The 72,089-nt window shown below is 45.1% G+C and overlaps 4 protein-coding genes across 4 annotated transcripts in view; all 4 read left to right on the forward strand.

Annotated features, from left to right (window-relative positions):
- Positions 1 to 753, forward strand: part of LOC124651310 (BTB/POZ domain-containing protein At2g46260-like) — a 9,631-nt gene extending 8,878 nt beyond the window's left edge. The window contains exons 4-5 of the mRNA XM_047190410.1: positions 1 to 31; positions 147 to 753. The exon at positions 1 to 31 is cut by the window's left edge and continues 249 nt beyond it. Coding sequence (XP_047046366.1) covers positions 1 to 31; positions 147 to 753 — 638 coding nt within the window. The remainder of the gene's footprint in view (positions 32 to 146) is intronic.
- Positions 754 to 17,992: 17,239 nt separating this feature from the next.
- On the forward strand, positions 17,993 to 21,778 carry LOC124651507 (transmembrane 9 superfamily member 8-like). Its single transcript, XM_047190589.1, has 7 exons — positions 17,993 to 18,112; positions 19,243 to 19,407; positions 19,498 to 19,607; positions 19,684 to 19,789; positions 19,881 to 19,993; positions 20,085 to 20,238; positions 20,347 to 21,778. Exons 1-7 carry the CDS (start codon positions 17,993 to 17,995, stop codon positions 21,502 to 21,504), a joined length of 1,926 nt encoding a protein of 641 aa, XP_047046545.1. The 3' UTR covers positions 21,505 to 21,778.
- A 1,813-nt stretch (positions 21,779 to 23,591) lies between these two features.
- Positions 23,592 to 25,102, forward strand: LOC124657582. Its single transcript, XM_047196110.1, has 3 exons — positions 23,592 to 23,620; positions 23,706 to 23,936; positions 24,795 to 25,102. Exons 1-3 carry the CDS (start codon positions 23,592 to 23,594, stop codon positions 24,895 to 24,897), a joined length of 363 nt encoding a protein of 120 aa, XP_047052066.1. The 3' UTR covers positions 24,898 to 25,102.
- Positions 25,103 to 26,194: 1,092 nt separating this feature from the next.
- Positions 26,195 to 26,835, forward strand: LOC124657583 (mavicyanin-like). Its single transcript, XM_047196111.1, has 2 exons — positions 26,195 to 26,360; positions 26,492 to 26,835. The coding sequence occupies exons 1-2, from the start codon at positions 26,195 to 26,197 to the stop codon at positions 26,833 to 26,835; spliced, it is 510 nt and encodes a 169-aa protein (XP_047052067.1).
- Positions 26,836 to 72,089: the final 45,254 nt, after the last annotated feature.

Below are 72,089 nucleotides of genomic sequence, written 5' to 3' on the forward strand. Positions count from 1 at the left end.
CTGAAAGGTACAAGGAATTCCTTTCAACAAAGTAAGTGAACTCCATTGGATTAATATTTCTCTTGACATTTTCAGGAAACATATGGACGTTTTTTTTTTCACAACATCATTATCTCAAGTCATCACATGGTATTTTCTCATTTCAGGTTCCAAGATGAACTGATGAGGATCCCTCTAGCTGGGATTGTAGCTGTCTTATCGAGAAATCGCCTCAAGATTGCATCTGAAGAAGCCGTCTACGATTTTGTGCTCAGGTGGGCCGATTCGCAGTACCCAAATCCAGAAGAAAGACGCAGGATCTTGAGTTCATGTTTACTTCCACTAGCGCCACTAGTGCGTAGTAAGATTAATGACGTTCCAATAAATCAGCCGTCTTGCATAGTTGACTTCACTCTAAAGCGTGAACAGTGCTCCGGCCTCTCCCCATCAGGATTGATACGCTCGCCTCCATTCTATTGTGCGGGCCATGGTTTCTTCCTGTCGGCGCACCGTAGTATGGAGCCGGTCAACGTTTTTGGTCTTGTAATACGGAAGCTAGAAGACAAGGGTCTAGTGAGGGGGACAATGGATTATAAGTTTGAGATCAAAAGAAGATCAACGCTGGAGTTTGTCACCATATACATGCACACCGCCAACACCGATAGTATGGAAAATGTTGGATTTACGGTTGATTGGTCGCAGTTCAACAGATCATGCTTCATCAACGACAGCCTCCATCTGCGAGTTCACATGAAGATAAAGCCGCAACCATAGTGGTGTGTGCTATAACCGCTAGCTTGATGGTCCTTGCTCAAGTTCCTTTTTTGTTTTTTGAGCGAGGAGAAACCGATGTTCCTCTAAATTATGAAGAAACTTGAACAAGGATACTCGAGATATTTTCTAGCGTTTGCTCTGCTCTCTTTTGGAGATTGGGGATGTATCATGCACACGTCTCGAACTAGATGCTGGAGGTTTCACCGCTTTCATGTAAGATAGCTGATATATATTGATAACATCTTGGTCCAATGATCAATTTTCACATATTTCGTGCATATTGGTGTGCGTGTGTCTATCACGTACGGTGCACCCGGTCCAGCGAAATTGTGAAAGTAGATCTTCTAGATCGGGTGGATGGAGTTGTCTTTCTTCCTATGCAATTCTTAGCGGAAACCGCACAGAGAAGAAAACTAAAGAGAAAGATTTCTCTAATTAATTATATATTTAATTTGGCCCGATAGGTCCACTATATATAGGGGCAAAGGGGGGCAAGTCTTCAGAAGCCGCCTCCTCCTTCCCCCATGGGCCCCTTTAACACATGGGCCCATTTAGGGCATGTGCCTTTTTAATTAAATAATAAATATTTTTACTAAATTAAATATATTTTAATATATTAATTTAATTAATTAAAATATTAAATATATCCTTTAATTGTCATTTGTCCAAGACACTTCATGAACTATTCCGAACACCTTTCGGACAACGCTGAAACCCTATTCCGGATCTCTCTCTCAACTCCGATGAATCCAAAACTATGTTTAGTTTCAGTGAACCCTTAAGTGTGTTACCCTACGGTTCAGCAATAATGCAAACATGACCGAGACAATTTGTCTGGTCAATGGTCACTAGGGGTCTGGAGAACCATAGTGATCCGTATGCATTCTACGAAGATATAATCGTTGTTTCAACCATTATGTTGAGTCTTATTTCTTTTTTCACCGGCACTTGTCTGGGACATGATCATCGGTATCGTCATACCTAGTTCTGTCTCGTTTCCGACATGGTTTTTCAACTCATTATGTTTGATTTCATTCCCATGACCTAGTCATACGATGCGCAACTTCATGGATGTAATATCACTGAGTGGGCCTTTCGTATCTCTCCGTCACACGGACGAACAAATCCCGCTCTTGATAAATAAGCCTCAACCCATCTCATTGGAATACCCAACTACACCTTCATGATAACCCTATTATGGTGTGACGGTTGATGCAACCAAAGAAGCCTCCAATAACAGTGATTAGATATGATCCTACGGTCTAAGGATTAGATTAGTACGCTTTTATAAACATCGTAACATTGAATTTGATGTGACTTGATCGTGTTATAATACTTATATTTTGGATATGTCCATCATATCATTTATCAAAACGACACGATCTTATTGTCAATGACGTATGTGTCAATGATAGGAAACCTCAACCAACGATTGACCACAATAAACCAGTTATGCACATGTGTGCTTACCAGGAACCTTATTTGTTTACAATACCACATGTATATGTGTTTCAGCTTAATACAGTTATAGCATTGCACGAAACTATTATGAACATTTAATATATAATACCCATTATTATTTGGGTCTAGAGCACTATTTCCAACATTAACTTCAGATTTTTTTCCATTTTATAGAAAGAATTGTATCGTCGGCATATTAAAGGATAGATAAACCTCCATCAACTAGCGAGGAACAACATCTTCAATCTGGCCATCAAATTTGGCGCATTCAATCATGACGACGAGCATATCAGCCACTATATTAGAGTATGTCCAATAGCATTGGTACAATAGCAAGCCAAAATTTTGGTATAACAAGAGGAGAGAGACGAAGGTATAGCAATCTATATCTATCTATAACTAATAATAAAAATAATAAAGTTTGTTGCGAGACTTTCTTCCAACTTCAAAGTGCCCTTATATTGCATTAAAAATTGCAGGGTTTGCCACCCATAAGTAATTCCAGACGCTCTCATTCGGTCGATATCAATGACCGCTGATTCCGCTCCTCCTGCGAGCGGTCAATAGAGGCGCTGCAAGGCTTGTTCGGACGCATCGACCTTCTCCCCGGTGTCCCAGCGACGGGTGGTGGCGCAGCTTGGCTTTGCCGGGCGCTTCGCTAGCTCGTCGACCAAGCGGCGAAGCCTGAATCCTAGGAAGGGCGCGTGTTGACCCCTGTAGTGCCGCGAGTGCGTTGGATTCCCAGTGACGAGGTTGGCACAAGATTCTCCCTGGCGGTGGGGGCGCGACGCGCAGGGAGCGAAGATGGGGCGTGTAAGGTAGCCGGAGGACCATAGGGACGGGCGCGCAGGGGGAGCATGGACGATGTACGCCCGGGCTTGAGTGCACTGGGTAAGTGAGTGGCTGTGGTTCATCACCAAGCAATCAATGCTGCCCATTTTCTAGTGATATACAATGTGTTGAAATTGAAATACACGTCTTCTTTGTCTAGGCCAACAGTACAAATTTTAATGAGGACAGTTGGCACATTGTAGAAAAATAAATTTCCGCCTGTCACAACATGTACGGCACAGGTGAACTGTTGAAGTTGTGGCACATCATGGACTATTTTTCGTTCTTTCATTAGGCAACCGAGACTCATCATGTGCCTGCTGTGCAGTGTATTAATTAGTTGGAACCGGTACAGTACGAGGTTGGTAAAGTGAAAAGTGCTATTAGAGCCTTGGATTTTTGAGAAAATTGAAAACTTTCAAATTTTCAACTATGTACACTACCAGTGTGCAAATTTTAATGTGAAATACCATATATTGTAGATTCAGCAGAAAATATAAATTGGACAATTTTTAGAAGATTTCAAAAGGGACATTATTCATGCTTCTAGATCTGGGATTTTTTTACCTCTGTCCATGAAACATGTCTTAATTTTGTCTAAATTTTGAGACAAAGTTAAGACACCAAATTTAGAGAAAGCTAACGAGGATAGAATACAAGATATTTCGTAGCAAGAATTCTTAAAAAATTTCCAATGTAAACACCAAGGAAACTATGATTATGCGAATGGTTATCCATCTTTCTAGTTTTTTTCAGATCGATGTAAGTTTTCTTACTAATATAAACAAACGTGGTTTTAGTGTTAGCAGAAAAAATGTAAAACTGTTGAACAAGGATGTCTTTGATTTAAATGAGATTGTCTCGCAGTGAACATATAGAATGCAGGCCCTGGGGATCTTGGAGTTTTGATATACTACTAATGGATTTAGACATAATTTACATTGTTTGGGCATTCGCAACAGTGGCAGCATTGCTGTAATCCGACATGGTGAGTTCAATGTTAGCCACGTGGAGGCGACCTTCGGCAAAACCGGATGAGCTCCCTTGCAACATCATTACTTGGTGTAATATCATTCATCCGTGGTTATCAATATTATCCTGTGATATATTGTAAGTAAAATAAATTGTCAGCTATGTTGTGGAACCCCATTGCAACAACAAAGATTGATAGCTACATAATTTTTTCAGGCTGGGTAAATATATAAAAGAAACTGATAACCATAGAAATCATATGAAAGTAAAACCTTACAAACTGCTAATTTCAAGTCTTAGACACCAAAGTTTTTCACAAAGAAAGATGCGCAGATAATGTATTCATCACTTCAAAACAGAGTTGAATACAGTTGTGCCATCACGAATATTCTTGTTACTATAATATTTGCATAAGAGTTGAATACTGGATTCATCACTTCAAAAAAGAGTTGAATACAATTGTGCCATCACGAAAAAAGATAAATTGGACAATTTTTAGAAGATTCAAAAGTTCAATGATAACCTCATGTAATGGGTGTATTAGTATAGGAAATCGCTTTGACCAGTTGAATTCATCGACTCGCCAGTCAGCGATATATTTCTAGATGCATTCAAATAATTCCCTTTGGATAAAATCTGCAGTAAGTTCTAGCTTCTTTGTTGCGGTTAGCAGCGAGATCCAGCAGTAGGGTCCAAGACATGAATTATTTTGTTCGGCATTTCAAAAGCAAGATTAGTTTCGATTTGTGGAAAGGTATGTGTGCATTAATAACATAAATAAAATGCATTTGTGTACTGATTAATTGGTAATATATAATTATTTTGAGATCCAGCAGTAGGGTCCATGACATGAATTATTTTGTTCGGCATTTCAAAAGCAAGATTAGTTTTGATTTGTGGAAAGGTATGTGTGCATTAATAACATAAATAAAATGCATTTGTGTACTGATTAATTGGTAATATATAACATTATAGTGTAGTGGAACTCACCAGCTAGCAAGAGTATACGGTAAACCCCAGTTTAACAAATTGGTTTCGGATAGACGCCATGTTTCAATAATCCATTACCGCCATGGGAGCTAACTGTGATTAAATGATGGATTATAGTTAGTGATGTTAATAAGTAACTGTGATTAAATGATGGATTATAGTTAGTGATGTTAATAAGTAACTGTGATTAAATGATGGATTATAGTTAGTGATGTTAATAAGCTAAAAATGATGCGAAGGGGATAGATTTACCGCAAATTATGGTTCAAGATGACAGCTCCAATGAGAAATCCATGCCCTGATGCATTTACTGATAACAATTCAAAGAATGTCTACTAATCTAGGATACTCATGTATGTCCATGACCTGATGAAATGAAAATCTTGGATCGATTAAAAGTTTTGTTTACCTGGGAGATAATTAACAACAAATATACAATATGCAACACCCACATTTCTGTAGGAACCGCCGGTAATTTTGAGAAGTATGAAAATAACCTCGCACAGCCAGTAAATAGAGGTGTGTGAACTGCATGCAGAATTGATTTATAAGCTAAATTAGGGTAGTTGTGGTGATTGTAGGTGGGCTAGTGACAGCAAATGAACTAGATTTTTGAGAATGGCGAGAAGTTATCTATACGGATGCTTAATTACAAAAATAAAAGGGTTGCTAGTATATGTCAATAATTTTGATAATGTTTACAATGGGATATTCAACTAAAAATTAATTATAATCTAAGGACATCTCCAATGGGGAGACCTATTTCGGCCACAAAAATGTCCATTATTCTCCAAAATGGGTCGCCCCAGACAAGAGTCTGCACCCAACCAGCAGACCTAATTGGACAGAAACTTGTCCGTTTGTTTCGTCAATTATAAGTGTGGCCTACATGTCATGGACCCTAAAATTTCCTATTGTTTCTAAAATCAGTTTATCCCAAACAATTGCAATCAAAATTTGCACTTAATCACATGGGGCTAGCAAATTCTGAACTCTATGTGCATTAGTACAACATTTTACCAGATAACAAAAAATAGAGCATCACTAAAAGAGCTAGCAGATGATGCATAGATTAGCTAGTGCATCCAGTACTGATTAGCTAGCACCCTGGGACGAAGCTCCACACGGAGTGCTATGGTCTCATCTCTACTGGGATGTGGTCAGGTTATCCAAGACACCAGCGCCGATCCGTTCCGTCCCTGCCAGCACCTGATGCAGACGGCGTGCGGGCGCGCACGCGCACTACAGCCATGGGCACGGACCAAGCGAGCCTCACGCGCACAACCACGAGCTACTCTGGCTGGGGGAGAGGGCCTAGCCGAGGGAGACGCTGATACATAGCAACCGTGACCTCGTCAGGGCGGCGGTGGCTGGTGGCGCCGTTGGCCGGGGAGTCGTGGGATCGCCATCGGCGGGGGAATCGCGGCGGCGCCGGCCAGAGCGGAGGCGGTGGGGATCGAGATGTGCTTCGACACGGGATGAGAGAGAGAAAAGGAAATAGAATGGGCCTGACTACTTTTCAACCTGCATGTTCTACGATGCATATAAGTGATGTGGTTGGGGTGTCCAGGCTCTGTATTCATCAGGTTGTCTATACACAATTATACACAACGCATGATGACGTAGGCTAATGAAATGGATGGTCTGATGAAGATTCGATAAAAGGAGCACCCAAGCTCGGGCTGCCTTTAGAGTTTTCGGCGCAGGGGAGCATACTGATGGCGTTCCTTGATACTTGGAGTGTATCGGGGAGAGGGAGTGGGGTAGTCGAACGCGAGGTTGGGGATGATACGAGATGGGGACGGTGCTCGACGAGCCACCCGATCTCATCTTCCTGCAGATGCACTCGATCAACAGCCTGGCCAGGCGGAACAAATCTTTCTTTTTCGCTTTTTTGTGTTTTGTTGGGTCTGTTTTACGGTACCTCTAGGTTCCGATCCTGCCGAATAGATTAATTTGATCAATCTCTTGTGCATCCTATTTGGTCTCACTAACCCCGTCCCTGAATGTTAATATTTATTTCGACCAACAAAGTATGAGGCATGCCATTTAGTTCATACTACTTGGATAGTATTTGAGTTTGCTCTTATTCGTTGCAAAGATCTATGAGTATGCACTAATGTTTCATTGACTTGTGCATATATGCATAGATGACGTGGTATGTCGTATACAAGGGCAAGGTTCCCGGAGTCTACAACGACTAGGAGGAGTGTCGGAGACAGGTTCACCATTTTAGCGGTAACAGCTACAAAGGGTACACCACTAGAGCGGAGGCCGAAGACAGATACGCACGCTATCTGGTGGGAGAGAGGAGGGAGCGGAGGAGGAACCGGATGAAGACCACTTTCATCGGGATGGTGCTAGTATTGACTCTAGCTCTCTTCTATGTGATGGTAATTTGGATGATCGACCTTGTAACCTAGCTCATGACCTTGTAACCCCGTAACTTGTCTAACATTTGAAATCTTGTGAATCATGGAGGCTAATATGAAGAACTATGTATATTGATATAATGTGATGTTGTCTATATGCGTTATATATCATGTATTGTGCTGTTATACTGTGCTATATTACACCCTGTATAAATACCAGAAATACAAATTAATTTTATAATTTCGAAATACTAGTAGTGGCGCACCAAGGAACCATCAGGCGCACCACCACTAAAGAGTAGTGGTGTACAAACGTGTACAGCAGTGGCGCACTGCTCTGTGATGCCCTTCGGAACTAGCAGTGGTGCACCACTGTAGTCAGCAATGGCGCACTCTCACACGCAGCAATGGCGTACCCCTTCGCGAGAATAGTGGCGCACCTCAAAAGGCAGTAGTGGCGCACCAACCATAGACAGTAGTGGTGAACTGCTTCGGAACAACAGTGGCGCACTCCTTGGGAACAACAGTGGCGCACCACATGAGTTATCAATGGCACACCAGGTAGTGCGCCATCGGTACTTCGGATAGTAGTGGTGCACCACTAGTGCGCCACTACTAATTGTTAACAGTGACGTGATAGTAGTGGCGCACCACTAGTGCGCCACTGATAGCAAAAACTGGTGCGCCACTGATTGCCTGTTTTCTAGTAGTGTGTGTCGTAGTTGTTAAAAGGCTCATACATTATTTCATTCGACGGTAAAGGAGTTGATGCCTCGAAGTTTATGAAAATTCCCTATGCATGTCTATTTCTAGCATTAGACTTGCAATATTTTACCGCCTCCACCATGACTACTGACTAGCTGACAAGTCTAGAACAATGAGCAATCCCACACGAGTTGTAGAAAGCTACATTGATAGTGTTATCGTGAGAGATGCAAAATTGATCATAGGAGGACAACTGGACAAGCATACAAGCAGTTACAATACGGTACCAAGATTTGGTACCAAGATTTGTTAACGAGGTTTAACAATCTTGCCTAGTATGGTTTAACAATCTTGCCTAGTATACCTACTCTTCGAGGGCATGCTTAACGGGCGGTTTCCCCATGTACCGATCAAGATAGTACAATCAACGACAAGTAAGTCGAGGCCATTAGACGCATCAGATATCCACGCCACGCCGGTCCTGCCACCCCGGCTACACGGGTGTCGGATGGAACTATGGAAGCTATCGTAGTTCCTAGTATCTAAAAACAACAACTTTAACTTGTATATTTGTTTTAATTCTAGGACACATCACCACATATGTCACACTCCCTATGTTACATATTACCCTGCATATAAGGATGGATCAGAATCAAGTTTTAATATATTTGACCAAGTACATATGAAAAAACATAAATATATATGATATCAAATGTATATAATATAAACGTGTATTTTATTATGATTCTAAAAATATTGATTTAATGTTATAGTTGTTGATATTTTTCTACATAATTAGTCAAACTTTGCAGCATTTGACTTTGACCAAAGCTTGTATAGAGGACAATTATATGTTAGTAGTATTTTCATCGGGAGAGACAAAATAATGCTTTTCTTAGCTGCATCGGGTTTCCAAACTACAAAGTTGTTTCGCCATGTTTCCAGCCGTCAGCCTCGTTCTCTGTCATAGCAGAACATTTGATGTTCACGCGGGAGGAGCAATGAGTGCATTCTGTTTTCACAAGTCATGCACAGACTAGAAGGACATTGCGCGCTCTGCTGCGCCATTTCTCGTTGTTCTCGGTTTTTCTTTGTATTTGGCTTCAGTTGGGTTTTATCTGGGTAACCAAATATGTGATCTATAATCTTTCATGATAGAATGGAGTGAATCGGATTAAAATGTATCCGCTTGTGGCATTGTATGCACATAGGTGGCAAGAGAGAGAGAGAGAGAGAGAGAGAGAGAGAGAGAGAGAGAAAGCATCAATGGCACTAAAAGGTTAAAAGAAGAGATTCACTGGCTATTTAGAAACTATAATTCTTTAAATGGGTTTGATACTACAAAGGAAGCTTCATAATAGCGAATTAAGGTACAAATAACAGTTGTAGGAGTATTAGCGTAAAGGGGATCACTACATGATGGTTCCAACACCCAAATTTCAAGCATGAGACATCACATCTGCTTTTATTATCGGCTTGTGGCTATAACATACATATCACGTTACAGCATAAATGATCGACATTTCATCATTTTCAAACTTGGATGAGAAGGTGTAGATAGAAGTTAACATTCTTACCAGTTCTGAGAAAAAAAAAAGCAACACTAACTGAGAACCATACTTCTCTAGAATAAGGACAGTAGGAAATGTTCATATGTCTCAAGGGAAATTGCAGATATGGAACAAAATATTTTATGGGCTCTTCAACATATCTGTATTTTTTAATAAGAGTCCAATGTCATGTAATTTTCCTATTAGGGAAAGTATAATCATTGATCTGGAATCATCATTATCATGGAATTTCGGTAAGAGGATGCTCAATTAAATGTCCATCATAGGATAACATACAACCTCAGAATCAGTTCTTATCATATTATAGTCAGCAGAAAAGGGTCTTCAAGCTAAATAACCATGGTTCTATAAGAGAAGATGAGTTAACATTATAGCAATAACATATATACTTCTAGAAACTCTGGTGATATTTTCACAATTCAGCATCAAAGTTGTAGCAACAAGAAATATGTCATCACTAGAGTGGTGTTTTGGAACATGGGAGCATATACTCCATCTTTTATAAAATGCATCTTACACACATTTTGAATTTCAAAAAAATTGAAACAAAAAATTCGTACATACATTTTCACATGCTACACGCTCACAAAGTTGTTTCATAAAAAATCGACTTGTCATGTAACGTGTGTAAAAAAGACAAAACTCAGTGCGAAAAATAATGCTTTTTACAAGATAAATTTTCTCTTTTTTACATAGACCACAAAAAATATTGGATTGTCGTGAAACTTGACGAACATATAAATATTATGAAGCTATACATGTAGAATTTTTTTTCAAATTTTTTAGGCCCTTTGAAATATGATTTTTGTTAGAAGGAGCATACGCACCCGGGAGCCGAATTAAATATCCGATTGAGCATACACTTCATGTTTGCATCACTAAAAACGAAGTTACTCATAATCAGAGATAAGCACTAGCAGCGACGGTAACAGATATGGTGCATGCGTCTTGGAGAGTTCAGGAACATACTTAGTAGTTAGAAGGAACACCAAACAAATGGAGCATAACGGTTCTCCCTCATATATGGATGATTCAGGAACATACTTATATGTTAGAAGGAACACAAAAAAGATGGAGCATAACAATTTTCCCTCAAATACCGGTCTGTAAAAAGCTATAACCGAAGTATAAAGAATGAAAAAAAACATTAGGTTTAACAGTTATTCACAAATAATATGACGCAATCACAATTCGAACATAACCAATATATTTGGCAGTAATCGGTGCCATTTATAAGAAAATGCACATTCTGGTGTCTAATGCAAATATGGACTGTGTGGTTCAATGCGCTAGACGGAGCATGCCTGCCATGGAACATGATCATCAATTCAATCGATGACTTAGATCTCTTGATGTGGTCTGCAATAAATTCTAAGTATATGAACTCAGAAAGAGTTCAATTTACTCGCATGCTCACAATAAGAAAACCATGGTGATATGCCCACTTGGTCATGTGAAGCATTCAACATACTAAAACAGCAAATAAGAAATAATTTTCATCTGATCAAACTCAATGTCAGTATTCACTAATATGAGACCGCTGCAACATATATATTAACTTAGTATAATTATATGCATCACAGTAGCAGTTAGCGATGGCAATATAAATAAGGTACTACCAAATTCAATAACTAATACCCTGCAGAAGATTACCTGAATGCTAGATGGTCTACCCTATGCCCACTGCCAATTCAATACCAATCAACCAATTCCCAAAGCAAAAAAATTCAATGTACGAGTAAAGCAATAAGGAGACGAAGTGTGAAGAAAAAAAGGATGTGCATACAAATGTGTTTAGCATATCACCAGCTAGTACTTCCTAGGTGTGTTTATGCATAAGAATGTGCATAGCATAACACCATCTTAGCGATACTTCCATGGTAATGCATACTATATTAACACTAAAGTACCCTGAAGGGCAAATCAAAACCACAGGGTGCATGAGCTATCGATTCTCATTGGAATGCACACTGCAGTCCTGAACAAATTAGAAACAGTAAGTTACATAATATTCAGAGCATGCATATTCAGAGCTTAGACATCATACCTTCATTTAATGGTGAAGATCAGAATGATTAGATGTATCGTGAAGACATACTTAATTAGTGCATTGGAATGAAACAAACAAATCCTCTCCATATAAAACATCAAGTAGTTTCATCATTTCCTAATACTACAGCCAGTAAATGTAAGGTAAGTTACAACTGAGGCGCCACCGTCGAGCTCCTGTGGTATCGAAAGCCCATATGAGATTTCCTCAAAAAGAAAATTGCCAGTATTAGCAATTAAACTTTACTGTTTTGGATGAAGTCTAAACTAAGCATGGTATGAACATTTAAGGGAATGCTATACTTTCTTAAGTTGTACCGAGTGTCATCTCTTCATCACTTTTTTTAGTTTCTCAGTCTAGCCATGCAAGTACTAATTGTCAGATATTATGTAGCCATAGAATCTTCAAAAATTTCAAACATGGGAATAGTAGCATGTTGTGTTCATCAAATTAAGAACCAAGCTAGGTGTGTGAGGAGAGCATGGTGCTTTATTTTTATTTTTTACTTGATGTGAGGCTGTCGAAGTTGGAAGAAGTGAGACCTCAGCTGTGTGATTGCAGTAACGCAAAGGAGATGGGTGTCCCTTATCTGGTGCCTATCCCGTGGAATGATACACACGAGATTAATGGGCAAGGGAATGGCTGATGAAGTGATTAATTACCAGGTGACAACAAAATGGGTGTGGGCATGAACAAAAAGTTGTTTTCCTCGAGCATACTGAATTTTTTACTCAATGTTGCGTGCAAAGGCAAATTAGTCATTTGAGTCAGACTCGGCCCTAGTCTAGTTGATCTCTTGATGATGCCCTGAGGGAAATTTAATTTCCTAGAACAACGCCTAACAAGTACACATGATCCGCCGGCTCAGTCTTCTCGAGGTGCTCATAGGGGTAGGGTGTGCGTGTGTGCGTTCATAGGGGTGAGTGTATACGCGTATATGTGAGCATATGCGTTTGTACTGTGTTTCTCAAAAAAAAAAACAAGTACGCATGATCGACCTGATGCTGACTGTATGTAATTACATAGCACACGACCAGCTGAGGCAGCCTAAATAATTATAAGCTAGAATCACTTTAATTAATTTGTACATTTGAATGTGAAAGGGCCATGAATTTTAATTATAGCTGAATGTAAACTCTGAAACTATGAACTGTCGTGAGAAAGGGGAGGGGATGGGCTGGTGAGGGACCTTTTCGTGGCGTAGAAGAATGACGATGCAGCGAAGGGACACAGCAGCAAGTGTGCCACTGCCGTGGCTGTCGCCCACGGACTCCCGCGTTCTATCCTCGTGGCTGAAGTACACGTCAATGGCCAGATGCCTGGGCCGCCGCTCGCCATGGAGTCGAGGACGCATCGGCGGAGGCCGGAAGTCCAGCTTCGTCGCCAGCAGCGGCAAGTAGGGTGCCAGAAGAGGATTCGCATTGGGCGGTCGATTCCGTGGACGGCCGCCTCTGCAACGCGTGCCATTGTGCACCATACCTCGCTGTTGTGCAGGGAAGGGCCGCCGATGGAAGGAGAAGGGACGCCGGTGTAGGATATTTGGACCACGGATCTGGTGTTCCCAAGAGTCGTGCATTCCTGCGCTGCCCCCCGTGTGCTCCTCCTTGCCGCCTTTGACGGCAATTCGACGTTGGTGGCAACGGCGCCTGCCACCGCCGACGAGGGTGATGGAGCTCGATTTGACACCTCGATTCAACACTTTTTTGTTGGTAACCTGGCACGTACCTGCGTTCGTGGCACCACATGAGGGTTCCACCGTGCGATGAATCACAGGCTCCGGGAACCCTGGGAGCTTAGGGCATGTACAACGCTGGCTTCTTAGGCAGGCGCTTTAGATTCCAAATAAAATCAATTATTGGAAACTATACAGCTAGGAGTCCAGACTCCAGAGCCACAACGGAAGGCGCTAATTTCAGTCGCCTAAAAGTTTTTTTTTTTCCTACGATAGGATAGAGCGTAGATGGGTTTTCTGCGGGAGGAAAAGAAGCGAAGCGTCAACGCAACAAATAGCGCTGACGCTAGGTTGTTTCCCGGGATCGGCAAGGAATTGGGCCTAACGGCCAGGAATTTGGTCCTAGCGCCCCTGTTAAGCGTCTCCATTGTAGATGCCCTTAGAGCTCTTAGGGGTTGTTGGAAAGAAAAACTATTATATGTAGTAGCAGGCAAAGATGGTAAAATACTTGAGAAGCTTCTAGAGAGCTATATATCCCGTATGGATATGAATCACTGAGAAAGTTGAAGACAAAAAAAAGTACACTGATGCCTTAGTATATCTTATTTTCTCCATCACACAAAAAAAAGGCGGAAGCCGGAAGGATACCGCACACAAAATTAACAGTAGTGTAAGCATCATGACACAACAAACAACCGGGTTGTGATCCCATATTTCAACGGGTTGCTTATTTTTGTTCGAGAAAATTCACGAGGTTGCTAACAGTGTCCACCTCAAAAAAGGGTACAACTTTACCATGTGGACACCATAGGATATACTAGGCTCCTCCTGAAAATACTCGGTAGTGCACGTGTTGTGCTTCCTTTTATTGAAGTTTTTCCGTTGTGGGCTCGAAATTTAGTGGTTTGCTCGTCTGATTTGATTTACTTACGCCTTTGTATGATGCTTCCGGTTCAGCCAATCAAAGTGATGTTCTTCCTCTCTCCAACTTGAATCCCTTCCCGGTTTCCTCTTCATCTCCCATTTCCTGGTGTTGGTACCACTCTTTAAAACCTAAATTCCCTAGTTGTCGGCCTAGATTTTTGTTTCTGTCAATATGTAATAGGGGTCACCGCAGACAAGCTTGGCGAGTCAAGCGAGTGGATCAAGAACTAAAAAGGGGGAGGCCCGGCCCTTGATGGTATATTGATGCGGTTGAGGATTGATGATGACGATATTGATGGTCTCATTTGTGAGGATGAGATCGACATCCCGAAGGAAGGTATGAAGTGGATTGCTCTAGCCCATGTTCATAAATCAAACTCTTCCAGTGCACACATGTTTGAACAACATATGTGTGTACCATGGAGCCCCACAAAAGAAATCAAATTCATATCGTTGGAGGATTTCTTATTTTGAGTCCACTGCTCATGCCTTGGAGATTGGCTAAAGGTTGAAAAGGGAGGGCATTGGTTGTTTTGTCAGAATGCCATCTCTAAACTCAGTCGATCTAAACTATATTACTGTGTGGATTCAATCTCACAACCTTCGTATTTGATATATGATTTGTCAATAACTTGGCTAAAAAGAAGGCCGACAAGGCATTGGTAACTTTGAGAGAGCCCGGGTCCGACTGCATGTCAAGAAGCCTCTTGCAAGGTTTGTTACCATCTTGAGAGGAGGACGGAGAGAGTTTTATGATGTCAAATTATGTGGAGATTTTTTTTTTGTCATACTCATATCGAATGTCGTATTGGGGAACATGATGAGAACACCTTCAAGTGGGGAGATTGGCCTAAAGCAAACTCCGAAACTTGCCATGGTCATGTAGGCAATGGAAACCATGGAGGCAATAGGAGTGGTAGGGGCAGCGCCCCCGTTGGACGTGGATGGACCAACATGAATGATTGTGGTGAGTATGTGAGTTGGAGGTTCAGTGCACTCCTGTTTTATCTCTCATGAGGACGAAAAGGATGAATCACTAAAGGGACATAAGTCCGACCAAGTCAGCCGATGTGGATATGCATGATGGGAGAACTCGGGTTAATGGAGCCAAAATGAGTTTGGTCCTTGATGTTGTAGCTGACAATACAATCAACCATCACTTGAGAAGGGAGACAGTGGTAACCTAATTGCTATAATAAATGATTTTGTGCCACAGGAAAATGTAATTGCACATACGGTTGTTGTGCCAGAGAAGATAGAAAGAGGAGGTCAAATAATGACCGAGTTGATTATAACAATTCCCAAGGATCGGCGGTCTCCCTGGAGGGGTCTGTCCGGACACAATGAAAATTATAGCATGGATATGTTGTGACTTGGGCAATGTTGCGGTAGTGTGCGCTTCTGGATGTCCTGGGGCGGTATAACCCCAAGGTGGTGTCCTTATCAAAAGCACACCTCGATTTATATCCGACAGAGTGTTTGAGAAGCACTTCAAGATGGTTCAAATAAATTTATGGTCGGGAGGAATTATGATGTTTTGGAAGAAGGAAATGAAAGTAACTCGAATCTATTCTCGTGAAAATTACATCAATGTTCATATTTGAAGAAGATTGAACAAGATTTAGAAATTTACTGGCATGTATGGAGAATTTTAGTGGAGGGAGAAATGCAAAACATGGGGGAGACTTCGTGAAATTCATTAGCAGAATAGTCTCCTATGGTTGGTTATGTGTGTTTTGGATGAAATTCTATACACCCATGATAAACATGGTGGCAATATGCGACCATAAAATTATATGCTGCATGATGGAGTTTTATTGGAGATTGTTTCACTCTGCATAGGGGAGCTGTGCGACGGAGAGTAGACAAAGCACTTGGTAATGTCTTGGGGTGAGGGATTTCTAAGGGATCCTCTGACACTTCTCCATAGAGGGAAGGTTCGATTGTGTGGCAACCCTTCTTGTCCTTAGCAATCCGGCTTGTTGTATTCCTTCATGAGGACTAGGGAGTTGCAACCAGCACTTAGTGAATCAGGGGAACACTAGTTTCCATGGATACGACACTCTCGCCTATCTCGAGGGAGGAGAAGCTCATACACCACAATGATGGTGGGCCATACCTCTCGATGTAGTACACCTGGTATGATGGGGAGTTGTTCCTTGAAAAGGTGGCAATGGTGCTCCCTTGCGTCCCTCCGGCGCCGACGTAGTATCTGACCCGCCGTCGGATTGGCTGAGAGGCCGAGGGAAACATGTGCCACTGCTGAGGCAAACCTCCCTCGCATCCATGTGTACATCACAGGCTTTGCGACGCCCCTTGCGGACCATCGTCATGTACCCGCACCGGGCGAGCTCGTCCTTCGAAGCTTCGTATGGCATTGTGGGTGGCTTGACCTTCAACGCCGGCTCACACGGTTGCCTCATCGCATTCTTGTTTGAAGACACACCAACAACTATGGCGTGGGAGAGGGCGCGAACTGGAGCGGAGGGGTGATAGAATGAAGTTCAGAGGGGACATTAGGGGGGAGGAATATATGTAGGTTTTTTTTTGGACTGTGTGACTGCCAAGTGGGACTCGTGGGCGATACCCAATGTGGCGGCAGGTGCCCCCGCTCCGGCCCTTGTGGGTAGGGTGTGGCACGAGCGCACATGAAATTTCGTTGGGCTCGAAGGTGCCGGTGGGAGCCAAAAAATTTAGCCGGGACCCAATATGCCTGTTCGAGGCACTATTGGGGCCATCGGTGGAGATGCTCTAAGTATGTTAGATAATCACACGATTCGATGCAGTAACGATGACAGTGGGACAAGACCAATAATGCCACCATTTCAACGGGCAACATAACAATTTCTTATTGTTGGATTCAAGTCTCTTTTGTGTCCATGTGCGTGTCTACGCTAACTTCACTATTTCGGGCATATGTGGCATGTTTGGGGCATGTTTGCCACTCTGGCAACGCCAATACAAGGCATGTCCAAACACCTTTTTAGGACCGGCATTTCCACAAACACGTTATATGCGCCATAGCTGCACGACCCTAACCACACCATGGATGTCCTCCTCCTCGCTGGAAGCCACATAGCGGTTGGCAAACTCGTTGTGGGTGACGCAATCGCTGGAAGCCATAGAGCTATTGCCAAAATCGTTGTGGGTGACGCTAAAATGGCGCGTGACGCCTTCGATGGAACCCCCGCGGGAAGTGGGTTTATTGGGGACGGCGTACAAAATATGAGAGGGCGCTGGACAATTGCTGTATGGTGATAGAGTGAGTGTTGCTTTTAGTGGGACGTCCACTAAAACCCTTAATAGTTTGAAGGTATCGAGACAAAAAAAAATTCTAGGCTTTTTTTTCTAGAAAAAAGGTAAATATAAAAATCGTGGCCGTGTAAGCAACGTTGCCGGGTCGGTCAAACAAGACGGATCAATCAGCTCTCGCACGTGCCGCGCCACGACGGGTCAAAGCCAGTCTGCCGACCCAACCAACGAGCCGGCCGACACTCGCTTCGCAATTCCGCATTTCTCCAGGGACCTGGCCGCGAAACCCTATTTATCCGATAAAACCCCCGGTAAGAATAAGATCCAGCCGCCCCACCCGAAGCTTCTCCTCCCCCCTTCGCAGTCGCAGCCAGCGCGCGCCGGTCGTCGCCCGCCACCGCCACCGCCCCGCCGATCCAGATCCCGCGCGCGCGCGCAGATGCGGGCGCCGGCGATGCTCCGGTGTGCCCTCGCCGCGGCGGCGCTCGCGGCGCTCCTCTCGGCCGCGCCCGCCGCCGGGTTCTACCTCCCCGGCGTCGCCCCGACCGACCTCGCCAAGGTGAGCCTTTTCCACCTCCTGCATCGACCTAGGGAGTGGACGAGTGAGTAGCCGCCGCGGTTGCTCGTAGGCGCTCGCTCGCGCTGGATGGGATCTGGTCAACGGGGCGGTGGTTCCCCGTCCAGGACCCCCCGGATCCCAGCGCGGTTCGATGATTAGGTCGCCTCCGACACGATCGTGCCTACGAGATTCGCCCGGCTGCGCCTGAAATTCGCGCGCTTTTTCCCTCCCTCCGTGCGTGCACTCCTCTGATCCGAACAGTAGTTGTTAGATTTTGGAGTCAACGCATGCCTACTACCTCACCTAGCTAAGGTTGCATCTGGAGTACGCGTGCTAATTGGTGATTTATCCTGAGCTTCTATCTAAGCAGGACTTTGAGATAAGCTATCCTCTGCATCTTGTGATACTGGAGTAACTATTATCAGTGCATGGTCTCCTGGATCGATGTTGCATTACGTGTTATAGTATGTTGAGGATCATTCATGGTACATGTAGTGTCCCATGTCGACGATCGATCATGGTACACGTGCTGCAGTTTGTATGCCACGAGTGTGCTACTGGGAATTTCTGACACGAAGGGTAGCTGGATTGGTTGATTTGATATACATAGCGGTGTTAGCGTTTGCTCACTGATCGTCATAAATTGTAGCTACTAGTACTTGATAAGTGACCCTAAACAATTACCTACGGATTGTAGAAATACGTGGATGTCGGGGATAGGAAATATTCAGTTTGATCCGTGGACCACGGTTGGGGCTCAATCAGCTGAATCAGTGGAGTAGCCATCTTGGCCAAGCGGAAATCTGTTGTCTTAGAGAACCCAGTTCACAGTAGTTACATGTGACACAAGCACTTCTTAAGCTATTTATCGCTTAAAAGGCTGCAGCCGTATATATAGATGATCCCTGATGTAGTTTTCTTGTTTGCATATTTCATTTTATAATCTGTGATGTAGTTTTCTTAAGCTATTTATTGCTTAAAAGGCTGGATTTCTTTTGCACTGAGATACTTATATTTTCATGGATCTAATATTTCTACTAGGAGTTATGTGTAAAATAGTAGTATATGGAATCATAGCGTTTTATTTTCTGACAAGAATGTCCTGGATTGCTATCTCGGTTTGTCTGCAGGGGGATGAACTAATGGTGAAGGTGAACAAGCTGACATCAATCAAGACTCAGCTTCCCTACACGTACTACTCCCTTCCTTTCTGCAAGCCCAGTACCATAGTTGACAGCTCTGAAAATCTTGGTGAGGTTCTTCGTGGTGATCGGATTGAGAACTCCCCTTATGCGGTAAGTATTGCATTGTATAAAGAGTAAGCCAGGTTCATTGTCCTAACTAATGTGCCTAATGCCTTGTCATCCTTGTTTTCTGAAACACAGTTCCAAATGAGGGAGCCCAAGATGTGCCAGATTGTATGCAAACTAACTGTTACCGAGAAAGAAGCGAAGGAGCTCAAGGAAAAGATTGAGGATGAGTACCGTGTGAACATGTAAGTACTATACATGTATTGCTGCACTTCAGTGAACGTACTCATTTCCAAGGTGCTGACATGGTTTGCTTTACAGGGTTCTTGACAATCTGCCACTAGTTGTTCCAGTTCAAAGGCAAGATAAGAACACCATCGCTTATCAAGGTGGATATCATGTTGGCGTCAAGGGCCAGTATTCTGGAGTAAGTTCATATTACCAGTTCATCGTGCTTACACGCTTGTCTTGCACATATGATCGGGCTAACGAAGTCACATGTACAAACGTATCTCCAGAGCAAGGAGGAGAAGCACTTCATCCACAACCATCTATCGTTTTTAGTGAAGTACCACAAGGATGAGGAATCCGAACTTTCTAGGATAGTCGGATTTGAGGTCAAACCATTCAGGTTTTCTTTCAACTTTGCTTGTTGATATTTTTGCTACATAGCTTATGGAATGAAGCTAAGTTGTGTATTCTTTCATATACATTTGCACCAGCATCAAGCATCAGTTTGATGGGAAATGGAATGATGCAAACACTCGTTTGAGCACTTGTGATCCTCATGATAGCAAGTTTGTGATAAATTCTGAAACTCCTCAGGAGGTTGAGGTTGGCAAAGATATCATATTCACTTATGATGTTCGCTTTGAGGTACTGATTTCTTTTTGGTTTTCACATGATAGTTTCCTAACCTTGAATGTTAAGTTAAGCTCTGCTGAATTATGGTTCTTATGGACTGTTTTGTTGTTACTTCTGCAGGAGAGTGAAGTCAAGTGGGCATCCCGGTGGGACACCTATCTGTTGATGTCTGATGATCAGATTCACTGGTTTTCTATTGTGAACTCTCTCATGATTGTGCTTTTCCTATCCGGTATGGTGGCCATGATCATGATGCGCACCCTGTATAGAGATATATCTCGATACAACCAGCTTGAAACTCAAGAGGAGGCACAGGAGGAAACTGGCTGGAAGCTTGTTCATGGAGATGTTTTCCGCCCTCCAGTTAACTCTGATCTGCTCTGCGTTTATGTTGGCACCGGAGTTCAGTTCTTTGGCATGCTGCTAGTTACAATGATCTTTGCTGTTCTAGGTTTCCTCTCTCCATCAAACAGGGGAGGACTAATGACTGCAATGCTTCTTGTCTGGGTCCTGATGGGGCTGCTTGCTGGTTATTCTTCTTCACGTCTCTACAAGATGTTCAAGGGTTCAGAGTGGAAGCAGATAACCCTGCGCACGGCTTTCCTATTCCCAGGGATTGCTTTCGTCATTTTCTTCATCTTGAACGCCCTTATCTGGGGGGAGAAGTCATCTGGAGCTGTTCCATTCACCACCATGTTTGCCTTGGTCCTCCTTTGGTTTGGCATCTCAGTGCCCCTTGTGTTTGTCGGGAGCTATCTTGGGTTCAAGAAACCCGCCATGGAGCCTCCAGTGAAAACCAACAAGATCCCACGACAGATCCCCGAGCAGGCCTGGTACATGAACCCGCTCTTCACCATTCTGATCGGTGGCATCCTACCGTTTGGCGCGGTCTTCATCGAGCTCTTTTTCATCCTCACCTCCATCTGGCTACACCAGTTCTACTACATCTTCGGCTTCCTCTTCCTGGTCTTCGTCATCCTCATCATCACCTGTGCCGAGATCACAGTCGTGCTCTGCTACTTCCAGCTGTGCAGCGAGGACTACAACTGGTGGTGGAGGTCCTACCTCACCTCAGGGTCCTCTGCGCTGTACCTCTTCCTGTACGCAGGATTCTACTTCTACACGAAGCTGCAGATCAGCAAGCTGGTGTCGGGCATCCTGTACTTTGGGTACATGCTGCTCGCCTCCTTCTCCTTCTTCGTGCTCACTGGGACTATCGGCTTCTGCGCCTGCTTCTGGTTCACAAGGCTGATCTACTCGTCCGTGAAGATTGATTAGTCGCTTCAGCCGCAAGACAGTGGAGCATAGCATATGTTTTCAGGTTTTGGGTCGAGATAACTGTACGATTAAGGTGAAAGCGGGGATCATCCCCCTGAATTTTTTATCCAGTCATATCAGGAAAAGATACATTTTGGGATTAGCTATGCATGATTTAAGTTTATTGTGGTCAGGTGATACATGTGAGTTACAAGGGTAGAAGAAGAATACACTGTGATGTAGTTGACTCTTTTCGCAGAATTTTATCAGCCGGTGTATAAGATTCAATTGATTATGACTGGTATAGTTCTTGCTCTGGGTTACCCTAATCACAACATTTTGATCATTGTATTTTAGAATCATATAATAAGTTATATATAGCGACCTCTTCTTTAGAACTTTATTAGCTCATCTTTCCAGCAGTGGTGCCTTTTGATGTTGGACTCTACTGTCGTCCTGGCATTCCACATTGGTGTATATTTCAAAGTTGGCTTTGGAGAGTAGCATGTAATTGGTCCAGCATCGTCGCATGGTTCCGGTCAGAAATGGGCCAGAGTCGAGTCACCACGAGACCAATCAGTGCGTGTCGTCGTGTCGATGTATGTCCCAGCGTCACGAGTATCCACTACTACTCGATCCGATGCTGAGAAATTTATGTCACCGCCACTCCTCGCCACCCCTCTGAGCTCATCCACTCTTGTGATAGGATAATTTGATCAATATATTATTTTACAATAAGTTCAAGTAATCCCTTTTTAGACTTCATATCCTATTATTCGTTTGCGCTCTACAATGTTCATGGCATTGCATTATTAGTTTATCACCCGTTGCATCATCCAAATTTCGTTTACTTTGCCAAGCTTAAGAGCATCTACAGTCATATCCTCCAAAAAACGTTTGATAAAAGTTTACCAAACGTGACACCACAAAACAGTGGCTGAGAAATTCTGTTGACAACCACAAAACTGTGGTTGAGAAATTCTCAAGGCCTCTACAGTGACATCTTCTTAGGTGAAATTCTATTGGCCGCTACGATGAGATCCCTTTGATTTATATGATTTGCAATGAATTTGTGTAGGATTTAGATCCTATATTTTTTTTTGCCTACAACACGTGTTTGATTCATTGGAATATATTGTAGGAATTAATTATATATGAATCTTGTACTGCAAATTCTATAGGAATAAAACATTAGATCATACCTTATAAATTTATTTTCTTTGGTACAATCAAACATAACTTATCTTTCCATTGAATTTAACTAGCTATGACATCTCAATCCTATATTTTTCCTATTCCTATACTCCTATTCTATGAATCAAAGAAGCCCTTAGGTGGTTGCTCTCCGGTGAAATTGGAGTCGCTGGCGCGTGAAGGACTGATGATGAAGCCATTGGTCGGTAGCCTCAGAGATGATTGTTATTTTGGATGGTGTGTTTACAGTTTGTGTTGGTAGTTGGGTTTGTTGTTTGTTTGTTTTCGAAATGGAGAATTTTTTCTAGTTTGTCCTTGTGGTAGTCATGAAACAGTGAAGGGAGGGGCGTTTTGGCACTCAGGTCCAGATGATCCCGGTATCTGGACCGCTATTCAGTGCGCTGGGATTCGTGATAGGTGGCCCTCGTCTGCGAATACGGTGCGGGAGAAATGCGTGTACTGAGGAAATACGAGGGGCATTAAATGAAGTGGGGCAGAGAGTATGGAGACGGGCGTTGATGCGCAGTTTGTAATCAAACCGTGAAGGACCCTGGTCCAGGTAACCGGTGGGGGGTTAAAGTGGATGTTTGTTCCCCGACCGTTCCAGAAAGTCCTTCCCCCACCCCTGTTTCTTCTTCGCGAGCGGCGGCCGGTCGATTCTAACGCGAGCGCCGACCGGGCGGCGGGGTTGGCTATGCATCGGCGTCCACCCTCCCCTCGGGCAGCCTCGTAGAAAGTGACTGACCAGCCTCGGGCAGGCACCCTCCCCCCTAGGGCACCTCAGCGTCGCAGTCGCCTCCTTTTATTTGTGGCGGCGCGCGCATCGCTCCCCCATCCGTATCGCTCTCGTTGTCAGCCGGAGAACCAACAAGCCCAGCTTCGAATCTATATTCGAACCGGGGAAAATGATAGCGATGGATTTCCCTCTGGATCCGGTGAGCAGGTTTGCAGGTTTTCCCCCCATTTTGTTTCAGTGGTAGGGTGCATACTTATCTGAGTCTAACCAGGGGGCGAATTTTGACCCGCAGTCTACCAATCTGTGATGCATGCCCAGCGGAGGTAGCCGTCTTGAGCTTGCATGGGGACGACTCTGCCAGCAGCTACGCTGGCCCCGCGGCGGCCGGTGCATCGGTGATTGGGGATCTCGCAGACGGAGCTAGTGTCGGAGATGTCGGCAGCGTGATGGGAGGCGCTGATGGCCCTGATTCCGCGCAGTCAACCGGTATCGACAATCCCCAGTCTGCTGGGTGGACGAAGAGGTAATTGCCCGAATGTCCTGACTGTACCGTGCAGCTCAAATCTCATGGGTTGGTTGTGAAATGAGAAGACAGCTAGCTGCTGGAAATGGTACCTCTCACTTGAATTTGATGACTGCATAAAAAAAGTGTAGCTTGCTTGCTGATAGCAAATGTCGTCCTGGATTCCTGTCTGTGGAGTATGTATTCACCCAGTTTGGCAGTCCAAAACGCCTTTGCGTCTCACTATTTTTGTGATTTGTCCTACCTTGCTTAGTGATAGAAAATGTCGATCTGAATTTCTGTGATTGTTGATATAAAAAGATACAGTTGTGCATGACTTCTGGAGTGTATGTCAGGATTTAGCTTTTGCTTAGTGATATTTTTGTCTCAGCGAGACAGCGATACATCAACTGCCAAAACTGATATTTCTGGTAGTTCTAGAATGGAAATTATGTGCATATCTTCTGTGGTTCTGGGTGCTTTATATAACTTGGGGTGACGAGTAGGCAAGTATTATTTAACAGTAATGGGGTTGCATGATCTGGGCAACGTCGTTTGTCTAATATTGACTAAAACCATATTGTTGTGAAGTTCTATGTTAAGAGTAATGCTTCATCACACCAGTGAAATGTACAGTAGCATCATAGAATTACTGAATTACTACATATTTATATGTAGAACTACTACTGAGGCAAAGAATGTTTACTACTGAATGTACAGTAGCATCATAGAATGTACAGTAGTCATAGAATTACTGAATTACTACATGAAAGAAGTACAGTACTCCATATTTCCAATATCCAATACTGAATTACTACTAGGGCAAAGAATTTTTTTATAACTGAAGTCTAAACTGTAGTACTGTACCTTCTTCTTCAGGCAACAGGTACAGCTCAATTTCACCTTACTTGATCAGGGAGGAATGCGAGCACTTGATCAGATAACATTCAGTCAACAGCTACAGCTCGATTTCACCACTTGATCACGAAGGGCGTCGAGCACTTGATCAGAGAGGACGGTGAGCACTTGATTAGAGAGGACGACGGGCACTTGTTCTAGGACAAAGGCGACACACGAGATGACCAGGTCGAGGAGAAGCAGAGGCCCCGCGGTGGCGCGCTGTCGAGGAGGAGCTGCTCAGCGGAGCAGCGTCGCAGCCGACGAGCGAACGGAGCAGTGGAGCCGAGGAGGACCGGCAGCGCGTCGAGCTCGAGCGCGGCCCCGCGAGCAGGCCAGGAGCGCTCGCGTGGAGCAAAGAGCAGGCTGGCGGCGAGCGAGGCCAGTGCGTGGAGCAGCGAGGCCTGCCGGCGGCGCAGTGGTGAGCCGAGCAGAGGACGGCGGGACGGATGGAATATAAATCACGATGTACAATTGCTGGTGTCATGTGCTGCAGGGAAAGCCAACGTGCGTGTGTCATCCGGACCGAGTGACTCAGAATCATGAGTTCACTGAGACAATGTGGTTAGTCCAGCACGGTCCAGTTCGTCGATTCTCCGCTTGGACCGAGTACGGGACAACGGCTAGATGGGCATTAATGTGGTCAATGTGTGGGTCAGGTTACTGTTTAATAATAGACATACGTGCTGGAAGACTGCACACTATACTCTGTGAGGCCCATATCCCAAGGAAACTGAATGGTCTAGATAAAGGGATCATCTGGACCCGAGTTTCATTTTGAATTTCCGTGAAACAGTCATGTTTCATGACGGCCGGTTAGAGTGTTTGTGTCGGTTAGTCTAGTTTTCCGTGAATTAATCGATCAATTATCTTTTTCTTTTAATAAATAAAACAATATTGCCTGCACTGTTATAAAAGCAACCATGGCAATTTAATTAATATATTTTTAGAATTAGTCGTAAATCGAGACTCCATTTATATAGACTTGAGGAATTCCTAGACTTTATATCATCTTATCTTTCCAGCAGTGTTGCTTTTCGGTGTGTTTTGTACCGTCTTCGTGACATTTCATATATTGATGTATATCTCAAAGTTGGCTTTGGCCTTTTGGCACCAGCATGAAATTACTCCAGCATTTGTGGAATGGGTTCCGGCCAGAGGTGAGCCAGAGTCGGGTCACCACGAGACCAAAATCAGTGCGTCTCCTCCTGTCAACGTGTGGCCCAGTGTCACGAGCACGACCGATTTATTTGTGTCACTGCCACTATTTCTACTCCGGTGCTCCTGCCCTGCATTCCCCACGCTGCTCTCTTTGCCACCGTCCTGAGCTCACACCCATTACTCACTCTCTCTACCGGAGTGCGACTGCTCGAGCTCCGGCAATGGCGTCGTCCAGGCTGCTGCTGGCCGTCGCCGTGGTGGCCGGCTGCGCGGCAGGGCTCTGCGGCGCGACGGACCACATCGTGGGGGCCAACCGCGGGTGGAACCCCAACATCAACTACACGCTCTGGTCCGGCAACCACACCTTCGTCGTCGGCGACCTCATCTGTATATAAACCCCTCCCCCCCACCTCTCATTTCTCCAGCTCCGCCGTCTCCAGCTCTAGACATGGACGGAGCTCCACCAGATCTACTCCTACCACTCTCTCTCGGCCGTCTCACCCAATCTGTTCTTGCAGCGTTCCGGTACCAGAAGGGGACGCACAACGTGTTCGAGGTGAACCAGACGGGGTACGACAACTGCACCATGGACGGGCTCGCCGGCAACTGGACCTCCGGCAAGGACTTCATCCCGCTCAACGAGCGCCGCCGCTACTTCTTCATCTGCGGCAACGGCTTCTGCCAGGCCGGCATGAAGGTCGCCGTCACCGTGCACCCCGGCGCGCTCGTGGGCACGGAGATGCCGATGGTGCCGCCGGGGCCCGACTCCGCTGCTTCTGCCGCCGCCGCCACCACCTCATTCACCGCTCCCGCCTGGCTGGCGGTCGCGGCGCTGGCCGTTGTCATTGCTGCCGTCGCTTGATTCGTAGGAGCTTAGTGGCTTAGTGGTGTCGGTTAATTCGCAGGAGTTTGATTGGGATGTATATCAACTGAAACATTTGCCTTCATGTACCAGTGACGACGCTAGAATTGAGGAACCATGATTTTGTCCATATACTGCTGATGCTCAGCCCTCGTTTTTTTAGCAGTAATGCTACACTTACGGACTAAATAATATACGGACTCGCTACGCGCTGACGTAGCAACGGGACGTGGAGCCAGCGTGGTTTACTTGATCAGAACCAGGAAAAATTGCAAAAGGAAAAATTGCTCTCTCGCACTAGATAGAAAATCTTCCCTACAACGGCGCTGCTTCCTCGATCCCCGCCTCTCCACCCGGCGCCGTGACCTACGCCGGCGACGGCAGCTGCGCGGCCTCTACGGAAAGAGCGCGGCGAGCTTACGAGGAAGTGGCCCGGCGACCTCTCCTTCATCTGGCGTCAGCGCAACGACCTCCTCCTCATCGGAAGTGAATTGGAACGTACTCAAGATCTTGATCGTACTAGGCGGCCCGGCGAGCTCGACTCTCTAGAAGCAGTGCGGCGACGACTTCCTCTTTCTTCGGAAGCGACGGGACAAGCTCGCCCTCTTCGGCAGCTGCAGGGCGACCTCCTTGTCATCGGTGCTATTGGTCGTCAGTAGCGGACCGCCGAGCTCTCTTTCTTCAGAAGCAGTAATGCGACCTCCCCCTCTCCGGCTAATGCTGGTCTCGTTGTGTGGAGAGGAGCGTTGTGTGGATTCTACAATTAGCAACATCATTTGGGATTCCTTGTCGATAGCACCAATTTTTGGTCTCATTTGTGTGGATTTTAACTGTCAAATGTATGAGAAATTGGTTGGCAAATGCTGCAGTTGGCAGCTTTGTTCTGCTAAAATAAAGTGAGATGACGTATGCTATGATCATGAATAAGGAACTTCGTTTGATTGGCAAATTTGCGTTCTGTTATCTTGATTGGCAAATGTGAGACAATGTACATATATTCGAGTTTGAAGACTTTTCTAATTCTTCTCGTTCCTGATAATTTTGGAAGCAGCAACATCATTTCGGATCCCTCTTTTGGAGCAGGAGCTATTGGTCTCATTCTGTGGATTCTTACTGTCAGATGTATGATAAATTGATTGGGAAATATTCTAGTTGGTAGCTTTGTTCTGCTGGAAAATGTGAGATACTGTATGTTGTGATTATGAATAAGAACTTGGTCGATTAGCAAATTTGCATTCTGTTATCTTGACTGGCAAATGTGAGATAATGTACATATGTTGAACAGGTTGGGAGAAGACAGCTTCTTTGGCAGGTGGCGAAAGATATCAGACTTTGGTCATTTAGATTGCCTATGCTACAACAAGAGCACAGTGGTCTGCTGAACTGACAGATTAGTATAAATTTACAAATACTTGAATTGTGCTACTACAAGCTTGACCATCCAAATAAGAAGATTGTTGAGCTTCTTCTCACACACCAAACCCTTTTTCTTTATCGTATTTTTCGTTGTACTCTCGAACATGATTCTTAATATCAAAGGTCATCACCAGTTCAGGATCTTCAAGTAACACATCTGCTTGAGCTTCACCATGGTCCTTTTCAAGTTCCATGTTGGTTTTCTTTTGTTGCTCGATGTCACCGTCATCGCTTGAAATAGACACGTCACTTGATTCCTGAACACTACGGTTCAATCATCCATTCCTACAAATCATAAAGTATGTAATGATCAGGTTTCTGCGTTATTGGTATTTAATGAGATCACAATAATAATAACATGATAATACGAAGGATTTTACATGAAATATTCTTTTAGAGCAACATACAAGTTCTAAACCATCTGATCAATGGTATCTTTGAACCCCTCACGTCTCTCCCGAGGGAGCCGCCGGGGGCACCCCGCCGCCGCCAGCAACACCCCCATTGTCATCGGATCCCCTCGGCATCGCTGCCGCCGGATCCCCTCGCCGTGGCGGTGGCGGCTTCCCTCGTTGCCGAAGGTGACTTGGGGCGGTGGAAGACGGAGTCTGTTGCTGGAGCTGCTGGGGCAGCGAGAGTTGGCGAGTCACCGATATGCGACCAGGGCCCTGCATCGGGGTGGTAGCAGAGACCTGCTCCGGCGGCACCATGGCCGACGGCAGATGCAGGGCTGGGGAGGGTGGTGTTTGGACGAAACCTAAATCTGATCTGGGTGGATCTCATGTGCCGCCTATCCAGAACTTCTTCGCTACGTGGTAGGGCCGGATCTGGTGGAGGGTTGTCCGTGCGCTGCCGCCGCCTTTCCTGCTGCTGGCCTATGGCCGCCGCCTTTCATATGACATTTTCAGATTTCCATTCTTTAATTGTTTGCTTCAATATTTCTACACCCTTAGCTAGGATGGCTGCCAAGTACTCAACATTTGGCTGTAGCAAAAATCAAGAAGGATCAATTGGGTTGATCTGAACGAGGGCAAACCTGCGTGAATTCGAGCAGCTCGACCTCCAGTGATTCCGGTACTTGCGTGCGGACGGGTCCGTGGTCCATCAACGGCGAGCCGGTCGGCCGGTCACACGACGGCGAGGCCTACCTGCGGGTTTAGGAAGATGGCGAGCTACCGGCGCGCGGCGTGGACTTTCACGACGGCGCGATGAACCAACTCGGCTTGGTGCCCTGGTCGATCTGAACGAATGGCAAAATCTATTTGCAGTTTCAGTTTTTGTTGCATAATAACCGGGATTGTTAGCGGGATTTTTTTCTTCTCTTCCGTTCAGCAGTCACGCACACGTGGGATTGGATCCTTGTCATCGCGTAAACCGTCCGTAACCTTCCGTAGGTGTAGCATTATCGTTTTTTTAGCTCGGATTGGGTGTGTGATGATGAGATGATCTCTGATTGGTTCATTGGTTGGATTGTGACTAATATATTCCCACCGTCGAATAAAAGGATGTTCCAGATTTGTTTAAAATTGAATCTATCTATACACTAAAAGGTAGCTAGATACATTTAAATTTAGATAAATTTAAGCTGTGTTACGGTGATTGGGCAGTACTAACCAGTACTACAAAGTACCACCACAATGATTAATTATGTCTGTCCGATTTGCCAATTTAATGATGTATTTTATATTAATGTACTAAGAGTATCATGGTAAATTTGTAATAGAATTTGTCTTTTTTGTTTCTCCGCTGAAATTTCTTGGAGTTGTAGATACAACCTATAAGCATGTTGTATTTTCAGATTTTTTCGCATTTTCAACGTATGATTTCTCTGAGTTGATCATATGATCCTACCTAATGGAGAGATCCTCCACAAGTCTCACTCATCTTACATCAACCCCCAATCCTCTCCTCTGCCTCCTGGGTGAACTCGTGCTGTCGAAGGCGCCCACGTCTGGACACCTCTCTAGCGTGCACGGTCCTATTGACGGCGATGACGACGGTTTCATCAGTTCTAATGTAGGTGTTGTTGGGTCTCTGCGTGGACGGTGCCGGTGCAGTCGGGAGGTGCACATCGCTGTCGGTGTGAGAAGATCGGAGCGCAGCCCCCGCGCGCCTCGCCAGACACCCATTTCGGCAGGTGAACCCCCTCGCCGGCGTCGCCCGTGCGCCCACCACCACCTCCGCGCTGGTGCACCTCAAATACATCTAAGGTACACATTCCACCCAAATCTGCTTGCGGTTTTTGAGATTGTGGTGCAAGATCATGTCAGATGAGAGGAGGGTTTTAGGCTGCTGGTTCTTAGTATTTATTCACTGAACTTAGCAAACAAAGATACTCCGTATCCTGTATGACATATTGCAAGTTTTGAAATGAATGAGGCTTCATTTTTCAAGGACAACTTTTAGAAGCGCGCTTCGGAAAACCTGGGAACGTTTTAGGCTTATTACAAGTAGTACAACTCAGGTGTTTGTGCAGCATGGATGCCCCTATTAATATTCACCACAACCAGTGTACACGGACTAATCACAAGTCCATGCCCATACACAACAATAGGAATGCCAGTATTTTCTTACAGGAAACATCTGAATACATGTACTCTATGAAACGACAAGGAATAATAATCAGAGTATATTTTCTTGTTGTCATCCAACTATTGGAACTACGATTCAGTTTAACTTGGAGTGACCATATAGCGCTGCACAAACATGTTGTCAGGTTAGAATAAAATCAATCTCTAGATATAGCAACAATCAACCTTGTTAACTACAGCTCTCTACACTTTGGGGTTTGTCTTAAGGTAATTCTTTTATAATCTTGGATGCTTACTTCACATATGTTGTCCAGGTTATATGATGCTAAATTGTGTTATTAAAAGTCTCGTAATTGTTGTTTCTTGACTGTTTGCAAACAATCAGTTTTATGATTACTTTGCACATGTGTACCAAATCTATTTTTTTTTTTTTGAAAAGGGATAAACCCGGCTTCTGCATCGTGATGATGCACACAGCCCTTTATTAAAACCCAGCATATTTTGTTCAGAAGTACTTATTACATCTCAAGGTTCGCTTAAAGTTGATACAAAAATCAACCAGCGAAAAAAGGAAAACAGCACAAAGTGACTAAGCATCCTCTAGTCGACTAATATGATGCCAGCCAGCCCGGCACAAGATATCCTGAGCGACCATGTGGGTCCGTGTGCATCCAGAAGCCATGACATCCCGTTGCTCTTGCGGCGAAAGGAGAGCCCAGAGTTGGATCCAATGCACCATGGAGAAGATCACCTGTAAAAAAATGAAATTTTGCTTGTTGTTAAAAATTATATCATTGCGGCATCTCCATATTGACCAACATAAGACTGATACGCCAATGCGAATTAAAACCTTGGATTGTTTGTCAACGCCGTTTAACCAATTTCCAAACATATTTGTAATATTGGTTGGCGGAGGGAGATTATTAGTGAAATTAGCAGTTCGCCATATTAGTTTAGCAAAGGGACACGATAAGAATAAGTGTTCCACCGTCTCTTGTTCTCCGCAAAAAACACATTTTGTACACCCATTCCATTGTCTCTTTGCTAAATTATATTTTGTTAATAGCACCTTATTACTTAGGAACCACATAAAAATTTTAGTTTTTAGGGGGATTTTCATCTTCCAAAGATATTTCCGCAAGTATGTTGTATGATCATTCATAAGATCCTCATACATAAATTTGACTGTAAACAACCCATTAGTTGTTAGCTTCCACATAAAACAGTCCGGTTCATTATTTAAATTAACCATCATTAATCTTTGGCATAAGTGTAACCACGCTGTCCACTTATTACCAGATAGTACACGTCTGAAACCAATATTCAGAGGTACGTGTGCTAATACTTGAGCCACCAACACATTCTTATGGTTCACAATATTTTATAAAGATGGGTATTGACTAGCTAACGAGGATTCCCCTAACCAAATATCTTCCCAGAATCTTGTCGATGTACCATTACCAATTTTAAAATATCCTTTAGTAAAAAAATCGTTTTTTATCCGCATGAGCCCCTTCCAAAAGGGGGAATCAGTCGGTTTTGCTTGTACTTCTGCAAGTGTTTTTTGGCTTAGGTATTTGTTATGTAGTAATTCTTGCCACACCCCTTCCTCATTAAGTGTACCAAATCTATTAACTGACTCTCTTGATTCTGCAAGCAACTCCTGCAGTTACTTGTGCTTTTGTCATCCAATCTTTGTTCTCGAGGGTTTTGTCATACAATCTGATATCTAGCATTAAGAAATATTTTCTTCGTTGAGAAAAGAAGGAAACAAAATTTCAGAACAATATTAGTATTCCTATGAACTATTTGCAGCCCTGGGAAAATAAGGAAACGAACTACGAACACTTTCATAGTTACTTTATGGTGAAGGGACTTGGTTGAATCCTTGGATGTAGCTAGCTATATTTTTTTAATTTTTGTTTATCTAGCTTTCATCGGAGGTGACATATAGACATATCACCAATACTAGGAATGTTACTGAATTGACTAGATGATTAACATGACTATTTTTTTTGAATTTTTGTAGAACCATGTAGGTAATTAATCAGAGTTGTATAACAATTCATCGTAGCTTTGTGAATCTTTGTGTACATACTGATATTCATCAAACCTTGGAAGGTTTCTGACATGACAAATGATTTACATAGCTTATTCATTTGAGGTCCTTGGAGAACCAAGTGTGTTTTCAGTGGTTAGCATCCAGAAGTCAAGCACAAAAAGGCGTCAGCAAAATCAAAAGGTTCAGGGTCTTCCATATTATTCAGTGGAGGTACTCAAAGTTACAGTAAAAATTACTGCTAGATGTGCTTTAACGCATAAACAGTTTGCTCCACCTAAGCAAACTGAAAATCTTGGATACATGTCTAGCATCACTAGCGAGCCACTTGCTAATGTGTTACTTAAAATTTACAAACTATAAATGTAAATAGTTGATGAAATCTCATAACATTATAGTCGAATATATATATTTTAAAATGTCAAGATATTTTATACAAAACTTTTATACTTATATTAAACTATCGTAATCATATTATAGCCAAATTGAGTATAATATAGATTAATAGATTGCTTAACTAACAACATTACACTATTTTTGGATATTAGTTCTCTCTTGTACAACTATAATGAATACAATACATAGTTTTTTCTTCAAATTTAAATTTATATTGCAATAAAGTTTGACTTAAACTATTTTTCACATGTTGCTAAAATTATATTGTGTATTTATGTATATATATATATATACCAGCACTATTCTGCAACCGGTTGCAGAATAATATTCTGAGCACCGACTTGTACTTCCCTGGACACAAGGTTGTACTTCCCGGATAACAGGGTTCAACTTTCTGTCGAACTTAGCTGAACTTCCCATTTCTTCAGAGCTACTGATTCTACTTCGTGTTTCCCAACCATTTCTCGGAACTATGCAAATGATATACCGTTGGATAGATAATGAAAAACCGCAACTTTTTCATGTTAAGACTTTTCACAGATTTTGCACGGTTTAAATCTAATTTTGAAAATACGAAAACGCTTCTATATGGCTAGAAAACGAACTTTTAGTTCGGTTTTTGTATCGCTTATCGAAACTGTGCAAATGATATACCGTTGGAAAGATAATGAAATTTCGCAACTTTTTCATGTTTTACGTTTTTTCAAAATACTCACAGTTTTTGAACAATTTTGAAAATACTGAAATTCGGACGTACTCAAAAAATGAGCGGACAGTAATTTGGATGATTTGTTTCAACCGTATATCGGAATGATGCAAATGATATGGCGTTGGAAAGCTATGGACTAGGCGCAACTTTCTTATTGCAATTGTTTTCTCTAATTCCTTACAGTTTAATAGAATAACACGAATTACTGTCCGCCTATTTTATGTGACGGGCACCAAATGATTTTCCCCGCGATTTTCATGCGGTATATTTAAAGAATGCAAATGATATACGGTTGGAAAGGTCTCAAAATGGCGCATCTTTTTCGTATCTACCATTTTTGCCAACTCCAAACGATTTGAAAGTAATTTTAGAAGTTTTGAAATCATGTTTCCGGTATATTTTGTGGGATAACAATTTGAATTTGATGGATTAGATCCATTTATTTGTTGTAAAATATTGTAGGTAATGAAATTAGACATATACTCTACCATATAAAGCTTTTGGTGACAATGATTGAAGTGGTTGGTGATCAAATCGATGAGATTTGAACAATAGATTTCCGCCCCGTAAAAACTTTTGGTAATGAAATTAGACATATACTCTACCATATAAAGCTTTTGGTGACAATGATTGAAGTGGTTGGTGATCAAATCGATGAGATTTGAACAATAGATTTCCGCCCCGTAAAAACAGAGCATTGGACTTTCCTCGACACGAACTTGCACTTCTAGGGAAATGCGGTTGTACTTCTTGGCGCTGTTTCACGAAAGTGTTCAGTAAAATGACTATAAGTTTCTAATACAGTGTTCGTTTGAGGTCCATGGCCACACAAAATGCTCAACACAACCACGCGCATCTGAACTTCCCACGACATGTCCTTGTACTGCTTGTCCTTCGTGGTTGTACTTCCTGGAAATGTTTTGATACTAGTGTGTTTTACAAAAACTAGCATGTGTGCTTCAAAATGATAATGTTAGATTGTCCCTATATTCTATTTTAAGAGATTCTGCACTTCCGGATCTTAATATTTAAACTTCACAATGTTGCTATGTGAACTTATGTGGGGGTATTTTCTTCATGTAATTACCGCTTGTACTTATTGTTGTCTCCGCTTCGTACTTCTCAGAATCACTGCTCGTACTTCCTTGCAGATGACGAGATTATTTTGTTTTTTCTACATTTGGACTTTGTCGGGTTTCTTATACTTCCTATATTAAGCGGGTGTATTGCTCGTGTGGAATGGTTGTCCTTCTCAATGTCAAGTATATGAACTTCTTTACGGGTGATGGGATTATTATTTGTTTTTTCCTATGTGAACTTAGGTGGGAGTATTTTTCTTTGAACGCTTTTAATTCATGTAATTACCGCTTGTACTTCCTTTTGTCTCCGCCTGTACTTCTCGGAATCACTGCACGTACTTCCTCGCAGATGACGGGATTATTTTGTTTTTTCTACATTTGGACTTTGTCGGGTTTCTTGTACTTTTCTATAGTAAGTGGGTGTACTGCTCGTGCCGAATGGTTGTGCTTCTCGTTTTCAAGTATATGAACTTCCTCGCGGGTGACGGGATTATTTTTGTTTTTTGTACATTTGGATTTTGTCGGTTTTCTTGTACTTCCTATATTAAGCGGGTGTACTGCCCGTGTTGAATGGTTGCACTTCTCCGCATCAACTATTTGAACTTCCTCACGGATGACGGGATTTTTTATGTTTTTTTTTAGATTTGGATTTTGTTGGTTTTCTTTTACTTCCTATAATAACTGCTTGTACTGCTCGTGTTAAATGGTTGTACTTATCTGTGTCTAGCATTTGAACTTCCTCGCGGATGACCGGATTATATTTTTTTGTACATTTGGATTTTCTCGATTTTCTTGTACTTCATATATTAAGCGTGTGTACTTGCTCGTGTCGAATACTTGTACTTCTCGGCGTCAAGTAGTTGAACTTCCTCGTGGATTACAAGATTATTTTGTTTTTTCTACATTGGTTTTCTAGTACTTCCAATATGAAGTAGGTGCACTGCTCGCGCCAAATAGTTGTACTTCTCAACCACAAGTATTTGACCTTCACTCTGGATGACTAGATTATTTTGTTTTTTTATCCATTGGTTTTCTAGTACTTCCAATATTAAGTGGGTGCACTGCTCACACCAAATGGTTGTACTTCTCAGCCTCAACTATTTGTACTTTCTTGCGGATGACGATATTTATTTTTTGTTTTTTCTACATTTTGTTTTTGTCGATATTCTCTGTAATTTCTATATTAAGAGGGTGTACAGCTCGTGTTGAATAGTTGTACTTCTCAGCGTCAAGTAAATTTCACCGTGGATGAAAGGATTATTTTGCTTTTTTCTATATTCCATTTTTTCGGTTTTCTTGTACTTCCTATATTAAGTGGGTGTACTGCTCCTACCGAATTATTATACTTTTCAGCGTCCATATGGTAAAATTATCAATTAAAAGTTAAACCATTCTGTGATCCAGGTAAATTTAAACAAAAATAATAATATGCTTCATTTCGTAGGAGAAAACGTTGCTTGTTTAGTCACCCCTTGTTTTTCTTAGGATCTCTAATTATACTTTTTGAAAGATAAAAAATTGGATGATTTTTATTATTAGTTTGCACTACAAGGCGAACCATGTACTTCCCAAAACCAATCAATTTTGATTTCCAATGTTGACCTATGTAATTCATTAAATTACATGTTAACTAGTTTTCTCGGGAATGAGAGTTGTACTTCCCGCGATGAAAAGGTTGCACTTCACAAACGAAATTGTTTTCTTCTCTCAGAATGAATTTGTGCATAACGAGTTGTACTTCAACAGTTCATCTCACTAATATTTAACTAATGTACATGATAGATTCATTATAATCTGGAAGGAAACATATACACTTGAATAGACATGGAAAATCACCCGATCGGAGAGCAACAAATCAATAGTTCAGCTCACACCAGATCACAGAGCAACCAGATAAAAAAAAGGATCACGCATAGCAACAAATCGACACGGGAGGACAGTACTCATTTTTTGTTCGTATTTTTAACCCCTATTTTCTGTAAGTACAATCTCTGCGGCAAAATAAGTACAGCCTCCGTGGCGGCAGAAGTTTAGCCACGGCGGAGCGGCAGCAGCCGTGCACCGGCCGCGGGAGGCCATGGGACCTCCGACATCGGCGCAAGGCTGGTCTTGTGGACGATGCCGCCGGCGGGCATGGCAGCTTCCCCCAAATCAAGCGACAAACTGATTTCTCGTGTGAGTTGTTTAGTTGTTATATTGTTTTCAGCACTATCCGACGGGTGTACTTCTTGGACCGTCTTTAGTGTACTTTCCAAATTTACTGTCATGTACTTTATTGATATTAATCTAGCTAAACATCACAAAATATATTGCTATGAGTTGCCTCGATGCTTTCATTGTACTTCCAGTAAATGTATGTGTGTACTTACTCGTATTTGCCAATTGAACTTTCCGCATATGTGCGTATATTGTGTACTTGGCAGGCCAAAGATGTGCGCTTTATGTGTGTTATGGATATAACTCAATCAAAATATAGATCCAATCAAACTGTAAGTGTACTGCCCGCTCAAGACCTGTGTACGTACTTCCTTATTAGACTATGTGAGCTTCCAAAAATATGAACGAGGGAATTCAGTAATTGAACTTTCTGCATCAGATGCGCGCGGATTCTCTAACTTAATGAAGCAAAGTGAGTGACACATTACCCTGACTTGGCAACCTTGACCCTTAGATCGAAAATGAAAGGCAGATATTGTGTCAGATACTGTAGCTAAAGCACTGCACAAAGGATACTGTAACTGTTCTGTTTTGTTACTTAGCATATAAACTGTGGCGTGAAATATGAACCGCCCGGGTCAAATCTAATGGCTGAGAATTAGACAACTTAGGTACACTGTAGCCTCTCTGACTTTGACACTACAAGTTGGAGAATCTGGAGCGGAAGTTAACTGACATAAACGCTGAAGCTTTAGTCCAAAACTGCTCCTCGCTTTCTCCCAAAAGGCCAGAATATCTGTGCATATGAACATGAAATCTTCTCTACGTCTAGGTACTATACGTCTATACCTAACCAGATTATTCTGCCGGATTCGTATAAAGTGTAGTGCGCTCACAAACTTCCATCAAAGAAATTTATGATTTCTCACATGCAAATCCCTAATTTATGCAACGAACTTTACAAGAAAGAAATATGTTCACTTCTCATCCATCCCTTTTTTATCTCTGGTTTTTTTTGCCTGTACTGATCGGTGAGAAACACCTGCACTGCCATCGAGAAATACCAGTGCTGCCACTTACGTAAACAAGTGCACCTGTACTTCAAATTATCTTCAGAAGAAAATGTAAAATAGCATTCTGATTCTCAAGATTGCAAATAAAATGTACACAACATTTTTACAACTCTCGGTAGCATATGTGCAAACAAGTACCAGGCAAAATCTGTAGAATTGCTGCTGTAGGTTCTATTCACGTGTGAACACCGTCAGGTGGAAGCGGGCGTGGTGGCCAGCAACGGTGGCACTAACAGGACCAAGCCCAAGCGGCGTTGCTCAGCCATTGCTGCTTCTTGTGCGACTTAATTCGTAGTAGGAGCAGCTTCATTATCTGAGGGGCGCAGTACCAGCAGGAGAAAGAGACAGGAAAAGTCACCAACCAGATCATCACGATGGTGAAATTGCAGAAAGAGATTCATCACCCATCGTGATGCGAGTGAAATTTTCAGCGCCTAATAATTGTACTGCGCTTCCTGTGAAGGAACGGCTGCACTTTCTGACGACTTCGACAACGCCCAAATTTAACCAGCGACGGGAGGTTAGCTCTCGGGAGGCCGGTAGAGGAGGCTTTCAGCTGAGGAAACCAGGAGCCGGGGCGTCCTGCAGGGAGACCAGAGGGTGTCGCGGCGGCGCACTTTGTCCGGGTCGGCGCGTGAGCTGCAGAGATGGGGCAGAGCATGGGGAGGACCGCCATGGGCGAGGAGGCGCCAGCGGAAGCACAGCCGGCATCGAAGAGGTGCGGCCGAGGTCCACCGCTGTCGAGGCGGTGCGGGGGATGGCCGGGATGCGAGGGCCCCGGCCGGAGGTGCGCGCGTAGGGGCGGCGGCACGCTGGAAGGAGGCGGGTGGCGGGGATGGCTGGCGGGAGCTGCCCCACGCGGAAGCGCGCTGGAAGGAGGCGGGTGGCGGCTTGGCCGGTGGGAGCTGCCCGCGCGGCGGCGCGCTCTGGAAGGAGGCGGGTGTTGGCCGGCGGGAGCTTGCCATGGTGGATGAAGCACGGGAGGTAGGTGGGGAATTTGGAGATTTTCTTATCTAACCGGTTCGGTGGTATTTTCGATCAGGAATCTCTTATAAGGGTCGGTTGATGCTCAGAATATTATTTTGAAAGATCGGTTTCAGAATAGTGTGACCCTATATATATATATATATATATATATATATATATATTAATATCCACAATTACCATGATACAGATCTATAAATCGTACAATCAATAAAACTATTAGTTGTGGTTCTGGTTTATTGTTAGGTGCCTATACTTATAGATATTTCTAACCATTGGCAGATTTTTCTTGCAAGTTAGATTTTGTAGTAAGTTCACGACATGTGCGTGCTGCACATCACTAGTAGAAAACTGGGCATTAGCAAGCGTAAGGGCGTTTTTACCGGTTTCCCAACCGGTGCAACCTATTCGGTGCTAGAGGGGTACCACGTGGCTGGCTGCCGACCGTCGGGCGGAGGACCTTTAGCACAAGTTCGTGTTGCTGCCGAGCGCCCGGGCGGAGGACCTTTAGCACAAATTAAATGTTTCTGCTTCGGCAGCGTTTTGGGACGCGGAAGTTCACCAAAACGCTGTTGCGGCGGACCCTGCCGCGGCAGAGTCTACCGCCACACCCCATTTGAAATACGTTAATGCACATATATAGAAAACCATTATATGACATAATGAATATATAGATCGAAGTGATCTCTTTCATCGTGCTTGGACGAACATATTACATAATGGATCGGTACACACGTTCATGCATATTTGTGTACAATGGAATTTCTATGGATCATCGGTTTCCAAAATCGATTGGGCGCTGATGGTATTCTCCATTTGGATTTATGACTTGTTGAAGTAAGAATCCCGCCAATTCTTCTTGAATTGCTCGTACGCGCTCGGTTGCTAGAAGACCGTCCAGCAACTGTTCGATCTAATAATTTAAAGAAGGTGGTCAATATATATATATATATATATATATATATATATATATGGGAAATAGCCACATGCCTTGGTGCATAGCTGTGCACAGGTCCTAAACCGTTGATATATACCATTGTTGATATAGAGAGCATGCATGTGGACGAAAGATTCCATAGCCGGTAGTAAACTCCGTCACACCATGAGCATTTGCTATGCAACGTCTTCACGGCATGACCTGAAACCCACACTCGTTGCATGTAAAATTAAGCAGCACACCACATGCTAGCCTGGTGCTGCTTTTGCAGGCGTTGTGGATGGATGTCTAAACCAGCAAAACTCTCCACATGCTAATGCTGGTAGTCAATGGTCTATGGAAAATGCATGTGTGCGATTGAGCCATACACATCTTTCTTTTGCCACAACAATGGTAACTTTCAGCAGAATGATACAAGCAGCCACACATGCAAACATTTCAGCCACGTTTTGTTGTCTCTCGTTACCGCATATCCCGCCTCTTTATTTTCGAAATTGCATGGTCCACTCATACCACAGTAGACAGCGCAGGCAAATGCATGTGTGTGTTGCAGGCTGTCTTCTGCATGGAGCAACGTCATTACAACGAAACCTGGCAGAATGATACAATGTTCGCACCATCGCTTTATTGTGTCCGTTCGTTCCACAGCCATTGTATTTCCGCGTCTCAACGGAGGAATCAGCAAAACAGACTCCTTTTCGAAACCATCTTCTTGCCCACCCGTTTTACTCTACTCCGAATCTAGCACTCCACAAGCAATGAAAACCTTTTTTTTCAAAATAGTCGTAGTAGATCCGCCAACCTCACCACCTCGCTGCCTCCTTCTCTCTCTCCGGTTGCGGCGGCGCCTCAACCAAACCACGCATCCACCCCTCTCCTTCTATATACTTTCCCTCCGCCATCAGGTGCAGCGATGCTCCGTGGATGCTGCCGGACGAGCGGACACCGGCCAGGAGAGAAGCGTGACTGGAAGCAACAAAGGGTGCGCTCCGGCAGCAGGGCATAGTGGTGCAGTGGCGGCGAATGAGCGGCCCGTGAGTCTCTCCTCGCCAGATATGGCCCCCGCTCTCGGCTCCGCCACGGGTGGCTTGTAAACTTCGGCCCGGCCTACCTGAGCAGAACACAAGATTTTCCAAGTGGAGCTACCGCCTACCAGGCATGAGGTACAGCCGGTCTGCCGGTGTCGCAGCTCGCTCGCGTCTTGCCATCACCGCCTCTGTGACAGACGCTGTCGTTGCTCACGCACGTCTCGTCGGGCGCCCTACCCCGTGGCAGTAGCCCGTTGCAGCTCGTGCGTGTCTAGCCGGCCCGCGTCTTCGACAGCCGATGTCACCACTCGCGCGCGTCTTGCCGGCCCTGTCTTCGTGACAGACATCATCGCAGCTCCCGTGCGTATCGCCGGTCCCGCTTCCGCGACAGCCGGCGTCGCAGCTCGTATGTGTCTCGCCGGCCCTGCAACTGCCCGTCGTAGCTCGCTCTCATGTCTCGTGCTTGGCTAATCCTGGGCGCCACGCCGCCCTTCTCCTTCTTGCACCGGCACCAGGGCCGGCCATGCGCACCACCCTTCTCTTCTTGCACCTAAATTTTGTTGTTTTTAAAATTTTGTTGCTGACAATGAAATAACGAATTATTCTTGTTCCTTATGTCATTCTTAATATGGAGCATTTGGATATATTGATACTGATTCAGTTTAAAGCCAAGTGATTTTTAGCATTTAGGTGCCAAAACTTCTTCAGGTTGCTTATGATGAAGATGAACACATTGTTGCCAGAATAAATAGTTATATTTTTTGCTTTGCTTTCGTCTAACCTCGGAAGAAATGTCCAGGAGGGCACCTTGTGAATTTGCGCAGTAGAAAAGGTGCATATGATTCTTGTGATTTTGCGTAGCAGAAAAGGTTCCAATGATTCTTGTCATCTTCTTTTGAAACACCTTCTGAGTTCTGATTCTTTTGACGGGAAAAGTAGGGAACGGGGCACCTTGTAATATTTTTATTATTATTTCATTTACTTGCCCGCAGGATGCACGAACCATTTTGATACTTGTCTACGATGAGACGTGGTGATCACTTTCATGATTATGAAACGCATCGTCACCGTCTTGCCTACACAAGCAACGGCTATGCATCAAAAAAATTACTTCGTTTGGGGCAGGACGATGGACATGCACTATACCTGTCTCAGCAAAACCGTGCATGCATTCACGTCGCGCCGAGGGTATTTGATCTTACCGTGATGTTTTTGCTCATCCAAGCTAGTGCTTAAAATGAGTTCAGCTATACGAGTCTGTCTTGCCTCCTCTGCATTTTTTTTGAGTAACATGATTGCCCTGTTTGAAAAGCAGCTAGATGTCATGCAAACGTACCAAAGGCGGCAGGCAATCCACGCGTGCAACTAAAGCGGGCGCACCAAGATTCACGCAATTAATTTTGCTGGATAGTGATCACCAGCCATAGGACTTGATTCACTCAGTGCAGGCAAGTGTACCGAGTTGAAAAAAAACGCTCCGCTCCTGCGCGTCGCTCCCGCGGGCGACGCCAGGGGCGAACCCTAGCTCGCGCGTCCCGACCTCCCCCGGGCCATTCCTTACCCGCTCGCAGGGCACTGTGCGAGGCAGGCGCGGTCAGCGGCGGTGCACCTAGGGGCTTGTGGAGCTCGGTCCAGCGGCGACGGCGAGGCTTGGCGGCGGCTGTTCTCGGCGGAGGTGCGGGCTGGCGCAGAGTATGGCGGAGGGCGGCGGCGGCCCGGGTTTGGGCCAGGCGGGCCCCGATCTGGGCCAGGCTTGTAGCGTCTAGGGCCAGGAGGGCCGTGGAGGTACGCAGCGCCGACGGGGCTCCTCCCAGGTTGCACCGCCGTTGGTGCTAGACCTGGGCTAGGTGGGCCCAGATCCGGCGGTCCTCGGCGCATACGGCTGCGCGGTCCATCTTCTGTCCGGGAGGGCCGAGGTGAGGCTCTTGCTCGAGTTCGGTGGCGAGTTCTTCGATGCCGACAAAGTGTTCGGCTTGACCAGCGGCATGGCGGCGTCGACAACGGCGCGGCTCTGTCCCCGGGCGTCGTGGCAGGGGTGCTTCTTGGCGGCGGTGCGTGGTCTCCGCCAAGGCCGTTTGCGAGGAGTGAGGTTGCGGCGACGCCGCTCATGGTGTCTGGCTAGCACGTGGCAGGTCGATGGTGGCAAGGGTTGGTCCGGCCCGGTGCTGCAGGTGGATGGCGACGGCGACCTAGGCGTAGCAGTGTGGTGGCACGGCTAATGGGGCGTGATCGAGGCCTGGCAGGCATCCGGGCCTGATTTAGGCCACATTGGCCATGCTACTGCGTCCGGACGGCGGGCACCTCGGGTGTCGGAGGGTGGTTCCTCTCCCTTGGGCTGTCGTGTGCTTTGATGGCTGCTGTCAATGGTGCCTTCCTACCCTGCCCAATTCGAGTTGCGGCGTGCTGGTTAATCCATGGGCTCGAGTGCGTGGGGATGCCGGGACGGCGGCCCTGGAAGGTGGACTGCGCGGTTGGCTCTTCGGCGGGCAACGCGGCAGTGGTGGTGGTCTCTCTCTTCGGTCATGAGGATGGCGTGGAGAGGATGGTGGGGGGTCCTGGTGTTGGCGGTGTTTCGGCCTCGGCAACCCCCAGATCGTGTTTGGGATGCCCAACTTAGGGACAGCGGGCGGCTGAGTTGTCGGGCGTGGTGTGTGGATGCTTCCGGGCGAAAGCTCAGCGCCTCGGCGCCAACGACGGCGGTGCCTGCGGGTATCGCAACCCTCTTGGGGGCGTCGTTGTGGGTATCCGCCCCACGGTACGGCTCCGGGTGAAAGCCCTTGACCTCATGGTCTCGACGGCGGCGGCGCAATGCATCGTTTTTCCTCTTGGGGGCGTCGTTGTGGAGCCCCATTTTGACTCGGTCTCGCATCAATGTCCTCGTGGCAACTTTGGGGTCTCTGTGTTCTTTTTTAATTTTCTTTGATGTGCTTTGTAAGAGGTTCTCCTCTCCACCTTGTATCGGTTCGGTCGTTGCGGCTTTATTTATAAAGCGGGGCGAAAGCCTATTTCGAGGAGGACTTGATTCACTTGCCTACTCGTGATGTTGTTGCTGAGCCATGCTAGTGTTCAAAATTGGTTCAGTTTACACGAGTTTGCCTTGCCCCCTCTGCACCATTTTTTTGTATGTTTGTGAGAATCAATGCAAGTAAGATGCATTTGTTTTTTTTTTTTTTTGAAAGCAGCCGGATGCCATGAAACCTGATAAAGCTGGCAGCCAGTGCCTCCATCCTCCATGAGGTCGCGCCAAGTTTGTCCTCTACTCGTGCTACCCAACCAAGCGACGTGCTACCCAGCCGACCGACCAAGGCAGACGGTGTTGCTTTTTTCGCTGCATAGGATGTTTTGGAGATAGCAGCTTTTTTGTCCTCATCATACGAGCCACCACCTAGTTGGAGAAGGTTCCCAGGGACGACGTAATCAAGATTTAGGTGCAGATAGGAACCAGCTTCCAGTTCTAATCCAATGGACATCCAAATCCATGCTATACAATCATGCCTAAAACAACTACCGCGTGTATAGATCTATTGAACAACAGCATCATATAACACCACTTACCGCTCGACGGTGCTACAGGCTCTTTGTTTAGTGGATCTTTGGGTTCCTCTCTGATTAGTGGAAGAAATAATCTCAGAAGTGAGAGGCGCAAGCTTAGCAACGAGTGGATCGAGTGTCGGAATTAGCAGCGCCCTCTACTGTTGTGTATATTTGCTCAGCTCAGCAGCTGCAACACAGGCGACCGAGTGTCTCCGGCAGCCGACGGTGGGGAAAATCCTAGCATATCGATGTCAAGCTAGCCAAAAAAAGGCGTGTAGGCTTTTGTTAGAAAATTTAAGAAGTGTATGCTCTTGTCAAACAGGAGAAGGGGTGTAGACTATTTTTTTCACATTTCTTTCTCTTGCCTGCAAACGACACGCGCTAAAATTCATGGCACAAAACTACAGCAAACTACACGTGTTGTTTCTAACCCATGCAAACTGCATTCGGTTTTGACGGACATGCATGCCGACGTTAACTGCCCAGAACATTGTGACGTATCCAAATGCATCAAATCTCAATCATGCTCCCTATATCTAATGGCTGGACATGTGTGCACAGCTAGCCATCCGGTTATAAAATCCACGTTGATATATATATATATATATATATATATATATAGAGTCACACTATTCTGAAACCGGTGCTCAGAATAATATTCTGAGCACCACCTCGCCCTATATAGGCGCGGACCCGCATGAAAGAAAGAAAGAAAAAAGTCCCAGGAACCCACGCTCTCCCCACGCACGAACCCCACCGTCCTGTTGTTGTTCGATCCCAGCCTCCCGTGCTCCCGCCGCCGGCCACCCAACCGCCGGCCTGGAGAAGCCCCGCGCCGCCGCCTGGAGAAGCCCCGCGCCGCCGCCTGAAGACCACCGCCCCGCCACCTGGAGGAATCGCGCGCCCCCCGCCTCAAGGTTCCCCGCGCCGCCGCCTTAAGGCCCGGCGCGCCGCCGACCAGAGGGCCCGCGCGCTGCTGCCCTTTCCTCCGAGCGCCGCCGCCCCTTCCCCCGCGCGTGGCCGCCCCTTCCCCGGCTCTGGGAAAGCCACTGGCCTGGCTCCTCGCGGCCGGCCTACGCCCCTGCCGCCGGTCGAGCTCCCCTGCGCCCCGCCACCAACAAGGCACCGGCCGCCGCCAAATCAACGGCGCGAACAGCCGTCCCCCGAGCTTACGTGCCGCGGCGGGGCACCACGCCGGCTCGGGATGTCCTGTACCCTCCTCCGGCCTCCTTCTACGGGGTCGACGCCGGCATGTACTGCCCACACTTCGTCCCCGCAACAGCTGCCGCCGGCTCGTACTGCCTGCAACCCCGACCCGAGGCCGACGCCCCTGCTCCCATCCTGCCGCTAGACCCTGCCTCCTCTCTATGTCCACGCGACTAAGCTTCCTCGCCGTCGGTATCCCGCACGGATGGTCGTGGAGGAGGAACATGGCTGTTGCATCCCTTGACACCGGTGACGGCACATCGTACGGGAGGATAGTTCTCATGGTCGTGGAGGTGGAGGAGGAACAGGGCTCTGCCGATGCGCTCCCACGGCTTCGCTCGATCTGCCCGGCCCCTAACGTTCGAAATTCGGCGTCAGGTCTGAATTTGCTTCTTGCGCGTGTATACCTTTTCACTCCCATCCAACGAGTGGCAAAAGGAAAAACACTATATACCTTGGCTTCTTCCGCGTGTGATTATATTTTCTATTTGTCCAACGAGGAGAATTTGAGGCATCCTTTGTTCAACTCCTGCCCAGGTCAGTGCTATATCTGAATTTTTTTTTGTTTCTTGCGCGGGCAGTATAGACAAATTCAGAAGTAAAGTTCAACCGCACAGTGACAGGAAGTGCAAGTGGATGTTTATGGTTTTTGAGAGGTCACTGATTCAGGGAATTAAGTATTTTAACTCAATAAGTAGTAAGTACACATATTAAGCGTTGAAGCTCACACTTCATGTTTCTGGAAGTATATACACGAATGACAAATCTGGATGATTTTCAACTGTATGATGCTTGTTGTAAAATTGTTTGCTCGTCAGTGGAGCAATCAGCTTCTTTTGTGCTCTGCTTTCCGCTCTGTCTCCGGACGGGATCCTGCGCCGTTTGGTTACTCCAGCCCAGCGCCACGACGGAGAAAAGCAGCAACCTCAATTGCTGCTGATGCTTAGTTTGGCCTACCCAGAACCTGTTCATGTAGCGTGGGAATAGAAGCATCGATGTCTTCTATGAACTGCCGTGCCCATGTTCTAAAATTGCTCGTGTGTTGCTGCTCTTCTTTGTGTATTTTGTCGGACTGTCGTGCCCATGTTCTAGGAATAAAAGTCCATGTTTTAATCTGGTTTGGCAGCGTGTTTCCACCTCCAGTCACCTACACGATGGCTCGCTTTGCAACGCCTTACTTCTCTGCAAAGCATGGCCGCAAGCTGGAGAGCAGGAGATGCCCTGCTTGCAAGCCTTACCTTTCATTTGTGTGCAAAGAGGAGTACGGATCCATCGGGACGTGAAATACACTCGTAGTACCCATTGTGCTGGACGTTACAGTGGAGACGCTGGACTACACTCACCAAACGTCGAACTACAGTCGCCAGCTTTCGCTGCTGGAAATCACCGAGTCGCCTCATCGCCAACTTCTGCCACTGTACGCCCAGACGGGGAAGTACAAGACGCGAAGATGGGGAAGTACAAAGCAAAAAGACGAGCAGTAGAAGATAGCATCAGGCTAGCGAAGATTTGTTTCCCTAATTGTGGAGGCGAGCAGTTCTTTTTTCCTACAGAAATCGGTTGTGTAAGGCAGTTCATAATATTTTCATCTATTACGAAGTGCATCAGCAACCGCAAGTGACATTACGGTGCTGCAGGTTACGACGTGCTCAACATTTTACTATGCATTTGTCTAAATACCATGTGCAGACGCAGACAAGAACTTGAGAGATTGGGTGGGGTTAGTTCGGCAAGCAATGGAGACATGCTCTAGTGAGCTTGAAGATTGCAGCGGGCCTGGCTGAATTAATCATGAATAGAAGAAAATGGAGGATACTGCAGTCTTTTTTGCCTCTCTTTTCCTGTGTTTTCCTTTGGTGATTTCCCCTTTGCTTTTCATGGTACACGGTGGCATTTGCCATGCAGCTGCTTATGTGGATTTTTCAATCATTATATTTTTAGAAAAAAAATTCAAGGGATGTGTCAAAAGCACTCGTAATACCGTGCTTGATTAATAAAAATGGATATGTTTTCACTTTAGTTTCTAGATGAATTGCTTCCAGGAATGCTTTAATCGCAAATTTCTGCAAAATACTTTGACGTACACCTTTGTAGCGGGCACTAATTTTTGGGCAGTACACCCACTTGTATTTATGCAGTATGGGTAATACATGAAAACAAATAAGAAAATGTAATAAATTAAATTTAAAAACAGTTGGGAAGTAAATAAAAGTAACAATGGGAAGTACGTATTACATAATCTGGATTATGCCACTTCGGTCCACAACTGCTAGATTAATTTTTCGGATAGTTACATACAACTAAGATAGCTTAGTTCAACCAATAATTTTACAAGAAAACAAAATTAATAATTCCGTCATCTACGGGGAATTTCAGATACTTGACATTGATAAGTACAACCAGTCGACACGAGCAGTACACCCACTTAATACATGAAGTACAAGAAAAACCGACAAAAATCCAAATGTACGAAAACTAAAAATGATCTCGTCACCCGCAAGGACGTTCATATACTTGACAACGAGAAGTAAAACCATTCGACACGAGCAGTACAAGTACCTATTATAGAAAGTACAAGAAAACCGACAAAATCCAAATGTAAAAAATAAACAAAATAATCCCATCACCCAAGAGGAAATTAAAGTAGTTGACGGAGAGAAGTACAAGCATTCGACACCAGCAGTACACCCACTTTATATAGGAAGTACAAGAAACTGACAAAAATCCAAATGTAGGTAAAACAAAATAATCCCATCATCCGCGAGGAAGTACAAGGTGTTATTCCGAGAAGTACACGCGGAGACTACATGAAGTATAAACAGTAATTACAGAACTGCAAATTGTATAAAGAAAATACTCACACATAAGTTCACATATCAATGTTGGGAAGTTCAAATATTAAGATCCAGGAAGTGCAGAATCTCTTAAATAGAGGCTAGGGAAAATCTAAAACTATCATTCCGAAACACATGTTTATTTATTGTAAATCACACTAGTATGGAAACATTTACGGAAGTACAACCACCAAGGCCAGGAAGTACAAGTACATGTCGCGAGAAGTTCAGATGCGCGTGGTTATGTTGCACATTTTGGTGGCTGTGGACCTCAAATTGACAGTGTACAAGAAAGTTATAGCTCTGTTTTACTGAACACTTTCATGAAACCGCACCAAGAAGTACAACCGCATTGCCCGATAAGTACAAGTTCATGTCGAGGGAAGTTCAGTGCTCTGTTTTTACGGGGCGGAAATCTATTGACCAAATCTCATCGATTTGATCACCAACTACTTAAATCATTGTCACCAAGAGCTTTATATGATAGAGTATATGTATAATTTCATTATCTACAACATTTTACAACAAATAAATGGATCTAATCCATCAATTAAAATGTTATCCCACAAAATATACCGGAAACATGATTTCAAACCTTGTAAAATTAGTTTTAAACCATTCGGATTTGGCAAAAATGGTAGATACGAAAAAGATGCGCCATTTTGACACCTTTCCAACCGTATATTGTTTCTATTATTTAATTATACTGCGTGGAAATCGCGGGGAAATCATTCGGTGCCCGTCACATAAAACAAGCGGAGAGTAATTCGAGTTATTATCTTAAAATGTAAGGAATTAGAGAAAACAATTGGAATATGAAAGTTGCGCCTAGTCCATAGCTTTCCAACGCCATATCATTTGCGTCATTCCGACATACGGTTGAAACAAATCATCCAAATTACTGTCCGCTCGTTTTTTGAGTACGTCCGAATTTCGGTATTTTCAAAATTGTTCAAAAACTGTGAGGATTTCGAAAAAACGTAAAACATGAAAAAGTTGCGCAATTTTATTATCTTTCCAACGGTATATCATTTGCACAGTTCCGATAAGTGATTCGAAAATCGAACTAAAAGTTCGTTTTCTGGCCATATAGAAGCGTTTTCGTTTTTCAAAATTAAATTTAAACCGTGCAAAATCTGTGAAAAGTGTGAACATGAAAAAGTTGCGGTTTTTCATTATCTATCCAACGGTATATCATTTGCATAGTTCCGACAAATGGTTGAGAAACTCGAGGTATAATCAGTACCTCTGAAAAAAACGGGAAGTTCAGGTAAGTTCGACAGAAAGTTGAACCTTGTTATCCGGGAAGTACAACCTTGTGTCCAGGAAAGTACAAGTCGGTGCTCAGAATATTATTCTGCAACCGGTTGCAGAATAGTGCTGGTATATATATATATATATATATCGACGCGGATTTTCTACCAAGGGTGGTAGCTATGCATAGGGTAGCAGCCGTTGGATAGAAGGAGTTCTGATTCTACTCATGTCCAGATCAAATACCCAGGAGCACTTTCACTGAACGGACGTTTGTGCTCCGTGATTGCATGCAGTCTAAAAGTCAGGAAAAAACGTTGCCACAACTTTCCAACACCTCTTTTTAACATGATTTCACACATTGTGTCGGCCACGGTGATGACCATCCGTCGTGTGAAAATTTAGCTTTTTTTACTCCTTTTGACAATTTGTAACGGTGACGGTAGCCAGGTCATGGTTGCTAGCTCCATAACCGTATGAAATGTGTCATTTTTTACTAGTTTTCACACATTTTTGTTGGCACGGTATGGTTCAATAAAAATTATGTCCTACGGAAGGCCATGGTCGTTGCTAAATGGTAGTTAATTTATTGGCGTCACTTTTTCCAAATATTTATCTATTATAGTTTGCACCTTCTTCCACAAAGATTAGTCGGCTGATCTCAGCATGGTGCCATGCCGTGTGCAATTGTCGTTTTTTACATGTTTTAACAGTTTGTATCGGTGACGGTGCCCGCGTGTCATACCGTATGAAACTTATCTTTTTGCTCATTTCCAGACAATTCAGACGGACGGCGTGGTTAAAAAATGAGCATGTCATGGGGACATCAGCAGTCGTTGCTAAGTGGTGGTTCAATCAGCCATAGCATTTAGCAAACGAACTGCATGTGATGGCGTTGTGTGTGGGTTTGAACCTTTTTGGCAGTACAAACCGTTGAAACGTAACGAAACAAACAAGAAAAATTCGTCGCCGTGTTGCCATCCGAAGTAACTTGTCGTTTTTGAAGTGGGGTGACATTTTATGTGTCCGACAGCTGCATGGGATGCGTCCTCTTGAAGTCGAAACCTTTATTTTTTGCAGTCCATGTATGTTTTGACAGCCAAACTTCGGATGTGTTTTACGTTCCCTGTGTTTTCTATTTCTTTCGTGAACGAAGCAAGACCATCTATTTATATTATTCTGATTATATGAAGGAGAGCTGAGCTGGGTGTGCAGTTTGCACCAGAGGGATTGCTGACGCTCCCCAGCCAGACGGATTTATAATTTTTTTTATCTATTTAACTATTTCTTTTTCCAAAGTTAGCACGAACATAATTTTTTTCTCTCAGGGAAGCAGATGGCAGGGGGACGGCTGCATCTTTCTTCCTCGCGAAGGGCAGGTTTTCCGGTCAATAGAGGAAGCTTTTGAATTCTTCAATATTTATTCTTGGGAGGTTGGTTTTGGGATAAGGCATGGCAGAAGGATGAATGGATCGAACGTCCGCACAAGACACAACATTGTCCGTTCTTGCGAGGTCTGTACTTTTGATGCATTGCAATTTAAATTCATAGCATTTTTTTTATGTGCTATCAAGTTTTGTTTCCCATGAATTTCAATTCTTTCCCTGGAAAGTTTACACATTTTCTCTTTCACCGTCAGGGTAGAGACAAGGCCGAGATGGGCAGGTAGAGACAATGTACGGATGGATGTTTGTTGTCAGGAGATATGTCGATTCGGATTTTCTACCTAGTGTGATAGCTGTGCACACTGTTAGGACCGTTCGATGCAGTCTCGTGATTTGGGCTGCCGTTCACTTCCGTTAAGTAGCTAGGAGCCATGCTTGTCCTTGTCCTGAAATAAAGAACCCGTGGCTCTTCTGAACCGTAAACTGTCCACGGTCCACTGTCCACTGTTTTCCCCTTGACTTGGTTGCACCGCCGGTTCCGCGTGGCAATAAAAATCACAACATGCTTTTAAAAGTAAAGACAACTTAGCAATTTGCTCTACTCGCCTCCAACAAAAAAAAAATCTAGAAGAAACCTGAAAACAATTTGGAAAATTCTACCGAAAAAATACAAAAAGAGAGGATGGTTTGATGCAGCCTATCATTTTAAACATTTTCAGTGGATGATGCAGACTATCATTTTAAGTATAATGTAAAAGACAATGTATAGTTTCTGCAGATGAAAAGAAAATCTACACAACCCTTAATCCAAAGTTATATTGCTATTTTTTAAATAAAAAACTACAATTTCAAACCTAACCGGCATGTTACCCACGCCTAGAAAAAATTGTTGGATAGTACTGTTACGAATTTGGAAACTTGTCCGGAAGACCAAATCACCAATCGCTCGACCCTTTTTTGGCTGACCAAATCAAACGAATTAGGAAACATGTCCAGGAGGAAGAAGACATTATATTTTTCACGCAAAATTTAAGCACATAATGATCAGAATAATACCAAGCACAGAGCGATCAGAATAATCATACAAAAGACATGATTTATTTTCAACGTCCAAATTTTCAGGAGCATATTTACAGGGGATGCAAAACTCCTCTTCTCATACATTGAAGAAACATGGAAAAAATCTAGATCATGAAAATGCCATATCGAAATCACAGATATTGAAGCATCTAACAAAAAGATCTCATGTGAAATCATTTTGTGTCTACCCGTGATATGCAAAAATATCCAGGAACAAATTCTTTTCAGTCAATCTAACATCCACCAAAAATGCATGATCTGCAGACAGCTAGATCATCGAGACCGGGCTTCAGGAAAAACTTTAGCCAAACTACCATATTTTGGTGGCTAGGAATTTGGGATGGAGAAACAGCACAAAAAAAATCACCAATCTCACGAATCTGAGTACTAATTGTAACCAATCAAATCCAAGCAGAAAGTCAGATAGTACTTCCGTAAATCACACGTCCAGAAACACATCGTAGAAAAGCAGGAAAAAAGAGCTCTAAAATAGCACAACGTCCACGGCTGTGGCAGAGGTGCGGCTCAGCACAAGAGGAGGACAATGCGGGCCAGGCTACATGCCCAGCACTCGTCCGGCATCCTCGGAGCATGAGATAGCCGTAGAACGCCTCCTTCGCCTCATCAGCATTGGAGATGAAGAAAACGACGACCATGGGAGGAGGTTCGAGGGGCGTCGAGCAGTGTCGGAGGGAGAGCGGCAACCCTCTGTCCTACAGCAATCGACTAAGCTCCGCTTGATATCACGCACACCACCGTCGCCACTACGGGCCTCAACCATCGCCTGACCGTGGACATGGATCGAGGCATGAACATGATTGAGGAAATGCTAAAACGTGCAGAAAAATCATCACTGGAAACTGGATCGGAAAAACAAATCCAGGTTAGGATCCGAGAATGCCGCCACAGCTCCACACATCTAACTCAATTACAAGAGGAAATCCAGATCGATGAGAAACTAGAGCAAAACTTTATTTCACATATCCTGATTCCGTTAAACTGTGAGGTAAAATCCAGATCGGAAAAAATAGGTGGAGCAAATCAAGATCGAATAAAACAGCGGACGAGCTCGCGCGTGCCTCCGCCCTGCTTCTCCTTCCTCCCGACGCCGCCTGATGGAGCCCCTCGACGCCCGGGACGGCCATACTCTTCTCGCATGTGCCACCATCTGCGGTCGATGGAGAAAGTGAGAGAAAGGCAGGCTGATTCCCTCAAACCATGAATAAAAATCGGATCTGTATTGGAAACACACAAATTTGTCTTTTTTACACCTTTTGACAATTTGTCAAGGTCACGGTGGCTAGAGCCATACCATATGAAAATGTACTTTTTTTACTTGTTTTCACACATTTGAGTCGGCCACGGTCCTGGTTGTAGTACACGGCCACACGTAGTCAAAGTCCAAAAAATTGCCAACCGTGACCGTACTTTTGTTGTTGTTTTGGCAAAATAAATGCTACGGTTTTTGGAAATTTACCGTCGGACGGGTTCTTTTCCTATGGTACAGCCCGTGTCCGTGACTGGTTGTTGTTTTGGTATTTGCAAGAGTTACGGTATGGTTAACTAACGGAGACAATTTTTTGAAATGGGAAGAAAACAAAAAGGTCTAACACCGTGTGCTCCTTTTGTGCTCCCTATAGAAGATCTAATGGTTGGATGTGTATGCATAGCTACCACCCATGGTAGCCCACTATTTTCCATATATATATATATATATATATATATATATATATATGAATGAAGCACAACACAATTGATCGATGGTGATAAAATAAAATTATGAATGTTGTTTACGTACTTCGAGTTGTTCTAAAATTCTCCCCGTCTGGTGGGTCGTCTGGCGAATAAACACGAAACGTAGAATCCACATAAATTATTCCCGTCTTGTTGCCTCAAGCACTTCACGAGAATAGAGTTCAATCAAAATAATAATCAATGATGGTAATGGTATTGAAACTAGAATCAAAGAGATGCGCGGGTCTAACTAGTAGTACTTCCCGCTATATGTTTAATTTCAAGCTGTTTTTTCCACACACCCGGAGCCTTCTTGGTGAACCGTTTCCAAGCCTTGCCCAACAAAGAAAATGAATAAAAGACTTATAAATTACTTGATATCAGGAAAAAACCGAAAATTGCCGATATACAACCCTAATGATTGAAATTACCTCTGGAGGATCTCAGCCATGTTCCCCCACGCCGCAAGGGGTTTACTTTTCGAGTCCAGGACTTCTACTATTCCAGCTTCAGGTTCAATGATTAGCAGGATAAAGTGAAACCTGCGCACATGCATAACTCATCAATTACACTTAACACCGAGTAAGCGAAATATATTTAATGTGTTCAAGACGATAACACTCACTGGAAGTTGTAAGAAAATAGTATTTCCCTTTTGTGTGCGTGGTGCCTTAACGCCGGTACCAAGTTATCCTCTGTGTCCTTGGTATAGTGTTGGACACTATGCTCATCCACGGTATATGGGTCAATGAATCCAATGTCATAGATTTTTCCTAAACGGCATTCGCGGATCTTCATTCTGCATAATATAGTGAGTATAATTATGCATGCAATGGACGTGCCGCAGTAGAGACTTAATTACTGTTGACCCCGAGGGACCAGAATGTGTTGCTGTCAAAAACCCACCGGCGAGTAGCGACGGGCAACACCGTAGAGCCGGGAGGCTCCCAGGACTGCGGTGGACCCTGGTCCCTCGGGCGACGGCCCGCAATGCCTTCTGGCACACGCCCTGGTGTTTGCGAGGGCGTGCCACCTGACCTATACCTGATCAGGAAGGTGATGGATTGCTTCGACTAGTTTCCTGCATGGAAACCACATAAACATTAAATACGAGCCCCGATCGGCTCTTAAGTTGTTCTGTGGATCGGCTCAAAGAGCCGATTGCCCCATGGTTCATGTTAGATTTATAAAGACATGGGGATCATGCTTTATCAATATCAAGCTAAATTAATCTACGATAGTCTAGGGTTTTCACCGTATAATCGGAACATCCTATGCGTAGTTGAGCCTAGCAAATACGTAAGATGATGGAAAACCAGCCCTAAAGAGGCCTAAAAACCAACTGGAAGTTGATCCCCGGAACAATCCCTCTAGAGCTTAATAAACCACGCCTTACGCACTACCGGATCGTTCAACCCGTTTATAAGGCCTAACCATACGGATATCAAACCAATCCTTGAAGAACAAGGAGCAACTATTACGGATTAGATCTACTAAATAAAGAACAAGCAAGATGCTGCCCTTACACCTAAAATAGGTGTAAGGGCAGCTGGATATCCGAGGGCGGCGGAGCTAAACAAGTACATCGTGAAAGCATCGACGTCAACCCCAAAACACCTAAGATAAGGGTGTTGCTCGCCATCAAAAAGGCTTCGGCACGAGCAACACCAACAACGAATAAGCGATCTTGCCTAGATCGCAAGATGCGATCTAGGCAGCATGTTGCTTACCGGGAGAAACCCTCGAAACAAGGGGTGACGATGCGCCTAGATTGATTTGTTGTGAACGTGATCGTCCTCCTTTCTCAATAACCCTAGATACATATTTATAGTCCGTAGACTTTCTAACTTGGGAATAAACCCAACCGTGTACGAGCTAAACTCTATCTCTTAATTCTAACCGACACGTAACCTACTATAATTTACAGATACACAGGCAGTCTAGCCCAAACTTCTTATACAAGGCCAGGAATATTTTCCATGCATATCCTCTAAGCCCATTAATCACGGCCCATATCCAGACTTGGTTAAATTCTGGTGATAACACATGCCCCCTGGTTTTGGCAATGATAATTTCAAAACCACTTCGTTTTTTCTTCGTAGGGTCACGTCGTGGCAGAGCAGAACCGTCGCAGTATCCTTCATCATGATGCCTTGCCTTCTCAACTTCTCTGCACGATTTGACAGTTCTTTGGCACCACTTCCTCGAAAGCTGCACGTAACATTAACTCTCCCCCATATCCCTTTATTTAACCGCGCCGAGCAGTTCGCCTCTTCATCCTCTTGCTCCGTACTAGCCGTCGGCAAAAAACCCCCTTCCTCTGTAGCCATGTCTTCCTCCTCCTCCTCCTCCTCTGCCTCATCAGGTCTCTCCTACTTATCTTCTCCCTCCCGTGAGCCCACGCCGGAGTGGGACTCGCTGGCGGCGTACGACCTCCGCACCCCGGAGAAGTGGGACATCGAGTCCCACGATTCCTCCGTCTGGTCCGAGGACGACAAGTCCTTGACCGACGGAGAAGATGACTTCCAGTTCCTCGTCGACGGGGAGCTGGAGGCGGGGAGCGAGGACGACCGCTTCTCGTGGGACGGCTACACCTCCTCCGACGAGGAGGACGAAGAGGAGGACAACGATTCTTCCGACAAATATCCGCCGGCGAAGCGCTTCCGCGCCGGGTCGGACGACGACGACGACGACGACGAGGAGGAGGACGAGGCTCCCGTAACGAGGAGCCCGCCAGCAGCAGCGCCGGCGGCAGCGATGACGACGACGAGGGCAGCAACGACCCTTAGATTAGGGACTACTAGTATAGGACTAGTAGTAGTAGTAATCGACTTTTGTTCTTTCTTCCTTGAGCAATCGGCTCTTCTCTGTAAAAGCCCCTTTATTAATGAAGAAAATATTTCTAAGCTGATTTTGCCTTTCTATCAATTTTGCCGATTGTCAAAGCAAGTCAACGCACCAAGAGCCGATGGCAGCGCATCGGCCTTTGCCATAAAACGCGAGTAAGGCCAACTCTGTTGCCTATTCAAACGGTAACCTGCAACTTATCCGAAAGAGCAACACTCGGATCCCCAAATCGCCGCTCGAACGGATCCAACTCACGGCCACGCGAACCTCGAGTCTCAATCGCGCAGGCTCAACCCCGCAGCGAATCCAATGGCGGAATCATCCAACGCCAACGCTATGGTCTCCGGCCTGAAGGTAATCCTCAACCGCTCCTCGCTGTCCGAACATAGTGCTAGAATTAACAACAGACATCTGAATTAATGCTCCGCCCCGTCATTAATTTCTAGGTATCAGACATTCTACTGCCACATCCTTCTCTTCCAAATTCTCTCTGTCTTGGCCCTCGTTCTACCGAGAGTCCTGCCCATTTGATTTCATGCGAGGCCAATAGAATTCCCTTCGTGAACCAAAATCTAGATCTGACTTCTTGGGCCGACTGCTTACGAGCCTGGCCTAATCCTCCTGAAGATTGGGTTTCATGGTACAATAGAATCTCCAAAACTCACCAAGCCACCGGGAAACCGCGGGAATAGCCGATGCTTTAGCTTTATCATCTGTCTCCCCTTGAGAAACATGAAAACCTTCGAAAACCATCGGCTATTTTTGGTCTGATGCTTTGAATTGCTTCATGTTTGGTCATGGCCCCATGACACCAACCTTACTAGATGTGGCCATGATCACTGGTTTAGACATTGCATCCCCAAGCCCATCTGCCCTTAGGCTGCCAAAGGTCCCCTTCACGCTTTCTTCCAAAACAGAGTGCACAAACTGGGGTGCTTACCTTCGGCGGCACATGAAAAACAAAGGCCCCGTAACAGAGAAAGAACACACGGCCTTCCTGAATTTCTGGTTGGAACACTTCATATTCTGTGGTCCTTCACTTGCTCCAACCAAGAATTATCTTTCCCTGGCCTATGAACTTGCCGGAGGCACTCAGCTTGGCATTGGCAAGCTGTTTCTTGGAGAGGTCTATAGATATCTCCAGCTAATGTCCGTTAAACTGTTCTCCCAAAAGACAGTCAAAACCGGAGGTCCCCGGTGGTTTATTCAGCTATGGGCTCAGTTGTACTTCCAAAACCGGATCCCAAACCTTCCACCCTTGGCTACTTGCACCTTCCCAGATACTAATGGGAGGCAGATCCGATGCACTAGCTACGGCCAAGCTCTATATAGCCTCCTAGGCAGCAAACTGACCTTTAAGGGAGCATCAGAGTGGTTCAGAATTTTCTACCAAGGCCTGGACAACCCTCTCTTCTTTCCTTATACGGAGTCTGAAAATTTTGAAAATCCAATCTCCTTCAGGTTAGATAGCTTTGCCGATGACGCCAGCACTCGGCAATTGTATTCCATCATGATCCGTCCCTGCTTCCTTCCAGTTGGCATGAGCACCTCAAACAGGATCATCAAACCTGGTTATGAGTCTTATCAGCCGGTCGTAGCAGCCCGACAACTTGGTCTTGGACAGGTATCTCCCCATTTCTTTCTGCACCACATGACAGAGAGCAGAGCTGATCTACCTGATGTCCTCACCAGTCAGAGGTGTTATTCCTTCTTTGACGCTCTAGCCACCCCAATTCCTCACAACCTCTCTTTTACCTCATCAACCAATGGTTTTGAGACTTGGTGGTCAATGTGGAAGACTCATGCCTTCAGGAGAGCTGCGGGACCATTCGTTGAAACAACTTGATGCTGAATATGACATCCTGCTGAAGCAGGTACCACTACTCACAAATTATTTTGAAGTGGCTTACAATGATTTCCTTTTATAACCTTGCTCTGTCTCCTTGCGGCAACAAGACGGTCCAGATCCTCGTAGATGATGACGGCTCCCCTTTCGATTCCTCCCACCGGCTCCGGTGGTCCTCTTCTGCAAAAACTCACCATCTTTGAAAAAGGTTGTGATGCGAGAGCCAGCCGATGACACCAAAATCGGCTTCCAAAAGCGAGTGTCTTCTAGGCCGGCTGCCCCCGAGCCTCGGTCAAGGCGAGAACAGCGGTGAGGAAGGTAGCTGCCGGGGAAGACTCTGAAGCGCCAAAGCCCTACTCCAGCTCAAGAAAGTTTGCACGTAAGTTGACCCATGCTTTGGCTGATTTCATTCATCCTTCTAGGCTTCTGCAGCATACTTGTATTTCTTTTACAGACCTCCACTAAAGAAAACTCCAGTGAGGACACACAGTCCAGTCGAAGGGACTCGAGCTTGGGCAACTCTGGGAAAACCACCACGCAGAGCCATCCAGACTTGCCACCGTCGGCTTCCAAGAAAAGGTCGGCCCCTGAACCTGCTGTCTCCCAAACTCCCATCAAAGCGAGGCGAGGCAGTCTACGAACAAAGAGCCGATGCATCAAGAGAGCTCGCAAGGAACCGCAAGCCTCTTCATCAAACCAAGAGATTTCGAACGTAATCCCCTCCATACTCTCCTTGGCTTATATTTCATGCTAACCCATTGCTGTTCTCATCGGCTAACCATTCCCTTTGCAGACTGATGACACCTCCAGTGGGGAAGTCGAGGAGGTGCCAAAGCCATCCGCTACCCTGGACCTAGCAACTTCTAAAAGTGTAGCTGACAAGGTGGCCAACTTGGCCAAGCCCACAGCAGGAACACAAGAGCCGATCACCTCTCCATCGGCTGTTGCCCTGGTCTTAGGAGAGGTACAATCCTTTCCCTTAGCTCTACCCTTCTCCTTTGTTGTTTCCTGACGTTTTTCTTGTTGCTTGTCAGGGTTATGACCTCTCAAGCTTGCTAACCTTTGACCCTGAATCTATCGAACCGGCTACTGCTAAAGCAAGCGAGGAGCCGGGACCCAGCGCTACACATGGTCAACTCCGGCATCTCAAGGCCCTGCTTTCCTCTTCCATTGAGACATTGGTTGAAGACTCCGAGGCGGTGAAGAGCGTTCGGAAGACATCCGGCCTCATCTCCCGGTGACGCTGCGGGTGAAACTTTGGCCGGTTGTAACTCTGTACGCCTACGGGTCAAGAGTGAAATTGGCTCGTCGGAGAATCGACCTGCGCCACGCCCGGCTTCCGTTGAAAGCCGATATTGCGGACAAATGCCAACGGCTTAATGAGAAAAAGGCAGCTTTGGACGCCAAAGCCGACACCTCCGTCGATCTGCTTGAAGCCGGCGACCTTGCGCCAAGAGTTGGAGGCCCTTGAAGAGAAGGTTCGGGCAACAAAACAGCTCATTGAAGCTAAGGAAGCTCTTATCGCCCACTCCCTCGAGGAAGCGAGAAGGCCTCAAAGCTGAGCCGAAGACCGATCCGGCCGAAATCCGCGCCTTGAACAAGCGAGTGGTGGCGGGCAAAGACGAAGATGATGAGGCCGAGATCGCCGAGGTGGATCGTGTTCGTGCTGATGCCCTCCATGCCCTTGAGATGTTCCTTCAGTAGAGTCTCCCTGTGTAATCTGAAAAACTTCATTATTGAGTTTGTACTCTAGAGTCGATGGCTGTGCATCGGCCTTTTGTTTCTTAGTTCTAAAGTCGATGTCTGTGCATCGGCTGTACTCTATATAATTTTATTTACTGGCCGACTTCGTGCATCGGCCTACATATTTTATTGTCCATTATTCCATATTAGGTGCCCCCCGAGCCGAATCTTTCAAGTGATTGAAGATATCGGCTCTTGCTGATGAATGTTAGTTGTAGCTTATCCCAGGACCAATGTCCATCTCTTCTAGCTCATCAGCCGACGTAAACTCATACCCTAGCTTTCCGTCGCCTGCTAGATCGACGTTTGAACACAGGCAGAACGTATGGCGAGGATAATTTTGGCCGATTGCTGGAATCGGCCTCCATGTTGATTGAATTGCTCAATGAAGGTTTACAACTTGTATGTGCTCCCTTACAGGAGGGAGTCTCCCTACCACGACTACGTGACATGTTTGAAGTGAGATCCTTGCTTTTTATTTTTTTGGGGCCGATCGCAGGGATCGGCCTTGCCACGTATGTCGATGGATGTTGCTCTTGCTACTCTATCAGGCCGGTGGATAAGACCAGCCTCACCCCGTTTTTTGTCACCTCGATGCGATCACAGCCGTCCAAACTGATTCCAGAGAGCGGCTCTTGGTCTTCCGAGTCCCAAATGTTCATGCCGGCTATTGAGACCTCGATCGAGTCATCTGCATGTACGACTTCCACGTCGTCTCCATCCCATTGTATCAGGCATTGGTGCATTGTAGATGGAATGCAGCAGTTGGCGTGAATCCAATCCCTTCCTAGCAGAACAACGTAGGTGCTCTTGCTGCCGACGATGAAGAATGTTGTTGGGATCGTCTTTCGGCCTACGGTTAGATCCACGTTCGGGACACCTTGCGTCCACGATGCTTGGCCGTTGAAGTCGTTTAGTGTGACGTTGGTCTTGATCGGATCGGCACTGGAGCGTCCCAAACGCCGTAGCATGGAATATGGCATTATATTGACCGCCGCTCCCGTGTCAACCAACATCCTGCCGACGGGCTGCCCATTGATATAACCTTTTAGGTACATGGCCTTCATGTGTTTGTAGCCCTTCTCCCGTGGCTTTTCAAAGATGACGGGTCTGTGGACCATGATCAAGCCGTGCTATCGACACTTCTTCGGTTCTTGGGGCGAGGAAACTCGATGGAAGGATGAACACCATGTTTGTGCCAGCCGATGTACTCACATCGGCTTTTTCTTGCTTGGGACGCCAAACTTTCTTTGGTGGACGACTCTCTTCGTCCAAAGTCTGCTGAATTTTCACGGCCAGATCGGGCCGCGCTTTCCTCAACGTGACCAAGTATCGCGCTTCGGCTTGCTCCAAGCTACGTAGCCGCTGAACCCTACGCTTTTGGGAGTGGCTGAGTCCATCAGGGCACCACCTTGGCCGGTGGTACCTGTCTTCTTCTTCGTCTTCTGACTCCTCAAAGTCTTCATCTTGAGATGACTCAGCTCGTTTGTTCCGTGGCGGGAGAGGCCCTAGACGCTTGAAAACTGAAACTTCCCCTGCACCCTTCTTCCGGCGTTTACACTCCGGGCAGTTGTCGATTGTAGGCAATCGGCTCATCCCTGAATCCCAACAGTGTTTAAAAAAGGGACAGTCCCAGTGTCTATCCATGTCTTCCTGCTCCCTTGACCTCTCCTTAGCGCGGTGCTCGTGTCCTTCATTGTCTCTGTCATGCCGACGGTACCTTCTATTGTCTACATCAGACCGATGATCTCTTTCGTCATCTCTGTCGTACTGCCGACGTCGGTCATACTGATACTCATATTTGTTAAGGAGATGCGTGGAGAGTGGTCGTTGATATCGCACGCTTCTCACTTGTTCCTTGGAGAGGTACCGTCTGTCATCGCATCGGGGCCGGTCGCGTGGATCGGCCTCCTCCTTTTCCTTTCCGCGGGAGTGATTGCTTTCTTCTTTATCCTTGCCATGGTGGCGTACAGACCCTGCCATGTTAACATCGAACGAGAAATCTAGTCGACGCCTCGCGGAGTGATCGGGTTCCACCATGTTGACGCCAGGAAACGGATGTGTGTCCACTTTCATGGCAAGCCGGCTAAAGATCGGTCGGCCTTGTTCTATCGCCGTTTGGATCTCGCTGACGAAACCCTTTGCGGTCATTGGTGGTATGGGTGAACGAGTGATGCCATTTGCAGTACGGCCTCCTGTTCATTTCTTGTGCTGTAGGGATTTTATGGCCTTCGGGTAACTTCAGCTATTTTTCCTTAAGCAATAGATCGAAAATCTGCTCAGCTTTGCTCAAATCGAAGTCAAACCCTCTTGCAGGCCCTTGTGGTTTTACCCATTTGCGGGACACGGGATTTGCCCCCGAGCCCATTCAGCTACGGCCACCTCTAGGTCCGGTGCGGGATCTTCGGCTTCTTCCATCTCGACCGGGCCTACCGGACGCTTGAACTTGTCTTGGTACAATTCAGGGTGCCGCTGCTCATACGATGTGAGTTTACGCACCATGTGCGACAATGAACTGTACTCGCTTGGGAAGTCGGATCCTTGATCGGCGTTGCGAGGCCCAATGCTGCCGGCTCGATTGCTTCTTTCTCGGATAAACGAACCGAATAACATCGGTTCTCGACGGTCCTGAAATGTTGGATGTATTCGGACAACTGTTTCTCCCGCTTCGCCGCACTGCGCTAGATCGGCAATGCCGGCTTCGGTAGCTTCGAGGTGATATTGCACATGAAACTGCTCCTCCAGCTGCTTCCATGTGCGGACTGAGTTTGGTGGCAACGAGGTGTACCACCCAAAGGCTGATCCCGTAAGAGATTGGGCGAAAAACCTCACACGTAACGGGTCCGACGCTGAAATCATGCCCAGCTGTGCCAAATATCGGCTTACGTGCTCTATTGAGCTAGACCCTTCTGCTCCATTGAATTTTGAGAATTCAGGGAGCCGATATTTGGGTGGCGGCGGGATCGGATCGTACTCGTCGGGGTACGGCTTGGAATAGCCGATTGTTTTCCTCTTCGGCAAGATGCCGAACCGGTCTCTCAAGATGGTGCTGATCTGTTCCATGGTATTAGCTGTAGGGACCGAGCCCTCATGACTCGTTCCAGTAGCATATTTAGCTAGCCATGCTTGTTTGTCAGCGTCTGCTCCAGAAATCCATGTTGGTGCAATCTGGCTTGTGCGCGCCAAGGCATTGCAGTCCGGCACGTATGTGCACACGTATCCATGTGGGATCTCCTTAGGCGGCTCATATAGGAATTGGCAATCGCTAGGATCGCCTCCAACCTTGTAGACAACGTACGCCGGTGAACCCGGCGGCTCGCGCGCTGCAAGCGCGAATGGCGACGGCGGTCTAATCTGGAGCGGTATCTCTCCACTGGTGAGTCCCCGGGGTAGGTCCCGACGGAGAGTACCGATGCTTCATGATCTCTTGCACCACTCGGACCGCAACGCGCTCGAAGCGTTCACCAAGCTCTCGGAATGGCGGTGTAGAGAATGAGCCACCATGTAATTAATCTCCTGGCGTAGAGCTACGGTGCGTTCCTCCGAAGAGGTAGAGAGGTCTACTTCATCGAGAGCACCTTCGGGGGAGAACCCTTTCCATCCGATGCCATGTGAACGGGTCTTCATGAAAGAGCCGATGAGATCGGCTTCCAAGATGGCTTTCATCTCATCGTACTTCTTCTTGTGTTCCTCCGGCGGATCCGCGTATGTGGTCGGTTCGCCTACCACCTCATCCGCGGCTTTTGACATGGTTGCTTGCAGATGACGACGTAGTGGTTGCTGTAGAGGGTCCCACCGGGCGTGCCGAAATGTGTTGCTTGTCAAAAACCCACCGGCGAGTTGCGACGGGCAACACCGTAGAGCCGGGAGGCTCCCGGAGACTGCGGTGGACCACTGGTCCCTCGGGCGACGGCCCGCAATGCCTTCGGCACACGTCCCGGTGTTTGCGAGGGCGTGCCACCCGACCTATACCGATCGGGAAGGTGATGGATTGCTTCGACTAGTTTCTGCATGGCAAACACGTAAACATTAAATACGAGCCACGATCGGCTCTTAAGTTGTTCCGTGGATCGGCTCAAAGAGCTGGTTGCCCCATGGTTCACGTTAGATTTATAATGACATGGGGATCATGCTTTATCAATATCAAGCTAAACTAATCTACGATAGTCTAGGGTTTTCACCGTATAATCGGAACATCCTATGCGTAGTTGAGCCTAGCAAATACGTAAGATGATGGAAAACCAGCCCTAAAGAGGCCTAAAAACCAACGTGAAGTTGATCCCCGGAACAATCCCTCTAGAGCTTAATAAACCACGCCTTACGCACTACCGGATCGTTCAACCCGTTTATAAGGCTGATGCGTGTAGTTGACACGTCCGTTGGGAACCCCAAGAGGAAGGTGTGATGCGCACAGCGGCAAGTTTCCCTCAGTTAGAAACCAAGGTTTAATCGAACCAGTAGGAGTCAAGAAGCACGTTGAAGGTTGATGGCGGCGGGATGTAGTGCGGCGCAACACCGGAGATTCCGGCGCCAACGTGGAACCTGCACAACACAACCAAAGTACTTTGCCCCAACGAAACAGTGAGGTTGTCAATCTCACCGGCTTGCTGTAACAAAGGATTAACCGAATTGTGTGGAAGATGATTGTTTGCAGAGAAAACGGTAAAACAAGTATTGCAGCAGATTTGTATTTCGGTATTAAAAGAATGGACCGGGGTCCACAGTTCACTAGAGGTGTCTCTCCCATAAGATAAAAGCATGTTGGGTGAACAAATTACAGTCGGGCAATTGACAAATAGAGAGGGCATAACAATGCACATACATGACATGATAAGTATAGTGAGATTTAATTGGGCATTACGACAAAGTACATAGACCGCCATCCAACTGCATCTATGCCTAAAAAGTCCACCTTCGGGTTATCGTCCGAACCCCTTCCAGTATTAAGTTGCAAAGCAACGGACAATTGCATTAAGTATGGTGCGTAATGTAATCAACAACTACATCCTCGGACATAGCGCCAATGTTTTATCCCTAGTGGCAACGAGCACATCACAACCTTAGAACTTTCACATCACTTGCCCGGTGTCAATGCAGGCATGAACCCACCATCGAGCATAAATACTCCCTCTTGGAGTTAAAAGCAAAAACTTGGCCAGAGCCTCTACTAGTAACGGAGAGCATGCAAGATCATAAACAACACATATGTAATAACTTGATAATTAACATGACATGGTATTCTCTATCCATCGGATCCCGACAAACACAACATAGAGTATTACGGATAGATGATCTTGATCATGTTAGGCAGCTCACAAGATCCAACAATGAAGCACAATGAGGAGAAGACAACCATCTAGCTACTGCTATGGACCCATAGTCCAGGGGTGAACTACTCACTCATCACTCCGGAGGCGACCATGGCGGTGTAGAGTCCTCCGGGAGATGAATCCCCTCTCCGGCGGGGTGCCGGAGGAGATCTCTAGAATCCCCCGAGATGGGATCGGCGGCGGCGGCGTCTCGGTAAGGTTTTCCGTATCGTGGTTTTTCGCCTCGGGGTTTCGCGACGGAGGCTTTAAGTACGCGGAAGGGCGAGTCGGGGGCCGACGAGGGGCCCACACCACAGGGCGGCGCGGGCCCCCTTGGCCGCGCCGCCATGTGGTGTCGCCACCTCGTGGCCCCACTTCGTATGCTCTTCGGTCTTCCGGAAGGTTCGTGGCAAAATAGGCCCCTGGGTCTTCGTTTCGTCCAATTCCGAGAATATTTCGTTACTAGGATTTCGAAACCAAAAACAGCGAAAAACGGAAGCGGCACTTCGGCATCTTGTTAATAGGTTAGTTCCGAGAAAATGCACGAATATGACATAAAGTGTGCATAAAACATGTAGGTATCATCAATAATATGGCATAGAACATAAGAAATTATCGATACGTCGGAGACGTATCAAGCATCCCCAAGCTTAGTTCTGCTCGTCCCGAGCAGGTAAAACGATAACAAAGATAATTTCTGAAGTGATATGCCATCATAACCTTGATCATACTATTTGTAAACATATGTAGTGAATGCAGCGATCAAAACAATGGTAATGACATGAGTAAACAAATGAATCATAAAGCAAAGACTTTTCATGAATAGTACTTCAAGACAAGCATCAATAAGTCTTGCATAAGAGTTAACTCATAAAGCAATAAATCAAAGTAAAGGCATTGAAGCAACACAAAGGAAGATTAAGTTTCAGCGGTTGCTTTCAACTTGTAACATGTATATCTCATGGATAATTGTCAACATAGAGTAATATAACAAGTGCAATATGCAAGTATGTAGGAATCAATGCACGGTTCACACAAGTGTTTGCTTCTTGAGGTGGAGAGAGATAGGTGAACTGACTCAACATAAAAGTAAAAGAGAATGGTCCTTCAAAGAGGAAAGCATCGATTGCTATATTTGTGCTAGAGCTTTTATTTTGAAAACATGAAACAATTTTGTCAACGGTAGTAATAAAGCATATGAGTTATGAAAGTTATATCTTACAAGTTGCAAGTCTCATGCATAGTATACTAATAGTGCCCGCACCTTGTCCTAATTAGCTTGGACTACCGGATCTTTGCAATGCACATGTTTTAACCAAGTGTCACAATGGGGTACCTCCATGCCGCCTGTACAAAGGTCTAAGGAGAAAGCTCGCATTATGGATTTCTCGTTTTTGATTATTCTCAACTTAGACATCCATGCCGGGAAAACATGGACAACAGATAATGGACTCCTCTTTAATGCATAAGCATGTGGCAACAATTATTATTCTCATATGAGATTGAGGATATATGTCCAAAACTGAAACTTCCACCATGAATCATGGCTTTAGTTAGCGGCCCAATGCTCTTCTCTAACAATACGCATGCTCCGACCATAAAGGTGGTAGATCTCTCTTACTTCAGACAAGACGGACATGCATAGCAACTCACATGATATTCAACAAATAGTTGATGGCGTCCCCAGAAGCATGGTTATCGCACAACAAGCAACTTAATAAGAGATAAAGTGCATAAGTACATATTCAATACCACAATAGTTTTTAAGCTATTTGTCCCATGAGCTATATATTGCAAAGGTGAATGATGGAATTTTAAAGGTAGCACTCAAGCAATTTACTTTGGAATGGCGTATAAATACCATGTAGTAGGTAGGTATGGTGGACACAAATGGCATAGTGGTTGGCTCAAGTATTTTGGATGCATGAGAAGTATTCCCTCTCGATACAAGGTTTAGGCTAGCAAGGTTATTTGAAACAAACGCAAGGATGAACGGTACAAGCAAAACTCACATAAAAGACATATTGTAAACATTATAAGACTCTATACCGTCTTCCTTGTTGTTCAAAACTCAATACTAGATGTTATCTAGACTCTAGAGAAACCAAATATGCAAACCAAATTAGCAAGCTCTAAGTATTTCTTCATTAATGGGTGCAAAGTATATGATGCAAGAGCTTAAACATGAGCACAACAATTGCCAAGTATCAAATTATCCAAGACATTTTAGAGTTACTACATGTAGCATTTTCCAATTCCAACCATATAACAAATTAACGAAGAAGAAACTTCGCCATGAATACTATGAGTAGAGCCTAAGGACATATTTGTCCATATGCTACAGCGGAGCGTGTCTCTCTCCCATAAAGTGAATGCTAGGATCCATTTTATTCAAACTAAACAAAAAATAAAAACAAACCGACGCTCCAAGCAAAGTACATAAGATGTGATGGAATAAAAATATAGTTTCAGGGGAGGAACCTGATAATGTTGTCGATGAAGAAGGGGATGCCTTGGGCATCCCCAATCTTAGACGCTTGAGTCTTCTTAAAATATGCAGGGGTGAACCACCGGGGCATCCCCAAGCTTAGAGCTTTCACTCTCCTTCATCATATTGCATCATACTCCTCTCTTGATCCTTGAAAACTTCCTCCACACCAAACTCGAAACAACTCATTAGAGGGTTAGTGCATAATAAAAATTCACATGTTCAGAGGTGACACAATCATTCTTAACACTTCTGGACATTGCATAAAGCTACTGGACATTAATGGATCAAAGAAATTCATCCAACATAGCAAAAGAGGCAATGCAAAATAAAAGGCAGAATCTGTCAAAACAGAACAGTCCGTAAAGATGGATTTTATTAGGCCACCAGACTTGCTCAAATGAAAATGCTCAAATTGAATGAAAGTTGCGTACATATCTGAGGATCATGCACGTAAATTGGCTTAATTTTCTGAGCTACCTACAGGGAGGTAGACCCAGATTCGTGACAGCAAAGAAATCTGGAACTGCGCAGTAATCCAAATCTAGTACTTACTTTACTATCAAAGACTTTACTTGGCACAACAAAACTCAAAACTAAGATAAGGAGAGGTTGCTACAGTAGTAAACAACTTCCAAGACACAAAATAAAAACCAAGTACTGTAGCAAAATAACACATGGGTTATCTCCCAAGAAGTTCTTTCTTTATAGCCATTAAGATGGGCTCAGCAGTTTTAATGATGCACTCGTAAGAAATAGTATTTGAAGCAAAAGAGAGCATCAAGAGGCAAATTCAAAACACATTTAAGTCTAAAATGCTTCCTATGCATAGGAATCTTGTAAATAAACAAGTTCATTAAGAGCAAAGTAGCAAGCATAGGAAGATAAAACAAGTGTAGCTTCAAAAATTTCAGCACATAGAGAGGTGTTTTAGTAACATGAAAATTTCTACAACCATATTTTCCTCTCTCATAATAATTTTCAGTAGCATCATGAGCAAACTCAACAATGTAACTATCACATAAAGCATTCTTATCATGAGTCTCATGCATAAAATTATTACTCTCCATGTAAGCATAATCAATTTTATTAGTTGTAGTGGGAGAAAATTCAACAAAGTGGCTATCATCATATATAGGAGGCATATTGTAATCATAAAAGAAAATTTTATCCTCAATGCTTGGGGGACTAAAAAGATCATGCTCATCGAGCCGGCTTCCCCAAGCTTAGAATTTTCCATGGCATTAGCAACAATGGTGTTCAAAGCATCCATAGTAATAACATTCCCATTAGCATGCATATAAAGTTCCATGGTTTTTTTAATTCTCTCTTCAAACACATCATGTCCTAATTCAAGATAAAGTTCATAAAGATCTCTCATATTTTTGTTGTTTTCCATTATGCTTAACTAGTGAAATAAAAACATACATGATATTAAGTAAAGTAAAACAAGTAACTAATTTTTTTGTGTTTTTGATATAGCAAACAAGACAAGTAAATAAAGTAAAACTAGCAACTAATTTTTTTGTGTTTTGATATAATGCAGCAAACAAAGTAGTAAATAAAATAAAGCAAGACAAAAACAAAGTAAAGAGATTGAGAAGTGGAGACTCCCCTTGCAGGCGTGTCTTGATCTCCCCGGCAACGGCGCCGGAAATTTGCTTGATGCGTGTAGTTGACACGTCCGTTGGGAACCCCAAGAGGAAGGTGTGATGCGCACAGCGGCAAGTTTCCCTCGGTTAGAAACCAAGGTTTAATCGAACCAGTAGGAGTCAAGAAGCACGTTGAAGGTTGATGGCGGCGGGATGTAGTGCGGCGCAACACCAGAGATTCCGGCGCCAACGTGGAACCTGCACAACACAACCAAAGTACTTTTGCCCCAACGAAACAGTAAGGTTGTCAATCTCACCGGCTTGCTGTAACAAAGGATTAACCGAATTGTGTGGAAGATGATTGTTTGCAGAGAGAACAGTAAAACAAGTATTGCAGCAGATTTGTATTTCAGTATTAAAAGAATGGACCGGGGTCCACAGTTCACTAGAGGTGTCTCTCCCATAAGATAAAAGCATGTTGGGTGAACAAATTATAGTCGGGCAATTGACAAATAGAGAGGGCATAACAATGCACATACATGACATGATAAGTATAGTGAGATTTAATTGGGCATTACGACAAAGTACATAGACCGCCATCCAACTGCATCTATGCCTAAAAAGTCCACCTTCGGGTTATCGTCCGAACCCCTTCCGGTATTAAGTTGCAAAGCAACGGACAATTGCATTAAGTATGGTGCGTAATGTAATCAACAACTACATCCTCGGACATAGCGCCAATGTTTTATCCCTAGTGGCAACAGACACAGCACAACCTTAGAACTTTACGTCACTCGTCCCGAGTGTCAATGCGGGCATGAACCCACTATCGAGCATAAATACTCCCTCTTGGAGTTAAAAGCAAAAACTTGGCCAGAGCCTCTACTAGTAACGGAGAGCATGCAAGATCATAAACAACACATATGTAATAACTTGATAATTAACATGACATGGTATTCTCTATCCATCGGATCCCGACAAACACAACATAGAGTATTACGGATAGATGATCTTGATCATGTTAGGCAGCTCACAAGATCCAACAATGAAGCACAATGAGGAGAAGACAACCATCTAGCTACTGCTATGGACCCATAGTCCAGGGGTGAACTACTCACTCATCACTCCGAGGCGACCATGGCGGTGTAGAGTCCTCCGGGAGATGAATCCCCTCTCCGGCAGGGTGCCGGAGGAGATCTCCAGAATCCCCCGAGATGGGATCGGCGGCGGCGGCGTCTCGCATAGGTTTTCCGTATCGTGGTTTTTCGCCTCGGGGGTTTCGCGACGGAGGCTTTAAGTAGGCGGAAGGGCGAGTCGGGGGCCGACGAGGGGCCCACACCACAGGGCGGCGCGGGCCCCCTTGGCCGCGCCGCCATGTGGTGTCGCCACCTCGTGGCCCCACTTCGTATGCTCTTCGGTCTTCCGGAAGGTTCGTGGCAAAATAGGCCCCCGGGTCTTCGTTTCGTCCAATTCCGAGAATATTTCGTTACTAGGATTTCGAAACCAAAAACAGCAGAAAACGAGAACTGGCACTTCGGCATCTTGTTAATAGGTTAGTTCCAGAAAATGCACGAATATGACATAAAGTGTGCATAAAACATGTAGGTATCATCAACAATATGGCATAGAACATAAGAAATTATCGATACGTCGGAGACGTATCAAAGGCCTAACCATACGAATATCAAACCAATCCTTGAAGAACAAGGAGCAACTATAACGGATTAGATCTACTAAATAAAGAACAAGCAAGATGCTGCCCTTACACCTAAAATAGGTGTAAGGGCAGCTGGATATCGAGGGGCAGCGGAGCTAAACAAGTACATCGTGAAAGCATCGACGTCAACCCCAAAACACCTAAGATAAGGGTGTTGCTCGCCATCAAAAAGGCTTCAGCACGAGCAACACCAACAACGAATAAACTGATCATCGCCTAGATCGCAAGATGCGATCTAGGCAGCATGTTGCTTACCCGGGAGAAACCCTCGGAACAAGGGGTGGCGATGCGCCTAGATTGATTTGTTGTGAACGTG

The sequence above is a fragment of the Lolium rigidum genome, chromosome 5, assembly GCF_022539505.1.
Source record: "Lolium rigidum isolate FL_2022 chromosome 5, APGP_CSIRO_Lrig_0.1, whole genome shotgun sequence".
NCBI classification, from domain to species: domain Eukaryota; kingdom Viridiplantae; phylum Streptophyta; class Magnoliopsida; order Poales; family Poaceae; genus Lolium; species Lolium rigidum.

Excerpts from the sequence above, each read along its gene's own strand:
- LOC124651507 (XM_047190589.1), top strand. The coding sequence starts at position 17,993 with ATGCGGGCGCCGGCGATGCTCCGGTGTGCCCTCGCCGCGGCGGCGCTC. Across the intron at positions 18,113-19,242 it reads CCCCGACCGACCTCGCCAAG|GGGGATGAACTAATGGTGAA; the intron begins GTGAGCCTTTTC and ends GTTTGTCTGCAG. Across the intron at positions 19,994-20,084 it reads TTTGAGGTCAAACCATTCAG|CATCAAGCATCAGTTTGATG; the intron begins GTTTTCTTTCAA and ends CATTTGCACCAG.
- LOC124657582 (XM_047196110.1), top strand. The coding sequence starts at position 23,592 with ATGGATTTCCCTCTGGATCCGGTGAGCAG. Across the intron at positions 23,621-23,705 it reads CCTCTGGATCCGGTGAGCAG|TCTACCAATCTGTGATGCAT; the intron begins GTTTGCAGGTTT and ends TTTGACCCGCAG. Across the intron at positions 23,937-24,794 it reads TCTGCTGGGTGGACGAAGAG|GCAACAGGTACAGCTCAATT; the intron begins GTAATTGCCCGA and ends CTTCTTCTTCAG.
- LOC124657583 (XM_047196111.1), top strand. The coding sequence starts at position 26,195 with ATGGCGTCGTCCAGGCTGCTGCTGGCCGTCGCCGTGGTGGCCGGCTGC. Across the intron at positions 26,361-26,491 it reads CGTCGTCGGCGACCTCATCT|CGTTCCGGTACCAGAAGGGG; the intron begins GTATATAAACCC and ends CTGTTCTTGCAG.